The sequence below is a fragment of the Melanotaenia boesemani genome, chromosome 4, assembly GCF_017639745.1.
Source record: "Melanotaenia boesemani isolate fMelBoe1 chromosome 4, fMelBoe1.pri, whole genome shotgun sequence".
In the NCBI taxonomy this organism is placed as follows: Eukaryota; Metazoa; Chordata; class Actinopteri; order Atheriniformes; family Melanotaeniidae; genus Melanotaenia; species Melanotaenia boesemani.
The window spans coordinates 29,440,669-29,501,616 of record NC_055685.1 but is presented as its reverse complement, the minus strand read 5'-3'; the positions used below and the strand labels follow the sequence as shown (position 1 = coordinate 29,501,616).

Below are 60,948 nucleotides of genomic sequence, written 5' to 3'. Positions count from 1 at the left end.
TTTTATTTTATATTTTTACTTATCGATTTCTACTTTAAGTGGCCTGGATCCTAGTTTGTAAACACACAAAAAATGTTATTCCCAACAATCACACACACCTGCTTTTATAAGAATTATATATTAAAACAATGAATTTCCTTGTCTTTTACCAGCACAGATGGATGTCAAACCTAAGACTAGTAAGGTTTTGACCCTCTTACAATTCTTGGTTTGGAATTTTGATCCATAAGTTTTTCAGTTGTCAGACCCCTTAAGTATTTTTCAGTCCATTTACAACCCATATATGCTCCACAAATAAATTTCAGCTATGTTTTGTAGCTTTATGTTTTCTGTTTTACCCAAGGGAGCTGATGTCAGGATCTCCATAAAAACAGCTGAAGCATGAAAAGCAGAAGGCGAGGAAGTAAATGTTCTTCACTGTTATGTTTCAGGCTTTTTATGTTCACTCTGATCACGCCAACACAAGGCAAGGAGCCAAAACCATCACAAGTCTTAAAGTTACAATAATAACAAAACCAAAACTAACTCAACAGACACAAGAAAGTTATTGAGTTCAGTATCCTGACAGTGCTGAGATGGTTGGGTATCGTTTGCGGTGAGTCATACACTTTTCCCTATCGATGAATAATGAGTTTGTTTTACAGTTTATGTCCTTCTCAAGTGCCATCCGAGACTCCTCCAAGTGGGACAGGGAGCTTCTGGCCTCGCTCAGCTTCTGGTTCAGAGATGCCACAGAGGCATCAATCTGCCTCACTTCTTCTTCCAAACTGCAGACACAAGTTACATATAAGGAAACAATGAGAGACAAAAAGGAATGCAGTGGTTTTCGTGGTTTGTGTATGCATGCCTGAGTTGAGGTTGATCCCTGCAGAGCTCCATGTTGGGTCTGAGAGAGCGGCGGTACAGCCTGGACTGAGCTACTCTAAGAGGAGCCTCTTTGTTGTCGATGGCTTGCTGCAAAGCCACAATGTTCTTCTCTTGGGCTCCAATTTGCTCCAAAATCTACACACATGGTAACACAATCAATAATCAATCACTAGTCAGTAAGTTTTCTGACTGTCAGCTTGTCTACCTGACTGAGCTTCATCTCCAGCTGGGTTTTGGCATCAATAAGCTCCACACAGCGCTGGTTGAAGGCTTGATCCACAATGAAGCACTGAACTCTCAGATCTTCAGTTGTGTCCTGCAGCATTTGCTCCACCAACCCCCTGACACACAAACACCATTTACAGTCAATTTCAGACTCTCTGGCAGCTTAAATAGAGTATGAACCAACATGTGCTCAGACCTGAGACGGGTGGTGGCCTGTTCCTCCTCCAGGGCCTTGGTCAGGTTGTCCTGTGTAAACTTTGTCCACGATGAGGGGTTACACACCCTGCAGCAAAACAGAAGGCACTCTGTGAGGTAAGTATGAGGATTAACAGCAGAGTTTCTCATTCATTTGATGTTTCCACACTCTCAGACTCACTGCTCCTGCATGGTGGCTGAGCTGGGGTGCTGCTGTGTATCAGGACTCATGTTATTGTGTCTCCCACTGTGGTCATCGAGGCTGTAGGCCTGGTACTTATCAGACCAGTCCAGTTCTAACGTCTGCTTGGCCTCTCTGTTCAACCTAACACACATGAATGGACAACGATAAAGTTGTCTAAAGTCACTAATGTAGGTCACTCATAAGTGAGCCTGTTAACTTTATTTTAAACTCACTTGATCTGAGTGACAACCTGAGCTGTCGTTCTCTTCAGTAGAGCCTGGATGTTCCTGATCAAGTCCACTTCCTATAAAACAGTCAGACTTAGTCTGCTGAGGCTGTAACTATACTGTAGAATATACAAACGAGTTAGTTTACAGGTCTAAAATGAATAAATATTTTATTTTTTATAACCTATAAATCAGATTTTTTTTTAAACTCAATTTATTGCCAAAGAATAATGTTCAGTTTGTTTAGCTGTTGAATTTTATGTAATAATCCCTTTAATTTTTTTTGTGCTAGGATTTATTTCATCATATGACCTTTAGTTAGCAAGCCAAAAAACAAACAGACAAAAATAAATAAATAAATAAATAAATAAATAAATAAACACACACACACATGAAGAGAAACAGTTCATGTTCAGACTTGAGGTACTGAACCACCAATATCTGGAGTTTTTGCTTGAAATATACTGAAAATAATTTAATAATCATTGCATCTGTTCAAAAGCAAATAGAAAATGTCTGTTTTCTTAATAAAAAAAATAATGTTAACATTCTTATTTAATAAGTACATTGTATAAATATTATACCATTTTTAGGCAATATCCTAAGCACTATCCTGTATTTGTCCCTATTATGGAAAGAAAACGAGACTTTATTAAACTCTTCTTTATTTAATAATAGAAATTAATTGAATTACACATTTGTTTATTATGTGAAAAACATTAAAACACCCTTCACCTTTAACAGCTCCTCCTCCACGGTGTCTCGGACCAGGTCCGGTCCCAGCCTCCTCGCCCTGCAGGTCAGATTATCGGTGGCGATGGCGTAGGGAGTCTCGGTGGCATCCAGAGCCTTCTCCAGCCGCGTCTTCAGGGCCAGCAGTGCGTCTGTGTCGGCCTGCAGCTGCTCGATGTGCCGCTGCAGCTCAGACTTCCAGTAGTGGATCTCTTGTAGTCTCTCTCCCAGAAGACGTGTTCCATCAGCCTGGGTCTTCGAAGTGGCTCTCCCGGTGTCCTGGCTCAAAGTTCTGGACTGTCGCTGGATGCTCTCGGCTTCGTGACGGTCGGTACCGGCCTGATCCAGGATGGTGTTGTAGCTGGAGAACCACTCAGCCGGGGTGTACTTCGCTGAGCGGTACCCCGCGGTGGCTGAGCCTGAGGACGGCTGCGGGACATCCAGCTCTGCGGGTGAACTTTTCTCTTGGACTCTTTGAGCCACAGCTCTGCTGTCATGGTGCGGTCGCGGCACTATAACTTCATAACTCATTTTCAGCCTATGAGCTCTGCAGAAAAATAATTAATAAACTAATTTGAACAGGTTTAGTTTGAACTCCGGATCAACCTGCAGGACTGTTTGTTTATTGTTGCTAAGAGACATGTAGCCTAGGCAGAAGCAGCTGTGGCTCAGGTTACTGGCCTTATTATTAAATCAGCAGGGTAAGAAACCTTTAATGCAATTCAGTTACAAAATGAATAATTCACAGCATGAATGAAAGAACTGACTAAATGAAGTATCTTGCCAAGAAAGCACAAATGCAGTTTTTTCCTCAAGGATGTTAACGAAGTATAGATAACCTGTTACACATTTCTTGTGATAAATCTAAAAAAGTAAATTTTTTTCTTATTTTATTCAGTCTTTGGGCCTTATGGTGCATGTTAGGAATTTATTAATTTTTAATAAATATGACCCAGTCTGCAAGTTGTCATCACAATCATGCATTTTAATTTGTTGTCATGATCATGGGATGTCATCATGGTTTGTGTCATGTTTTAGTTTTGTCATGAATTTGGTTTATAGTTCTGGTTTTTGTCATGTTTAGTTCCTGTTAAGATCATGGGTTAGGTTTTTGGTGTTTGTCATGTTTAGTTAAGTTTCCTATTGGTAACTTTCCCTCATGTGCTCTGTGTCCTGTTCCTGCCTCATTAGTTCACCTGGTCTGATACCTATTCACTTAACCTGCTCCTGATTATTCCCACTCTGTATAAATACCCCATGGTTTTCAGTTGTTGTCGTCAGATCCTTATGGTTTACTCCCTGTTGTGTGTGGTTCCATGTCCTGAGTTTGGAAAATAAAACCTTGTCACCTGCACTGTTCTGCCTCCTGCCTTGACAGCCTGCATATGGGTCCTCACCACCACCTCCAACACTCATGACATTTATCACTTTCCTTGTGATGGTGCATCGGCTGCATTACAAAAAGCTCTGTATTTGACAGATTAACCTTTGTAAATTTCCTAAGTCTACTAGAAAAAATATTCACACAGTGCTATAGCATAAAGCAAGCGTATGCAGAACAGATGCAAGATGTAAGTTGCATAGTTTGCTTTGCTCTTTCCCTCGTTTTCTCTCTTATGTATTTCCATTTCTATGGCACCATTTACTTCATAATAAAAGCACAAATTTCAAAATAAAACAGCTTTCTTTTTGACAGTGTATAAGACTTATAAAGATTAGAAAACTTGTTAAACTTGGTCATTACTGAAGGTCATTTACACTCCCACCAAATCAGAAGTGATTAAATGGAACAAAATAAAGCACAAATGATTTCTAAACTTAAAATGGCCTTCACTTAAGGTCTACATTATGCTGTCAGTCATTCAGATAAGCAAACCTGTGTAAATGTACATATATAAAATAACATGAAAAAAGGATGTGGGTGTAAAGTTAAACAATTTCTACAAGCTGAATCATCTTCTGAACAGGGCGCTCCATGATGGATACTTTGCCAGAGTGCTATCTATTCTTCTCCATCTTCTGATAACCAAACTTAATTTTTACTTTCCTCACAAGTCCATCCACATCAGTAGCTGTCTCAACAACCTTAGCTAATCTCCATTCATTGCGAGGATGATCTTCCAACTTTTCCAAGACGATGTCGCCAACCTTCAGGTTTCTTTTTGGAGCATGCCGGCGTTGTGTGGTGGCAATGTTGGTGAGATATTCTCTTCTCCAGCGATTCCTAAATTGCTCTGCCAGATACTGAACATGATGCCACCTCTTAAGTACATACATGTCCTCTTTGATGAATTTGCAGGGGGTGGCAAGGCTCCATCAGGTTTCATAGTCATGAGATGATTGGGAGTCAGTGGTTCAGGACTATTTGGGTCATACAGGTTGTCAACTGTGAGGGGATGGCTGTTCACAATAGCCATTGCTTCACAAAGAAATGAGCAAAGTGAAGCATTGTCCATTCTGCCTGATGGGAGAGAGAGAGTGGAGCAAAAAACGTTCTGCTAGCAAGTCTGCCATTCTTTGCTCTTCAACAGATCTCCTGAGTCTTCTGCATTTAACACATTGATGCACATACGCTGCAACAGCTCTGTTAATGCCAGGTATCCAGTATCTATTTGATCTGATCTGGTTTATGGTCAGTCCCTTTCCCCTGATGTTGAACCCTCTTGTGAAAGTGAGCAATTATTCATTTGGTGATGTGGTGATCCTTTGGAATAATCACTGGATGTTTCAGTGAGGCAGGCATGGATGCATTTCTCAATCTTCCTCCCACCTTGAGGATCCCGTTTTCTACCAGGAACCTTGGTGTCATGGTAGACAACCAGCTGACCTTTAAGGACCATGTTGCCTCAGTTGCTTCATCTTGCCGATTTGCTCTCTACAACATCAGGAGGATCAGACCCTACCTGACTGTACACATGGCACAGCTCCTGGTCCAGGCTCTGGTCATTTCACACAGAAGTTGAATTCCGCAGTAAAAATGTTAAGAGAGCTTGGTCTGAAATGCAAATCATGACGGGAATGCAGACAAAGAGTAACTGCACTATTTCTCTGGATGGTTTTAACTGTGATAAACACTTAGCCGATGGTCTCAATAAATTCTTTTTTCGTTTTGAGAATGTTGATGGTACTGAACAACTGGATGCTTTAAAGGGACTGCTGCTCAGTCTTGCTGAAATCATGGAAGATTGTAACTTATGCAAAGGCAGCAACAGCAAACTGTCAATGTTACCACAAGAGGATTTTAGTAAAATGGAAATGTGGGTAGGCCACTTACCTTATGTGAGTAACAATGATCTGAGCAGCAAACCTGCACAACTTAGTTGAGTTGCTTGGAAAGTTTAGAAAACAATTAACCTCTCTGACTAATAGCCCAAATTTAAAAGTGTTAAACTGTGGTCAACGTTTCAGTGTGGAACGGAGATTATTATTTTTATTTGTATTAAAGCATGTGAAACAAAGATAGATTAATAAGAAGTTTTAAAAACAGACAGGATACACTCTGGATTGGCACTTAGCACTAATGGCCTTTTTCCAATGGTACCTTCTCTGCCCGACTTGACTCAACTTGATTTTTAGGGTTTTCCATAAGGTAGTAGCACCTGGTACCAGGTACTGTTTAAGCACCTACTTGACCCTGGCTCCAAGTGAGCCGAGACAAGCTGAAAATGTGACGTCTACAGGCTGCAGGATGATTTGCAAATATGTGACATCGCTGGATCAGTTAAGAGAATGACTTCTTCATAAGAACTCCATCATACTCTCCTACATGTCGCAGGACTTTCAGGCTGCCTTGCTGGAACAGATTTACTTAGCTGTACTGAAAACAACCTAAACCAAGCAGAGTAGAGTTGAGTAGAGCTGAATAGGTAGTGGTAGAAAACAGGCTAATGACACAGGGAGGGAATTGTTTGCACTTACATTTGGCCCAATCTGAACTCATCCACTCAGCCCTGAACATATAGTCTTGCAGCAGGCAGATATTAAGGAGTAGCCTACTGATTATTCTCAAACTCCTTCTGAAAGGCTCATACACTTCTATTTGTTTTATCCCTAAAAGTCAAAAGGCATCTTCTTATTAAAAAGAGAAGTGAAAATACAGACATCTATGTGTCTTCGCAATCTTTAACTCTGAATTGCTATATATGAATTCTGCAAAATGCTGGTGTGTGGGTGCAAAGTGTGATCATCTTAATTATATATAACACACAAACTAAATGCTAAATGTAACACGCAGATTCTAGTCATGATGCATGTCTGCTGTAAAAAGAGGTGACACCAGATAGGGGAAGTAAATGACTGCTGCAGAAATATTTTAAACAGTTCTCATTTTTTTTCTTTCTTTTTTTATGTTTTATTGCAGTAGCTTCCAGTTTTTGAGCCCCAGATAACATAACTTGGTGTGTGCAACTCTTGGTTACGTTGACGGTATGTTGACGGTACTGAACAACTGGATGCTTTAAAAGGCAAGACTGCTGCTCTTCCATCTTTTTCCTTTGATGGTAAAGAGGTGGCTAACCAGCTGAGGCATACTAGGGCCAAGAGCCCTGGACCTGATAATATCTGTGGGAAGGTGTTAAAATTATGTGCTGACCAGCTAAGTGTCATTTTTCATTATATCTTCCTGCTGTCTTTAGAGCTTTAAAAGGTTCCCAAGATTTGGAAAGATTCTGTAATTGTTCCTGTGCCTAAGTGCTGCTCTCCTGTTTTAAATGATTTTAGACCTGTAGCGTTGACCTCTCTTGTTAGAATAGAATAGAAATAGAATAGAAATACTTTATTAATCCCTTCGGAGAGCCCTCAGGGAAATTTGAGTACCAGTAGCAATACAACACCAACAGTAAAGCAGGACAAGCACAAGACACAATATATACAGGTACAAAGCAAAATAGAGGCGAATAGAATGCAATAAATATAACAATAATAACAATAAGATAAGTTAATAAAACAATATAAACAAGCATTGCACACAGCAGAGGTGGAACAGATTCCCAGTTCACTATTGCATGTATAAGTTATAGCAACTGTTTGTATGGTTATGAAATCTTTTGAAAAGATCATTAAGAAAGAAGTTTAATCCCAGGCAGAAAAGTACCTTGATCCATTCCAGTCTGCATATAGGGTGAGTAGCAGCATGGAGGGTGTTGTTAAAACATCTGGAAGGCACCAAAACTAACGCCAGAGTTTTGTTTGTGGATTTTTCATCCGCATTTAACACTATGCAACCCTATTTATTGGTTGAAATGCTTATTGACTTCAAGATTCACCCTAATTTGATTGGCTGGATTCTGGATTTTCTTACTAATAGGTCCCAGTGTGTGAAGTTGAATGGTACGTTTTCTAATGTGCTCCCATCTTCCACGGGTTCTCCACAGGCTTGTTGTCTCTCTCCTCTTCTATACATTCTGTACACTGACGAGTGTCGCAGTAATGTTAATAATAGATATATTCTAAAATTTGGTGACGACACGGCCATCGTTAGTCTTCTTGAGGAAGGTGAGACAGCACACGGGCAGGTTGTGGATGATTTTGTGAGCTGGTGTGACAACTACTTCCTCCATAAAAATGTGTCCAAAACCAAAGATATGGTTATTGATTTTAGAAAGTCTCTATCAAACTCCCTGTCTACTGTTATTAAAGCAGCTGCCATCGAGGAGGTAGACAGTTATAAATATTTGGGTGTGGTTCTTGACAATAAATTATGTTTTGAGTCTCACACTGACATCACCTCAAAAAAGGTTCATAAGAGGTTATTCTTTTTAAGAAAGATGAGGTCTTTTAATGTTTGCACTAAAATGTTGTCTTTTTATAAAAGTGTAATTGAATCGGTTTAATCTTTTTGTATCATTGCTTGGTTCGGAGCCTAAGTTTGGCAAATAAAAATCGCTTGGGTAGTTTAGTGAAAGCTTTTTCAACTGCCTGAACCACCCTCTCCAGAATGAGTTTGTTTTATTACCTTCGGGCCGTCGCTTCAAGGCCTCTTTTGGGAGGACAAAGAGACTTAAAGTGTCGTTTGTCCCCATTGCTGTTCATCTACTTAACAGCAATGGCCTAAAGTGACAGAGTTGTTCTATTTGTTTTAGCTGTGATTTTATTGAATTTATTTTAAGCTCATTTATTGTTTTGAATTGTGTGAATCTCTTTTTTGACATATGCCATGGGTTCTGATTTTGTTTTTTGATGTTTTGATGTGATGTTTGTCCTACGTGGTTGTTCAGGCTGCAAAATCAATTTCCCTCTGGGAACAATAAAGGATTTGAATTGAATTGAATTGAATTTAATTAAATACACTTGTCTCAGTAAGTCCCTTAAAATGCCACATTGAGCATCTTCTTGCTCCTGCACAGTGCTGTGATTGGCTGATTTGTCTCCTCTGACACGGCGAAGGAGACGTGCAACAGCTTGCATGGTTTTATACCACGAAGAAAACTTTATCAGGAGTTGTGATAGATTCAGATCCTCTTTGGTCTTTACACTCAGTGTCTGAGCTCTTTTGACTTCTGGGTCTCCGAGTGAAATTTCTGTTATGACCTTTACAGCTGGAGGTATTGTCTTCTCCCACAGGAAGTCAGGACCAGTAAACCACTTTGATGTGAGAAGTTCACTAGCACATGAACCTCTTGAGGCAAGGTTAGGCCTTTTTTGTCACTGGTGGACATATCTCCATTGCTGTGAAGTTCTTCTGAGATGGATTTTTTTTTTAATCCTGTTGGACACAAACATGTGAAAGAGACAAGACTCATTATTGATATATCCCAAAACTACTTTGTAATCAGTCCAAAAGTATTTGCGGATGCCAGCAAACCCGAGCTCTTCTTTCAGGGTATCACTTGTTACGACTGACACCACCGCAGCAGTCAGTTCCAATCTGGGAATGGTTATGACCTTGATAGGCGCCACTCTGGATTTTGCCATGATCAAGGTGGGGTGAACACTTCCATTCTCATTGACTTGTCTTAAGTATGAGCACTGACCATAGCCAGATGTGCTTGCATCACTGGAGTGATATAGCTCTCTTTGCAGCACATTTCCAAAATCAGCCGGCACATAACAACCTGGGATAAATTTGGCAAATCATCCTTCCATTTTTTCCATGCTGGTTTTAATTCATCAGTCAGAGGGTCATCCCATCCTGTACCATGCTTGCACATTTCCTTAAGTATTCTTTTTCCAGTGAGCAGGAATGGAGCAACGAATCCCAGGGGGTCATAAAGAGAGACAACTGTGGATAACATTCCTCATCGTGTATCTGGCTGATCTTTCAAGTTGATTCGAAATCAGAAACTGTCAGATTCGATGTGCCAGTGTATCCCTAAAGCTCTCTCTAGATTTGTGTTGCCAAGGGTGAGGTCGAATGTCTTCTTTATCAGTAGCATGCAGAGAAGGTGGAATGCTCTCCAGCACTAGGGAGCTCAATGAATCTGATGGAGTTGTTGCCTCTCACCCTGAGACCTGAGACTCATTCACTGTCAGTTAATGTATCCTTTCCAATCATGGTAGTTAACGTCAGTCTTACTGGATGAGCCTTTACTTACAAGCTATGACTGACTTCCTGATCGATAAAAACTGTGTCACTTTGGGGGCAAGCAAAGCTTTTCCATACCTGGATTTCTTCCAGAAGACACCCACACTGGAACAATGGAGGTGATGTCTAATGATTTCTCATTCTCCAAGGTGAGTGACAGTGTGGTAGCAGTCTCATCTGTTGTGCTTTAGCTTGAGACCAGTTTGACCTTGACAAAGTTGTTGTCATGGCAGGTTGGGTTTCTTCCTTTACAGGTGTTGTAGGAGTGCCTGTGATGACAGCGTTTGACACTGTGGCCTGGCTTCACACATCCAAAGCACAGTTTATGTTCTTTCACATATTTTCTCCTTTCATCAAGAGCCTTTCTTTGAATTGAGAACAACTGTGCAATTGATGTTTATTACCATTACAGAACATGCATGGTGGTTTTAAGCCTCCTTTTAACTGCACCTTATTTTCTGTTTCTGCAATTGTTTGTGTGTGAAGAATGTTAGAGTTAGTTTTCTTCTCCTTAAAATGATGTTTTTCTGCAGTGTAATCAGAATGTAGTGCATGGAGAGAGGTTATGGGGTTACATGCAATTTATGCCTCTAAAAGCACGAAGTCAACAAACTCTCTGAAGTTTGGAAAATCATGTTTGTCTTTCATTACCTGAGTGACTTGGTGGTTCCATCGTGATGCAGCCCAGTCTGGTAGTTTCTGAACTGGTTTCTGGTTTTCCTCACAGTCATTCAGGATTTCAAGCCCTTTAACATGAAGCATGGCTTCTTGACATGAATGCAAAAAATCAGCAAAAGACCTGAGTCCCTCTGCATCTTTAGACTGGACTTTTGACCAGGATGAAAGCTCTCTCTGAATGCCCTTTGTATAACAAACGGCTGACCATATCTGTGGTTAAGCCGGTTCCATGCATCCCTGTAGGCTTCATCATCATTTCTGTAAAATATCCCATCAAGTATCTTGCGTGCTGGACCTCCTACATATCTCTTCGGATAATATAGCTTGTCTGCTGATGAAATGTTTTTCTTGTCTATAAGTGATATGAACTATGCTTTCCACTCAATAAGCTGGATTGGATCCCCCTTAAATACAGATGGCTCTGGCATTCTCTGGAATTCAGCCATTTTTTCAGTGAGTTTCCTTTGAAGTGCAGATCTGCAAAACTCCTCATCGTCGCCTGTCTGACAGTCATTTTCATCAGGTTGATTTTCAGATGTTTCCATTTTGAGAGTAGAAGTAACTTTCTTAGACCATCAGAACAAATCCATGCAGCCTTTATTTCTTTCAATCAGGAGCTGGTGGAACCAGTGAGGTAAGCTCTTCTATAGCATCCCTGGCTGAATGATAGTCGCCCGCACTGATGTTTGCACAATTTTATTGAAGAAAATCTTCGCAGTGAGCCATAAACAGTGTGAACATACCGTAAAAGCTATAGAAATAAAAAAAAAAAAACCCCATCTAATCATATAATTGCTAGACTGTAATATAAGACACAACCAAACCTTAGCTTAGCCATCACTCATATACATATACAAATATTATAAACCATAAAGTATTAAACACCTTGTGCCTGCTGTCAGCCAGGAACTAAATATAACTGTTGATATGTTTGCCGTTTTGCATAGTTTGCTCTGTTCTTTCTCTCGTTTTTCTCATATGTATTTCCTTTTCTATTAGAGATGTGATGTCGATGAACGAATTGATAATTTTGAACGACTCTTTTAAATGAACGATGGGAACCGATTCACAGCTGTAAAACCATTCATTTGTGAGCCATTCTTTTTCTATACAAATTTTTGACACTGCCTTCATCAAATCAAATCAAATCAAACTTTATTTATAAAGGCAACACAAATTTCTTTACATGATTAAAAGCATTTATGCATCTCAATTCATATCTCATTGTTCAATAAAACAAGCCTTTACATACATAAAAGTAGAATAAGAATAAGAATAAAAACAGTGAATGAAATCTTTCACACAGTCACACACACACACACACACACACACGTATACACACACACTGAGCCCAACAACCCCCCCCCCCCCCGCCCCTTACCAGCTAAAAATGACTGAATGAATAAATAAATGAATAAATAGTTAAATAATAAGTAGTACAGTTGAGTAAAATAACAATAAAATAAATAACATTTGTGACATCATAGAAGTCTGATGTCCAACACGCTCCAATCATGTGAAGCATCTATGGGCAGAGAGTTTGTTTGGAAACAAAAGCTGTGAGTTCAACCAAAAACAGTTACTAGAATTTGCACTGACTGCTCAGGTTTCTCCTTTCTTATCTATACTTCTCCTACAATTTTTTAATCTTGTATAGTAGATTTTATATAGGTACATATTTGGATTGTTTGTCATTCTTATATATTGTTAAATTTTGTAAGATATTGTGAGAACAAGCCAGTCTTTTGAATGGCTCTTTGAAAGGAACGGCTCCTTAAGATCCGGCTCCCTTCAAAGAGCCATAAATCCCATCTCTAGTTTCTGTGGCAGCATTTACTTCAAAATAAAAGCATGAATTTTAAAATAAAACAGCTTTCTTTTTGACAGTGTATGACACTTAAAAAGATTAGAAAACTTGTTAAACTTGGTCATTACTGAAGGTCATTTACACACTGAGTTTTATTTTGAGTCAGTGTCATACACCACCTCACTGTGGTAAATATGCAAATATCTTAAATGTGTATGTAGATTATATTCCTGAATGAATACACAATTTGAAGTCTCTTCAACATCAACATAAAATGAGGTCCACAGTGTGTCTTATAATAAATGCAGAAGTTACTGCTGTTTCAATAATACTGTTTGTTTGTGTTTATACATGTTTAAATTTAAGTTCCAACTATTCACACCTGCCTGACACTTCCGCATATTCTTAGAAGAAAAGGAGATGTATGAGACAGTGTTTGATTCAAACTCTCTTCAGGTCTAATTATCATAGATCTGTGCAGCTGTGATGAAGTTGAGGTAGATGGCATCATCATTCAAGTTGCTCAGTGGATGGACAGAGCTCATGTCTACTACTTCATGCATTTCATAAACCTAAAAAATAAAATGAAATAAAATATAAAGACAATAAAACACACAATAAATAACAATATAGACATCTAAATATGTTTTGTACCTGCAGCCTGGTTTACTTACATCATTGACCCTCATTTCTGCCCCTGAATCAGCAGTGTTCATACCGACTCCACCGACTAAAACAATAAAACAAACTTAAGTGATTTCTCTTGTGTTGATGTGTCTGTGTGGACGCAATTTCTCTAAAAATTTACCTTGTGACCTTTTCATGTTGTTTTTAAAAACCATTACAAGGGCAAATGTTAAGATGAAAAGCAGAGTCAGAACTGCAGGTAGAATGTAAAATAAAATCCCATCTGAAAAGAAGAAAAACCAGAACACAGTAAATACACACAGCACACTTCCAGAAACACACACATGCATGCATAATGCTAGCATGTGTTTTTGTATTTCAAGTGTGACGCATAAGAAGTGACACCAAACAACCTGCCTGATCTCCAGGGACTGATCTAAGTGTGGCACAGGATGGCAACTGTACCCCTATTTTAGAGCCATGGCAACTTTTATATTCTAATATTATGATCCAGATGTTTACTGTGAATGTCAAAGTGGAACTTTATTTTCCTTTAGCTAATTTTTGATCAGTTTTATGGTTTTGTGGTTTTGCATGAGTATGGCCATTGACATTTGTGTGGACTTTTATATTGGGTTTTATATTTCACTTGCTGTGTTTCTAATTGCATGAGGGTAGACACCTGGACATGATTGAGAACAGATGATTTCAGTTATGTCTCCACACCCCCTGGCTCTGGATTGGACAATGAGTAATAAGGAGCCTTTCTTAAGGACTGAGGGAGGATGTGTAGGGGGAAGGCAAGCAGCAGACCAAGTGGAGCAGAAGTGAAGGAGGACAGAACAGAGACAAAGCTGCAGTATAGGCGGGACTGAAGGAGTCAGAGGAAGCTGCAGGGACTGCAGGCAGAGAACTGGAGAAGCTGCAGGATTGGCCAGGCCTTGAGGAGACTACTGCAACGCTTTTTACCAGCTAAGTAAAGGAAAGTGGAAGAGCTTGTGGATGCCATAGGCGTGCAACCTCTTTCCTCCTCCTAGAAAATTGCACCAATTGAGTTACACTTCCCCTCCCCAAACTGTGGCGTGTCGAGGATATCCAGCCAACAGGGTGATGACCACAAACCCAGGCCGGCTGGTTGAACTGAATTGTCTCCATTGAGAAATATTAGGAGCATGCTGGGACATATTCTGGATGCTTGCCTCTTAACCATTTTAGTATTTTGTCTTTTAGTATTATTTTTTTTAATTTTCTTATATTTTTTTTTTCAAAGAAGAGAATCAATTTTATTGTTAACAAAATTGTAAACCCTGCTCTGTGTACTCTCCTCTTTTGAAAGTGGAAATCCTTTTTTGATGGTATTTAGAAGAACTCTCACACTATTGAACAGCTGCAAAAACAAAGCAGAGCTGATTGCAGCAAGCAGCTGCTGAACAAACAGGAGATATTTTGGAGATATACTCTCTCCTCCTCGTCCATTTGATTGTCCAGATTTAAGTGTATTTCAGTGATTTCTTGTTTGTGTGCTCAGGTTCAAATTGAAAAGACTGAACAAAAAACACTGAGCCAGTGTATTGCTAGATTGAATTGACTTGACTTTAATAGCATAAAACACAACAGTAAAACATTTGTCACGTTTAACTGTTGCAAACTGACAGAGTTCACACTTTTAATGCTGTCTTCATATATCTTTACTTCCTTAAAGTAAACCTTCATTTATAATGCAGGAAAATCAACAAAAAAGTGAGCTGACAAAGTTGATTTTCTATTTGTGTGAACTCTATATTTACTAATCCAAAGTACACTTACATGCATGCACACACACTTTTACCTTCAAAGGGGTTTCTGAGCCAGTGTATTGCTAGATGGGGCTGAGACATCAGCAACCACCTGATGTAATTACTCAGCCTAACAATGATGGTATGAGTCAAAATCTATAAATACTAAACAGTATTTTAAGATCACATTGTTATAACTTACTGAGACGAAAGACATTTGACGCAACCTTAATCTGTGTTCTAGTTTAACATTCAGGACTTAATGTTTGTTCTTCCATAAAGTAATGTAAACAGAGTAATGCAAATACACACACACACAGGCAGAATTATTTTACCGAGTACAGATGGTGATGGTGGTGTAACCCCTTCAGTACTGGTGCTGATGGTGGTCAGCTGTGGACTGTCTGTCAGAGAAAAAAGCATTCTTAGAACACCCAACATCCTTAAAAAATAACTTTTTTTTCTTATGTTTACTTTATTTTCATAATCTGCCTACCTACTGACAGATAAATCTTGGTGTAGTTTCCAACACTCCACTGTGCATCTGATCCACACCAGTACGTCCCAGCATCACCTGCTTCCAGGTCCTTGATTGTGACCAAGAAAGCTCTGTTCAAGTCATTGTGCAGTGTGACCCTGCTTTGGTTCATCATATCTGTGCAGCTGTTGCGTTTGTCTCCTTTGCAGAGGAACTTCCTGTTTTTCTGGTGTTGTGGTGGATAAGGACACTGCAGAGTAACTGCATGTCCCACAATGCCTCTCATGTTCTTTGACTTCACACAGCACCATTCTGTTGGACAGAGTAAATAAATCAAATAACTAAATCATAACATGTTGACTTCAGGCCGTCGGATGAGTTCACAGTAAAATCTTTCATAGTCCTATATTATATTCCTACCTATAAAATAAAACAGTTTTTGTCATTCTTAAGAAACATTTATTCATCTGGTTCTTTTCTCTTACAATGTGTTGCATTAAAAATGGTCAAATAAATTTATGTGGTGTATCTGTGTCTCTTACTTTCAACTTCCAGCTCAACAACAGTAAAAACATCCAGTCCTGTGTTTCTATGGACACCACAAAGGTACAACCCAGAATCTTCTAGAGTCAGACTGGCAATGTTCACTGTGAATCTTGTCGTCTTGTCATCGGTGAGTCTGAACCGTCTGTTCTGGGTGTTGTCTGAGGTGATTACTGCCTGCTGCAGACATGTGGAGGGCTGCTTTCCTCTGCAGAGGTACTTCAGGTTGTTCTTATCCTGAGACTCATACGGACAGCTGATGGACACTGAGGCTTCCTCATGACTTTGGATTTTATTCATTTCATCACAGCAGATGTCTGTCATCAAGTTTTATAAAAGAGAAATATTATTCATAGTATTATAGTATTAAATTTGATTTTACCTTCTGATGAAAACATTTGTTGGCACTGTATTGACCATTAAACCACATTTTCAGGATTTCCATCTTGTACAGCTAAACTCAAATAGCAGCAGTTTTTTATTTAATGATTTTTAATGTAAAAATCAGAAAAAAAGAGAAGAAGAATCTACTGCAGTTTTATTTTCAGCATTTTAAGCTTCTTGAAAAAAGAAATAGTTTTCTTGATGAAAATGTTTGATTTGACCCCTGGGAACACAAAGTTTATTTACATACCTTGTCTTATGTCCAGTTTAACTTCAGTGTAGATGTCTTTTATAATACCAGGCCTGCTCACAGCACACCAGTATTTTCCAGCATCCACAGTACTCGGATCAGAGATGGTGACGGTGAAGATTCTTGTCTTTCTGTCTTCATAGATGAAGTATTTGGTTTTATTTGTTTGTTTTGTCGTAATCAGAATATCACTGTTACTACAGTCGTCCTTACACAGATACTTCTCATAATCCTCATAACCGTGACCATAGCCACAGGGAATCTTAACATCTCTGCCCTCATATCCAAAGACATGGATCACATCTGCTGCACTGCTCACACAACTCAGAGAAGCTGGAAAGAGAAAAACATTATTTAGTTTGTATATTCTTTAAGTTTGAGTGTCAAAATGTTGCGTGAAACAGCTTTTGAATACATATAAAAAAGTTGTTTTATTCATTATTAATATTTGATCTTTTGAGATAAATTAGGTGGTAAAGTTTAAACTTACCGCAGAGGAACAAAAGGATTTTTAAAGTCCACATCTTCACGTTTCTAAGAAAAACAACTAAGTGAAGTCCTGCAGCTGCAGCTTGAATCTGATGTGTGAAACATTTTGAGGAACAGTTTACTGAGAAAACTGGGTTGGAACATTTAACACCATCATCATACAACAGTTCAACTTATAAGCGTTAGCCTGGGTCATACTTCTGCTTTTTGTTATAAGATGAATCAGCTTAATCTCTTGGTAAACAAAAAAAAAAAAAAAACAAAAAAAAAAAAAGAAAGAAAAAGAAATAAACAACAGTGCCTTCTTCATTTATAGAAAAAAAAAAACAACCTGTGTGATTTAGTGAAACAAACAGATAAAGAAAGTCCAGAATAAAGTGAAACATCTGAGATACCAGGAAGATCATCTTCATCAATCCCTCACATCAGATTCATTTAAGCAGTTTTTTTTCTCTCTTCTCTTTTCTACTGGTCACATTCCTCCTTCAAACAACACTCCAAAGGAAATCTGGAAAGAAAAAAGGAGAAAAAAGAAAAGAAAAAAATGATCAAACAAAGCAAAATATAAAACACATAAAGACAAGTGAATGAACTGTTCTCTTCTTGGTGTTCACATTTTTGTGTATTAATTCAAACATCCCAGTTAAAACCTGTCAGCATATGATGTGTCCTGCAGGGAGGTGAACTTCACATGGATGAATCCACATGTGAGGTAAACCTGCTCCTCTTGCTTATTCTCTCCTGAATTAAACCCTTTTGTTTCATCTAATAAACAGATATTTATTTGTGTATCAAAGTTTTCTAATTATAATCTTTAATGGAAAAATAAATCCCCCTCTCAGGTTTGAGAGCTCTTTTATTCCACCTAATGATTAAGATGTTTGAAATTACATGTTCATGCACACAGATGTATGTTTTGTACTCTGTAATTAGAGAGGGACTACACGTCTGCACTGTGTTTGCATTAAGTTGAGTTTCATAACGTCTTTTGTCGTGGTACCTCTTCATGTGGAGCAAGTTCTAAGGATAGAGGTCCAGTTAGTGCTTAAAGAACATCCGTTCCTCCCCAAAAATGACGTTCACTACTTTTATTCTTCATGAACCATCTTTAGAATAAATATATAATAAATAAAAATAAAGTGACTTACACAATTTGTTAGAAATCTAAAGGCTTTTAAAATAAAACTGACTTGTTCAGTTTCATTTACTTGATATACACAAAGACACAGAAATTCGTCATGTTATGTCGTCTTGCAGAACCAAAACATTAAAGAGTTGTATCTCTGTTAAAAGAGCCTGTCCATTAGATTGATTTAATTCACTCAATCAATATATTAACAGCTACATAAAACTTTTGGCCTTCTGATACTGTAAGGTCTGTCTGTTACTGTAAGGTCTGTATTAAACATTACCTCAGACTTTCATGACGCTTTTCTAGCTGAAGACTGGTTACTGTGCGGATGTCTGTCAAGAAGGGAGATGTTAAGGCCCAATAGCTCCCTCTAGTGGAGGAAACAATTCCTGGAAAAAAAAACTCTTAGTTATGGGAGGACTTTGAAGCTAGTTTATAGTGCAAATTTTAGTATTCATCTAATACCAAGTAAATCCTGGGCAGTGTCGTCGATTCCAATATGATACCGATACCTTTGCTTGAAATTTGCCTATACGGGCAGACCAACAAGCTGAAGCTCTATCAGCAGCCTGAGCGAGAAGTCACTCGGTTGAGGGAGCTGCTTCAATACTGGGAGTTCAGTGACCCAAAGGTCGCCCAGGCAGGGATCAAGGGGCGACGTGGCTCAGCAAGGTAGAGCGGTCGTCTTGTAACCCAAGGGTTGCCGGTTCGATCCTCGGCCAAGTCGAGTTCATGTCGAGGTGTCCTTGGGCAAGACACCGAACCCCTAATTGCTCCTGATGGGTCGTGGTCGAGAGCCTTGCATGGCAGCTTCCGCCATCAGTGTGTGAATGTGTGTGAATGGGTGAATGTGATGTATAATGTAAACCGCTTTGGGTATCATCCCAGGTACAGTAAAGTGCTATATAAATACGGACCATTTACCATTTAGGATGGGATGTAAGTGGAGAGCTTCCGAGGCTGTGGGCGTTGCAGAGTCAAGACTACGGCAAAGGGTGCTGGTGGGCACAGTGGTACAGGGAAGAGCTGGTTTGGGTAGCGGTAGAACACCTCATGATGGTAGGGCACAGGGGAAGAGAGGAGGTCACTGATCCTTGAGGAGCGGCAAGCTGGAGTAGAGTAGAAGCGGGTCAGCCAGATGGTGGGAAGGGGGCATCAGGGAGCCTGGACAAGCTGTGGAGCGCAAGGTCACATGAACCAAGCTGTGGAAAGCTGAACCCCATCACATAAAATTCTTGATCCAGGCGGTCTACAACGTGCTGTCTAGCCCATCTAACCTCTTTACCTGGGGAAGGGCCGACACACCAGCTTGCCCCCTCCGCCAGAAAAGAGGAACGCTGGAGCACATCCTCAGCTGTTGTCTGAGAGCCTCGGATGGAGGACGCTACCGCTGGAAACATGACCAGGTCCTGAAGGACATCGCGGATGCTATCTGCAGTGGGATCAGCCACAGCAAGAGCCTTTGCCCAGTTAGGAACACCATCACATTCGTCAGAGCTGGGGAGAAGCCTGCAGCGGCTGCCTGAAATACCTCTCCTGGCCTGTTGGTGATGGAGTGTGATTGGGAGCTGAAAGTTGACCTGGGCAAGCAGCCGGAGTACCCAGAAGCGGTTGCCAAGACAACATCAAGGCCAAACATTGTCCTCACCTCAGCAGCAACCAAGCAGGTAATTCTCTTGGAGCTCACTGTGCCGTGGGAGGACCAGATGCAGGAAGGCCATGAGAGAAAGAGGGAAAAATACTCAGGAGGAGTGCTGGGACAATGGTTGGCGTGCAAGATGCCAACCCATCGAACTGGGATGCCGAGGATTTTTGGACCAATCCCTCTGCAGTGCCTACAAGATGCTGACCAAGTGGTTCAAAAGGGTTGTAGATCAAGAGGGGAGAGACGTGGCCTAGTAGGGTAGCGCTACCTACCGTGTCCTAAGTCTTCCCCGGGGGGACGTGCCTGGAACACCTCACCAGGGAGGCGTCCAGGAGCCATCCTAACCAGATGCCTGAGCCACCTCATCTGGCTCCTCTCGATGTGGAGGAGCAGCGGCTCTACTCTGAGCCCATCCCGGATCACCGAGCTTCTCACCCTATCTCTAAGGGAGAGCCCGGCCACCCTGCGGAGAAAACTCATTTCAGCTGCTTGTATTCGTTCTCGATCTCGTTCTTTCGGTCGCTACCCACCGCTCATGACCATAGGTGATGGTACGAACGTAGATGGACAGGTAAATCGAGAGCTTTGCCTTTTGGCTCAGCTCCCTCTTCATCACGACAGACCGATGCAGAGTCCGCATCACTGCTGACACCGCACCAATCCGCCTGTCGATCTCCCGCTCCATCCTTCCCCCACTCGTGAACAGGACCCCGAGATACGTGAACTCCTCCACTTGGGGCAGGACCCTATCGCAGACCCGGAGAGAGCACTACACCCTTTTCCGGCTGAGGACCATTGTCTTGGATTTGGAGGTTCTGATTCTCATCCCAGCCGCTTCACACTCGGCTGCGAATTGCTCCAGTGAGAGCTGAAGATCACGGCCCGTTGAAGCCAACAGAATCACATCATCCGCAAAGAGCAGAGACCCAATCCTGAGGCCACCAAACTGGATCCCCTCGACACCTCGGCTGCGCCTAGAAATTCTGTCCATAAAAGTTATGAACAGAATCGGCGACAGAGGGCAGCCTTGGCAGAGTCCAACCCGCACTGGAAACAATTCTGATTTACTGCTGCTGCCTCTCCGTGAGTATGTGTCCTGACTTTAGGTACAGTCAGGACAGTACTGGAAGACCTCAGGGGCCGCGAGGGTGCATAAGGTAAAAGTAAATCTGAAAGATAAGAAGGCCCAAGACCATTAAGACATTTAAAAACCTGTAAGAGAACCTTAAAATCGATCCTGAAACACAAGGGGAGCCAATGCAGTGATTCTAAAACCGGTGTAATGTGGGCCCGCCCTCTGGTCTTCGTCAGCACACGAGCAGCTGAGTTCTGTAGAAGTTGTAGAGGTGCAATACTCTTTTTGGGAAGACCAGAGAGCAGGGCATTACAGTAGTCAATACGGCTGGTGATAAAAGGATGCATCAGCATCTCCGTGTTGGCCTAAGAGAGAATGGGGCGGACTCTGGCTATGTTTTTTAGGTGATAAAATCCTATTTTAGTAATATGTTTAATATGTGGAATAAAACCAAGCTTAGAGTCAAAAATAATGCCCAGGTTTTTTACTTGTGATGATGGATTTAATGCAAATGCCTGTAATTTAGCTAAAAGTTTCTCTCTCTGAGCCTCAGGACCAACGATTAAAACTTCAGTCTTGTCCTGGTTAAGCTGTAAAAAGATTTCTGCCATCCAGGATTTGATATCTAAAATACAGTTGAAAAGGGCATCCATTGGTCTCGTGTCATCAGGAGACATGGAGATGTACAGCTGAGTATCATCAGCATAACTGTGGAAGTTTACTCCATGCCTCCCGATGACACGGCCAAGAGGGAGCATATACAAATTAAAAAGAACAGGGCCTGAAACTGACCCTTGGGGCACACCACATGTCATTTTATGGATCTTAGAGGAGCATGTATCCAAACTTACCATATAAGTTCTGTCCGTGAGATAGGAAGTGAACCAGTTGTGAACAGCACCAGAGAGGCCCACCAGGTGTTTCAGTCAGTTTAAAAGAATAGTGTGGTCTACTGTGTCAGAGGCTGCACTAAGATCCAGTAGCACCAACACTGAGAGGTTCTGTGACTCACAGTTAATCCTAAAATCATTTAAAACCTTCAGGAGAGCAGTCTCTGTGCTGTGTTTCACTCTAAATCCAGACTGATATATCTCAAGGATATTTCTACTGTTTAAAAAATCATTAAGCTGAATAAAAACCAGTTTTTCTAAAATTTTACTTAAAAGTGGTAAGTTGGATAAAGGTTTATAGTTGTTAAGATCATTACAATCCAAATTGCTCTTCTTCAAAAGGGCCCTCACCACCGCCGTTGGTGGCCACTCCAAACTCCTCCCATGCCCGAGCTTTTGCCTTAGCGACCGCCGAAGCTGCGCTCCGCTTAGCTCGCCGATACCCATCAGCTGCCTCTGGAGTCCCACAGGCCAAAAAGGCCTGATATAGCTCCTTCTTCAGCTTGATGGCATCCCTTACTGGGCAAAGGCTCTTGCTGTGGCTGATCCCACTGCAGATAGCATCTGCAATGGCCTTCAGGACCTGGTCATGTCTCCAGCGGTAGCGTCCTCCACCCAGGGCTCTCGGACAACAGCTGAGGATGTGCTCCAGGGTTCCTCTTTTCTGGCGGAGGGGGCAAGCTGGTGTGTCGGCCCTACCCCAGATAAAGAGGTTAGATGGGCTAGACAGCACGTTGTAGACTGCCTGGATCAAGAATTTTATGTGATGGGGTTCAGCTTTCCACAGCTTGCTCCCTGCTGCCCCCTTCCCACCATCTGGCTGACCCGCTTCTACTCTACTCCATCTTGCAGCTCCTCAAGGATCAGTGACCTCCTCTCTTCCCCTGTGCCCTACCATCATGAGGTGTTCTACCGCTACCCAAACCAGCTCTTCCCTGTACCACTGTGCCCACCAGCACCCTTTGCCGTAGTCTTGACTCTGCAACACCCACAGCCTTGGAAGCTCTCCACTTACATCCCGTCCCAACCTTGATCCCAGCTTGGGTGACCTTTGGGTCACTGAACTCCCAGTATTGAAGCAGCTCCCTCAACCGAGTGACGTCTCGCTCAGGCTGCTGATAGAGAGCTTCAGCTTGTTGGTCTGCCCGTATAGGCAAATTTCAAGTAAAGGTATCGGCATCATATCGGAATCGACGACACTGCCCAGGATTTACTTGGTATTGGATGAATACTAAAAATTTACACTATAAACCAGCTTCAAAGTCCTCCCATAACTAAGAGTTTTTTTTTTCAGGAATTGTTTCCTCCACTAGAGGGAGCTATTGGGCCTTAACATCTCCCTTCTTGACAGACATCCCCACAGTAACCAGTCTTCAGCTAGAAAAGCGTCATGAAAGTCTGAGGTAATGTTTAATACAGACCTTACAGTATCAGAAGGCCAAAAGTTTTATGTAGTTTTTAATATATGATGTGAATTAAATCAATCTAATGGACAGGCTCTTTTAACAGAGATACAACTCTTTAATGTTTTGGTTCTGCAAGACGACATAACATGAAGAATTTCTGTGTCTTTGTGTTTTCTCTTTGGAAAGGAGAAACTGACTTATTTCATATCAAGTAAATGAAACTGAATAAGTCAGTTTTATTTTAAAAGCCTTTAGATTTCCAACTAATTGTGTAAGTCACTTTATTTTTATTTATTATATATTTATTCTAATGATGGTTCATGAAGAATAAAAGTAGTGAACCTCATTTTTGGGGAGGAATGGATGTTCTTTAAGCACTAACTGGACCACTATTCACCTCTATTCTTAGAACTTGAACATGAGGAGGTGCCACGACAAAAGACGTTATGAAACTCAACTTAATGCAAACACAGTGCAGACATGTAGTCCCTCTCTAATTACAGAGTACAAAGTATTTATCTAATGATACAACATACATCTGTGTGCATGAACATGTAATTTCAAACATCTTAATCATTAGGTGGAATAAAAGAGCTTTCAAACCTGAGAGGGGAATTCATTTTTTGCATTAAAGATTATAATGAGACAACTTTGAAACACAAATAAATATCTGTTTATTAGATGAAACAAAAGGGTTTAATTCAGGAGAGAATAAGCAAGAGGAGCAGGTTTACCTCACATGTTCTGTGGATTCATCCATGTGAAGTTCACCTCCCTGCAGGACACATCATAAGCTGACAGGTTTTAACTGGGATGTTTTAATTAATACACAGAAATGTGAACACCAAGAAGAGAACAGTTCATTCACTTGTCTTCATGTGTTTTATATTTTGCTTTGTTTGATTATTTTTTTCTTTTCTTTTTTCTCCTTTTTTCTTTCCAGATTTTCTTTGGAGTGTTGTGTGAAGGAGAAATGTGACCAGTAGAAAAGAGAAGAGAGAAAAAAAAAACTGCTTAAATGAATCTGATGTGAGGGATTGATGAAGATGATCTTCCTGGTATCTCAGATGTTTCAGTGAAGTCCTGCTTTATATGAATCATATCAACACTTTATTCTGGGATTTCTTTATCTGTTTGTTTCACTAAATCACACAGGTTGTTTTTTTTCTATAAATGAAGAAGGCACTGTTGTTTATTTCTTTTTCTTTTTCTTTCTTTTTTTTTTTTGTTACCAAGAGATTAAGTTGATTCATCTTATAACAAAAAGCAGAAGTATGACCCAGACTAACACTTATAAGTTGAACTGCTGTATGATGATGGTGTTAAATGTTCCAACCCAGTTTTCTCAGTAAACTGTTCCTCAAAATGTTTCACACATCAGATTCAAGCTGCAGCTGCAGGACTTCACTTAGTTGTTTTTCTTAGAAACATGAAGATGTGGACTTTAAAAATCCTTTTGTTCCTCTGCAGTAAGTTTAAACTTTCCCACCTAATTTATCTCAAAAGATCAAATATTAATAATGAATAAAACAACTTTTTTATATGTATTCAAAAGCTGTTTCACGCAACATTTTGACACTCAAACTTAAAGAATATACAAACTAAATAATGTTTTTCTCTTTCCAGCTTCTTTGAGTTGTGTGAGCAGTGCAGCAGATGTGATCCATGTGTTTGGATATGAGGGCAGAGATGTTAAGATTCCCTGTGAATATGATGACGGTTATGAGGATTATAAGAAGTATCTGTGTAAAGACGACTGTAGTAAAAGTGATATTCTGATTACGACAATACAAACAAATAAAACCAAATACTTCATCTATGAAGACAGAAAGACAAGAATCTTCACCGTCACCATCTCTGATCCGAGTACTGTGGATGCTGGAAAATACTGGTGTGCTGTGAGCAGGACATGGTATTATAAAAGACATCTACACTGAAGTTAAACTGGAAATAAGACAAGGTATGTAAATAAACTTTGTGTTTCCAGAAGTCAAAATGAACATAAAATTCAAGAAAACTGTTTTTTATTTTAAGGAGCCACAAAGCTGAAAATAAAACTTCAGTAGATTCTTCTTCTCTTTTTTTCTGATTTTTACAAAAAAATCATTAAATAAAAAACTGCTGCTGTTTGTGAGTTTAGCTGTACAAGATGGATGTTTATTAAATCCTGAAAATGTGGTTTAATGGTCAATACAGTGCCAACAAATGTTTTCATCAAAAGGTAAAATCAAATTTAATACTATAATACTATGAACAATATTTCTCTTTTTATAAAACTTGATGACAGACATCTGCTGTGATGAAATGAATAAAATCCAAAGTCATGAGGAAGCCTCAGTGTCCATCAGCTGTCCGTATGAGTCTCAGGATAAGAACAACCTGAAGTACCTCTGCAGAGGAAAGCAGCCCTCCACATGTCTGCAGCAGGCAGTAATCACCTCAGACAACACCCAGAACAGACGGTTCAGACTCACCGATGACAAGACGACAAGATTCACAGTGAACATTGCCAGTCTGACTCTAGAAGATTCTGGGTTGTACCTTTGTGGTGTCCATAGAAACACAGGACTGGATGTTTTTACTGCTGTTGAGCTAAAGGTCAAAGGTGAGAGGTCATGATTATATTTTGTTGTAAATTAGCAAAATAAAGTTTTTTAATTAAAACTTCTACACAGAAAGGGTTAATTGTTTCTGTCAATACTTAAAGAAAATTCTACAAATAAATCATTTTGATCAAACATCTGTTTTGTCTAACAGAATGGTGCTGTGTGAAGTCAAAGAACATGAGCGGCATTGTGGGACGTGCAGTAACTCTGCAGTGTCCTTATCCACCACAACACCAGAACAACAGGAAGTTCCTCTGCAAAGGAGACAAACACAACAGCTGCACAGATATGATGAACCAAAGCAGGGTCACACTGCACAATGACTTGAACAGAGCTTTCTTGGTCACAATCAAGGACCTGGAAGCAGGTGATGCTGGGACGTACTGGTGTGGATCAGATGCACAGTGGAGTGTTGGAACCTACACCAAGATTCATCTATCAGTAGGTAAGCAGATTATGAAAATAAAGTAAACATAAGAAAAAAAAGTTATTTTTTAAGGATGTTGGGTGTTCTAAGAATGCTTTTTTCTCTGACAGACAGTCCACAACTGACCACCATCAGCACCAGTACTGAAGGGGTTACACCACCATCACCATCTGTACTCGGTAAAATAATTTTGTGTGTGTGTGTGTGTGTTTATTTATTTGCATTACTCTGTTTACATTACTTTATGGAAGAACAAACATTAAGTCCTGAATGTTAAACTAGAACACAGATTAAGGTTGGGTCAAAGGCCTTTCGTCTCAGTAAGTTATAACAACGTGATCTTAAAATACTGTTTAGTATTTATAGATTTTGACTCATACCATCATTGTTAGGCTGAGTAATGATATCAGGTGGTTGCTGATGTCTCAGCCCCATCTAGCAATACACTGGCTCAGAAACCCCTTTGAAGGTAAAAGTGTGTGTGCATGCATGTAAGTGTACTTTGGATTAGTAAATATAGAGTCCCTACAAATAGAAAATCAACTTTGTCAGCTCACTATTTTGTTGATTTTCCTGCATTATAAATGAAGGTTTACTTTAAGGAAGTAAAGATATATGAAGACAGCATTAAAAGTGTGAACTCTGTCAGTTTGCAACAGTTAAACGTGACAAATGTTTTACTGTTGTGTTTTATGCTATTAAAGTCAAGTCAATTCAATAGGACTGGGTTTAGTTTAAAAAAAAAAAAAAAAACAAACAAAAAAAAAAAAACAAAAAACAAAACTCTCATTCACAAGAATTTCTTCAGTTCTGGCACTAATCACCTTTATTTCAAAATGGTCTGACAGGACAGAGAGAGAGGTGGGCGATGTGCAGCAAAGTGCTGCACCAAGACTCAACACCAAGCTGGCTGCATCAAGTAGCTTCAGCCCCTGGACATAGTTCCCTAGTTCTACTGAAACTCTACTTTCATTAAATGAATTTTACTTCTTATTCAGTAGTTCTACATTCATGCATCAGTACTTTCACTTATTAGACACCTCTAAACAGTTCTTCCACCTCTGAAAAATTCATTCTTGAAAATCCTGAGACTAACCTGACTGAGTCCAGCCTGGGGCTCCAGTTCAGATACTCAGTTCTGGTCAAACAGTGAAGTGCTTTGAACATGTGTGAGGAGGTGATCTCTGGTTTTAATCTGTATTCTGTGTTATTTTAAATTGTGTTTTAGATGCCGGTCTCTATGTGGTTCTCCCTGTTTCTGCGGTGCTGCTGCTAATCATGGCATCTGTGCTGGTAATAGTTTATAAGCACAAATGTTCCAAAGACAGAGGTAGGCGATGGTTTTTATAAGCACTCCTGTAAAGAAAGACAGAAACCTGCACACATGTTCTGATAGTCTGTTTTTTACAGGAGACAGAAGCAAACCAAAGACTGTGGACCCACAGGGAGTGGTGGATTCAGAGGATGTAAGTAAACTGAAGTCCAAAGCTTTGCTTAGAAATGTGTGTGTGTGTGTGTTTATGTATGTAGACTAAGTCTGATATTAAGTAAGAGTGTATAGATGTATTTAAATAGTTTTTAAAAAGAGTGTGACTTTCTCTGCAATCAAGACGCTCTTTGAAGACATCCTAAAAAGTTTAATCCCTCTCTTGCACTAACTTCCTGTTTTCTTTCTTTAGATCAATAAAACTTCCTGTTAACACCAGTTTCTCATTCTTGCTTGAATGTTGTTTCTCACTTTTGAGTTGCTTTGATCAGTATAACTCTAACATTTCTGAATAGATTGTCATAAACATCCTTGTAAAGAACATGCTGTTGTATATTTCCATCCAGTTTAAGGTGCAGCTTCATACATGATTGGCCTCTCAGGACTTTAAGTGTGGCTGTAGGGCTGTTACCTAAAACAATCCTATCTAAATAGTCATAAAGAGAATTAACATCAGAGCATTTCTCCTTTTTTATTTTTTTATTTATTTTGGATGATGAATCATTACAGACTTACATACAGATTAATTGTTGGGCTATTTTTAAGCTTTGTGTGGAATATAAATTCAGTACAGTTTAGCTTTATTTGTAAGTAGCAATTAACAATAAAGTTTTCTCAATGCACTTCACAAATAATCAATTCAAGCCGATTCATTGTTAAAACAAATTCATATTAGTCCAATTTATAACAGTGTTAATGCAAACTAGTTTATAAAAGATAATTGCCTCGCTAAGTAAAACAAACAAACTGAATTAATGTAGACGTACTTTTCCGACTAAATTTGTGAGCAGATTTTCCAGACAACCATTTCATTCTAGCTTATGTTGGTGATTAGTGAGTGAAGTTTTCCTGTTCTGTGTTCTTTCTTTTTAAGCTTTATGAAAATCATGATGCTGTTGTAAAAATGAAGCGTTACCATCCTGATGATACCGATGAGGACCAACCAGACTATAAAGACGTCTCATCAGAGCAAATCTACAACAATGAATTCTAGAGTAAAACCAATAAATGAAGAAGAACCTTGAACATTGAAGGTTATCTCTGGGATTAATTAAATATTTTCTTTTTTTATTTAATTTAATCTCATATTTGTATCCTCACTTGAGGACCCTCCAATAAACGTTTTTCCTCCTCAATCCTACTTTTAGGAATAGACACCTTTAGTTTACTTTCTGAGTTACAAACATCTCTAAGGTGCTCTTTATTATTATACCTGATCATGTTTCTGACCTGTTGGCAATTAGTCTAAATTTCTGGATCATGTTCCTCCAACTGTGTCTTTTTAGTATAATTTACTATGACAGTCTGTAGTTGTCCTTGGTCCTGCCTTTTTTAATTTATTGCTTCAATCAAATTTAAGATGAACTATTGATTTTCAAGAAATTGTAAAATTTCTGACTTTAACATTTTATGTTGTCTTTATTTTTGCTATCAATAAAACAGTGGTTCATGAAATCCTTACATTTCTTTTCATTTCTACTTTTAATTTCCACAGTATTCCAGCATTATGGTGTTGAAGGTGAACGTCTTTCGTTCAAGACAAAAAAAAAAAGAAAAAAGAAAAACAGAATTTTATATTGTATCAGAGTCTTCATCATATTGTTTTATGTTACTTTTACTTCAATAATAGATCTCGAAACCTTTTCCAGTAAGATTTTGTATGATTAAACCAGATTATGATAATGAATTTTAGCAATCTCCAAAAGAATAAAACAGTCACACAACAGTTATTAATATTGCATTTTAGACCAATCAAACCAGCTGAACAAGTGTGAATCTCACTTGAACTGACTGACACTTAACATTTAATCTACTAATCATAACCACTCCTCTGCTTCATGTGTCACACTGAGACCTCTGCTGGTGCTGCTTGGCTGTTACACTGAATACAAAACACACTGTTAATGCTGCAGCATATCAAATACATACTTCTTGTTATTATTATTTATATTTACTACAGATTTATAAAGATTTCTTTTCTTTTGCATCACTAATGAGACAGAAGAGAGAGCAGACCAAATGACAAGGTATAGAATAGAATAGAATAGAATAGAATAGAATAGAATAGAATAGAATAGAATAGAAATCCTTTATTATTCCCTTTTGGAGAGTCCTCAGGGAAATTTGGGTACCAGCAGCAATACAACACCAACAGTAAAGCAGGACAAGCACAAGACACAATATATACAGGTACAAAGCAAAATAGAGGCAACAAGGTGCAAGAAAAGCACAAATAGAATGCAATAAATAACAATAAGATAAGTTAAATGAAACAATATAAACAAGCATTGCACACAGTAGAGGTGGTACAGATTCCCAGTTCACTATTGCACGTATAAGTTATTGCAACTGTTTGTATGGGTTATTGTGCATGAGTTGTATCAGGCGGACTGCACACCTCCCTCTCCCCCCTCCTTCTCCCTCTCCTGCCTAATGCAGAGTTGTACAGTTTGATGGCTCGGGGGACAAAGGAGTCTCTGAGCCGGTTGGTCCTACTCTTGGGAGGAGCAGCCTGTTACTGGTCAGGCTTCTCTGTGCACTGATGACAGTGTGCAGAGGGTGACTGGCATCATTCACAATAGCCAGTATATATATATGATATATATATATATATATATATATATATATATATATATCATATATATAGGTATATATGAGAGGAAATTAAACGACAAATCATCTCCAGCTGTTTGGTTTCACATGTGACCATTTTGGAGCTCAAGTTGTTTCATTTTACAGAAAATTCTTAACTCTTAACATCATTTTATCAAATGGTTGCAAAATGTAGTTCATCGACGATCTTTGACACAAACTGCATCCACAACATTTTCAATTTCAAGTTCCACGTCAGGTTTCTGCCTGTTTCTACACACAACACCAAAGTGACAGATGAACCTTGGTGTAGTTTCCAAAACTCTGGTTCAAGTCTGATCCAGACCAGTACGTCCCGGCACCTCCTGCTTCCAGCTCTGAGATTGTTACCAAGAAGGAGCAGAAGAAACGATGTGCAGTGTGAACCTGGTGTGACTCATCATTTCTCTGCTTTGGCTTGTCTTCTGTATTATTCTGAAGCTGCACATCCAAAATTTTAAACCATTTCTTTAAGTAACAGTTTTATTAGTAAATCAGTATAGTTTGAAACGATATTTTTTCTTAAATCTCACTCAAATTTAATCCATCCATCTGGCTATTTTTTAAACGTAGAGCTATATATATATTTTCTGACTGTAAGCTTGCTTGCTTACTTGCTAGTGTACTACAGGGGTTTTCAGATGATTCCTCCAGGTAGTTGTCAAACTTAGGGTAGGGTGTAAACATGATAATAAAGGAAATTAATAAAGGAATAATAATAAATAAATAATAAATAATAAAGGAATATATACACTTTACGTTTCCCCTAGACACATCATCTGTGATGTAACCTGGGATCACAGGGGGTTTCAGGTCTTTCAACAATCAGACCCCTTCCCCCAGGGGACCCAGCCAGGGTTGATCAGGCCCCAGCTTGTGTCCAGGTAGTGCTACCCTAGTAGGCCACGTCTCTCCCCTCTTGATCCACAACTCTTTTGAACCACTTGGTCAGCATCTTGTAGGCCCTGCAGAGGGATTGGTCCAAAAATCCTCAGCATCCCAGTTCGATGGGTTTGCATCTTGCATGCCAACCATTGTTCCAGCACTCCTCCACTAGCTCTGAGTATTTTTCCCTCTTTCTCTCATGGCCTTCCTGCATCTGGCCCTCCCACAGCACAGTGAGCTCCAAGAGAATTACCTGCTTGGTTGCTGCTGAGGTGAGGACAATGTTTGGCCTTGATGTTGTCTTGGCGACCGCTTCTGGGAACTCCAGCTGCTTGCCCAAATCAACTTTCAGCTCCCAATCACACTCCATCACCAACAGGCCAGGAGAGGTATTTCAGGCAGCCACTGCAGGCTTCTCCCCAACTCTGATGAAAGTGATGGTGTTCCTAACTGCCGGTGTCCACCAACGAGTTTGGGGGTTACCGCCATGACAGGCACCAACGACCTTATGGCCACAGCTGTGGCTGGCTGCCTCAACAATAGGGTAGGGTGTAAACATGATAATAAACACACAGCCCACTCGGACTCAATGTCCCCCACCTCACCCTGTACATGGTTGAAGCTCTACCAGAGATGGGAGTTGAAACTCATTCTGACAGGGTACTTAGCCAGACGGTCCCAGCAGACACTCACAACATGCTTAGGTCTGCCAGGCCTGACCAGCATCCTCTCCCACCACCTGAGCCAACTCACCACCAGGTGGTGATCAGTTGACAGCTCCACCCCTCTCTTCACCCGAGTGTTCAAGACATGTAGCCTCAAGTCCAACAATACGACTACAAAGTCGGTTATCGAGCTGCAGCCTAGAGTGTCCTGGTGACAGGTGCACATGTGGACACTCTTATTCCAGGTGGGGGGCCCTGCCACCAAGCACTCGCCTCCATGCCCCACCTCCTGTCTTCAGAAGAGGGCCCCCGGTGACCAACGTCCAGGCATGGGAAACCTGGGTCCAAGGTTTGTCGTCATCATAGGGGTGATTTGAGCTGCCCTTTGTCTGGTCCCTCCCCTAGACACCTGTTTGCCATGGGTGACCCTACCAAGGGCATTAATGCCCTCGTAAAAATTTTTACAGAGTTGTGTTGTAACCCCTTCAGTTCTGGTGCTCATGGTTGTCAGCTGTGGACTGTCTGTGAAAGAAAAATATTCTGAGAACACACAACTTCCTTCAATGTGATGGAAGTTTAAAATAAATTTTTATGTTTGTTTTTTAAATTCCTTTGTGTCTTATCATTTTTATTTTACTTTTTCATAATCTGCTTACCTACTGACAGATGAATCTTGGTGTAGTTTCCAACACTCCACTGTATATCTGATCCACACCAGTACGTCCCAGCATCACCTGCTTCCAGGTCCTTGATTGGGACCAAGTAAGAGCTGGAGGAACCATTGTGCAGTGTGAACCTGCTTTGACTCATCATATCTGTGCAGCTGTTGCGTTTGTCTCCTTTGCAGAGGAACTTCCTGTTTTTCTGGTGTTGTGGTGGATAAGGACACTGCAGAGCTACTGCACTTCCCACAATGCCGCTCATGTTCTTTGACTTCACACAGCACCATTCTGTTAGACAAAAGAGATCAAAATGATTTATTTGTAGAATGTTATTTAAGTATTGAGAGAAACAATGAACCCTTTGTGTGTAGAAGTTTTATTTAAAAAACTTTGTGTTCATTTTGCTAATTTACAACAAAATATAATCATGACCTCTCACCTTTGACCTTTAGCTCAATGGCAGAGAAAACATCCAGTCCTGTGTTTCTATGGACACCACAAAGGTACAACCCAGAATCTTCTAGAGTCAGACTGGCAATGTTCACTGTGAATCTTGACATCTTGTCATCGGTGAGTCTGAACCGTCTGTTCTGGGTGTTGTCTGAGGTGATTACTGCCTGCTGCAGACATGTGGAGGGCTGCTTTCCTCTGCAGAGGTACTTCAGGTTGTTCTTATCCTGAGACTCATACGGACAGCTGATGGACACTGAGGCTTCCTCATGACTTTGGATTTTATTCACACCATCACAGCAGATGTCTGTCATCAAGTTTTATAAAAGAGAAATATTATTCATAGTATTATAGTATTAAATTTGATTTTACCTTTTGATGAAAACATTTGTTGGCACTGTATTGACCATTAAACCACATTTTCAGGATTTAATAAACATCCATCTTGTACAGCTAAACGCACAAACAGCAGCAGTTATTTAATTTTTTATATAAAAATCAGAAAATAAAAAACAGAAGAAGAAACTTGTGCAGTTTTATTTTCAGCTCATTTGCTCCTTTTTAAAAATAGTTTTCTTGATGAAAGTGTTTGATGTGAGTTGCGGAAACAAATTTTATTTACATACCTTGTCTTATTTCCAGTTTTACTTCAGTGTACATGTCTATTCCTTACCTAGTCACTCCACACCAGTATATTCCAGCATCCACAGCACTCAGATCAGAGATGGTCTTCATAGATGAAGTATTTGTTTTTGTAATGTCGTAATCAGAATATTACTGTGACCACAGTTGTTCTTACACAAATACTTCTGATAACGCTCATAACCGTGACCATAGCCACAGTGAATCTTAACATTTCTGCCTTCATATCCAAACACATGGATCACACCTGCTGCACTGCTCACACAACTCAGAGAAGCTGGAAAGAGAAAAACATATTTAGTTTGTATATTCTTTATGCTTGAGTGTCAAGTGTCATATGAACCAGGTTATGAATAAACGTAAAAAATAAAAAATAGTTTTATTCATTATTAATATTTGATCTTTTGAGATAAATTAGGTGGTAAAGTTTAAACTTACCGCAGAGGAACAGAAGGATTTTTAAAGTCCAAATCTTCATGTTTCTAAGAAAAACAACTAAGTGAAGTCCTGCAGCTGCAGCTTGAATCTGATGTGTGAAACATTTTGAGGAACAGTTTACTGAAAAAACTGGGTTGGAACATTTAACACCATCATCATACAACAGTTCAACTTATAAGTGTTAGTCTGGGTCATACTTCTGCTTTTTGTTATAAGATGAATCAACTTAATCTCTTGCTGAAAAAAAAAAACAAAAAAAGAAAGAAAAAGAAATAAACAACAGTGCCTTCTTCATTTATAGAAAAAAAAAACAACCTGTGTGATTTAGTGAAACAAACAGATAAAGAAAAGTCCAGAATAAAGTGTTGATATGATTCATATAAAGCAGGACTTCACTGAAACATCTGAGACACCAGGAAGATCAGCTTCATCAATCCCTCACATCAGATTTATTCAAGCAGCTTTTTTTTTCTCTCTTCTCTTTTCTACTGGTCACATTCCTCCTTCACACAACAATCCTAAAAAAATCTGGAAAGAAAAAAGGAGAAAAAAGAAAAGAAAAAAATAATCAAACAAAGCAAAATATAAAACACATGAAGACAAGTGAATGAACTGTTCTCTTCTTGGTGTTCACATTTCTGTGTATTAATTCAAACATCCCAGTTAAAACCTGTCAGCATATGATGTGTCCTGCAGGGAGGTGAACTTCACATGGATGAATCCACAGAACATGTGAGGTAAACCTGCTCCACTTCGTTATTCTCTCCTGAATTAAACCCTTTTGTTTCATCTAATAAACAGATATTTATTTGTGTTTCAAAGTTGTCTCATTATAATCTTTAATGCAAAAATAAATTCCCCTCTTAGGTTTGAAAGCTCTTTTATTCCACCTAATGATTAAAATGTTTGAAATCACATGTTCATGCACACAGATGTATGTTGTATCATAAGATAAATACTTTGTACTCTGTAATTAGAGAGGGACTACACGTCTGCACTGTGTTTGCATTAAGTTGAGTTTCATAACGTCTTTTGTCGTGGTACATCCTCACGTGGAACAAGTTCTAAGGATAGAGGTGAATAGTGGTCCAGTTAGTGCTTAAATAACATCAGTTCCTCCCCAAAAATCAGGTTCACTACTTTTATTCTTCATGAACCATCTTTACAATAAATATACAATAAATAAAAAATTACTTACACAATTAGTTGGAAATCTAAAGGCTTTTAAAATAAAACTGACTTATTCAGATTCATTTGCTTGATATAAAATAAGTCAGTTTCTACTTTCCTAAGAGAAAACACAAAGACACAGAAATTCTTTATTTTATGTCGACTTGTAGAACCAAAACATTAAAGAGTTGTATCTCTGTTAAAAGAGCCTGTCCATTAGATTGATTTAATTCACATTAATATATTAACAACTACATAAAACCTTTGGCCTTCTGTTACTGTAAGGTCTGTATTAAACATTACCTCAGACTTTCATGACGCTTTTCTAGCTGAGGACTGGTTGCTTTGGGGATGTCTGTCAAGAAGGGAGGTGTTAAGGCCCAGTAGCTCCCTCTAGTGGAGGAAACAACATGCATTAGCAAGCTGCAACACGTGTGGAACTTGTAGGGGTAGTTTAGTTACCTGTTTGACTGGATGTATGGTCTGAAAATTGATAAAAAAAATGTTAAAACATGACACAATGTGCTTGTTTTAGCTGCCTTACGTACCATTTATGATGCTGCTGCTGTTTGTTTCATCAAAATGACCCGAATTTTAATTTCCTTTACTGTCATCATGTTTATTGTTCTGTTTACACCCTTCAAGTTTGGCAACTCTATCCGGTCTGAGTCTTCTAATATGCTACCTGGAGGAATCCTCTGATAACCCCTGTAGTACACTAGCAAGTAGGGAAGCAAGCAAGATTTCATCACAGTCTGAAAATATGAAAAATTTGGTTTTGATAAACTCAGAAATTGAGGTAGAATTTCTCTATAAGCGCCTGTAACATAAATATGTAAAATGTGCTCATTGATTTCTTCTTGTTTCTTTAGATGTGTGAAAATCCAGAAGATGCAGCTCCCTCAAAGCAGCAGATCAGCAGCTGCAAAGATAAAGCAGCTTTGTACCAAAGCCTCACAGCAACAGAAGACATTTACTCTTTCTTTCCAACAGTAAAAGTACAAACTGTACAGTTTTTACATTTTGCTTTTATCTTAAATATGTCGTCATGTTAATACAACAGGTTCTCACCGTGAATATCTTGTAGAGAACAGGTAAACCAACACAGCACTCGCAAGATGTATAGCTCTACATTTAAAAAATAGCCAGATGGATGGATTAAATTTGAGAGAGATGCAAGATTAAACATTGTTTTAAACCATACTGTTTTACTAATAAAACTTGAAAAAGTGGTTAAAAAATGTTGGTGTCCAACTTTACAACAAGGTACAAGACTAGCTAAAGCTACACAGAGCTGGAACAAGCGGCAACTTCAGGTGGTAAAATGTGAAGCCCAAGTGCAAAAAAATTGTAGTTCACCCCTCATCCGCTAGGGCCTGGCTCCAAAACAGAGTCAATCCCCATAGACTCCCATGTTAATAAGACCAGCTTCACAGCAGACATAAACATGTTTAAAGCCTGGTACAAAAAATCCATTTTAGGTTTATTAGGTCAAGTTTACCTTGATGACAACTGTTTTTAGCCAGCTAACAGCGCGCCTTAGCTTTATCCGTCTACCTCCTTTAGTTGGTTAGCTACCATTAGCTCCGGATTAGCTCGGTTAGCTCTTAACTACAGACAGCTCAGAGTTTAATCAGTGTTAATCATCCACCCCCACCTTCACAGTCCCAGTGCTGCCAGCGCTCATGCATTGGCCGATTTCTGACGCTGAAATACACACCAAGAGCAATGCCGGCTATTCGGGGGGTTCAGGAGGATTCCCGATGTGCCGCATTAATAAATAAATAAGTTGGAACGGGCCTACAATGTGATCTAAGTATCGGAGAAGAATAAGTAGTAGTGATATGCGGATCAATAGTGAAATATCTATTCATCCTATACCAGCATTTATATAACTAACCTTTAACTACATCTTCTTCTGCCAGTAGGTATGTGTGAAAAACAGGTAGGCCTATGTGTGAAAAAGATGCTGCGTTGCAGCAGTGCGGTTCATTCACTGCTCACCCAGTGATTAGTGGAGATATTACAGCTCCACAAACAGCATCGATGCGCAGGATGATGTGTGTGTAAAGCCAACAAACTTCATTAAACAGAAAATCTACCATAACACAGAAGCAGAGGTGATGAGGCAAACTAAAGAGGAGAGGAGGAGGCAGGTGCTGCTAGGGCGGAGAAAGACGTTGTCGTCCTTTGGTGCTTCAGGCAGGTACTATTAGAGAGAAAAAATGTATCAGGTACTATCAGAGAGTGAAAATGTATAGCTGGTGGATCGTGTATGTGTAGCAATGTTACTGGTTTTTGAGGAACTGATTGATGTTTGCCTGCTGCTGATTTAAGTTGATGTTTAAACAACAGGAGTCCCTGCAATCTTAAAACTATGGTTTCCTGTTTAGTTCAGATGTGCAGTAATAAATATCAGCCACATAGCTGACGGCTGTGTTCATTTGGGATCTACCTACTGAGCCCATCGGCGTCTCCAGACCCCATTTACTGGGGCATGTGCCCCAGTATAAATGCTACGATTAGTTTTCAACAATAAATATGTATCATACATTGATTCCGATAATTCATATGGGAGAAGATATATATTTCAACTCAAATTCGTAGCAAGAGCGTTAACTCCAAATAGAGAAAATAGCTCAGGGGCACATTCTGTCTCTGCACGTCACCGTGCACAAGCAGCAGGTGAACTACACACACACACACACATCTCTCTGTTAGTCGGGTGAGCGGTGAGCACACAGCGCAGTTTGAGGTCTCTTAACAGTCAACTTTAGATTTCTTTTATAAATGAAACCAAATGACCTTATACTAACTGAAACATATTATCGCGTGACTTCTGTAGATCAGGAAATTCTTCACCCAAAGCAGAGACAGGGAAACAGCAAGGAGAGATGAGAAAGAGGGAGGCAATGAAATCAGTTTTAGGTTGGATATTTGACAGATATTTGCACTGGAGCTACAATCTTCTCATTTAGGGACAATCAACAAATGACAGGCTTTCCGTAAAACTGAAATTCTAAAAAACGGACATAAGGACATAACACATAGGGAACTGTCTTACTGGGAACTGTCTGACTGGGAACTGTCTGACTGGGAATTGTCTGAGTGGGAACTGCCTGACTGGGAACTGCCTTACTGGGAACTGTCTTGACTGGGAACTGCCTTACTGGGAACTGTCTAACTGGGAACTGTCTGAATGGGAACTGCCTTGCTGAGAACTGCTTGACTTGGAACTACCTTACTGGGAACTGCCTGAGTGGGAACTGTCTTACTGGCAACTGCCTTACTGGCAACTGCCTTGCTGGGAACTGTCTGACGGGGAACTGCCTTACTGGGAACTGCTTTACTGGTTGCTGTCTGGCAAAAGTCAGTCCAAAAAGGCACACAGATCTTGGGAAATTATTATTATTATGAAATTCCCTCTGTCTTGTCTTATTAACCCATTCTTTTTTGTAGTTGAGTTGGTTCCTGTTTTATTTGAACATTTCTATTGGTACTTTGAATACCTATATACACTTTTTAAATAATTTGTTACTCCTGAGTGCCATATTTTATGATTTAATCTGCACTAAATGAGTCCAAATGAGTCTTATGAAAAAATTTTTGGTTGGTTCCACCAAATCTCACTCCAAGGATTATCAAAAAGTTGGCAGCCGTGCAGTTCCCCTCTCAGTTCCACCTCTTTGCCCATTTTTGGATTTTCCGGAGAATGACGACACGCGTGACTGCCAAGATGGCGATGGTGAACTGCAATTCAGCTCTTCAGAAACTCATGGGTGATGTCACGGACGCTCCTGAGCTGGAAGCAGGAGATGCTGGGACGTACTGGTCTGGATTAAGACTTGAACCAGAGTTTTGGAAACTACACAAAGGTTCATCTGTCACTTTGGTGTTGTGTGTAGAAACAGGCAGAAACCTGACGTGGAACTTGAAATTGAAAATGTTGTGGATGCAGTTTGTGTCAAAGATCGTCGATGAACTACATTTTGCAACCATTTGATAAAATGATGTTAAACTATGTGTCAAGAGTTTTCTGTAAAATGAAACAACTTGAGCTCTAAAATGGTCACATGTGAAACCAAACAGCTGGAGATGATTTGTCGTTTAATTTCCTCTCATATATACCTTGTCATTTAGTCTGCTCTCTCTTCTGTCTCATTAGTGATGCAAAAGAAAAAGAAATCTTTATAAATCTGTAGTAAATATAAATAATAATAACAAGAAGTATGTATTTGATATGCTGTAGCATTAACAGTGTGTATTGTATTCAGTGTAACAGCCAAGCAGCACCAGCAGAGGTCTCAGTGTGACACATGAAGCAGAGGAGTGGTTATGATTAGTAGATTAAATGTTAAGTGTCAGTCAGTTCAAGTGAGATTCACACTTGTTTATCTGGTTTGATTGGTCTAAAATGCAATATTAATAACTGTTGTGTGACTGTTTTATTCTTTTGGAGATTGCTAAAATTCATTATCATATGCTGGTTTAATCAGACAAAATCTTACTGGAAAAGGTTTCAAGATCTATCATTGATGTAAAAGTAACATAAAACGATATGATGAAGACTCTGATACAATATAAAATTGTTTTTCTTTTTAAAAGTCTTGAATAAAAGACATTCACCTTCAATACCAAAAAGTTGGGATACTGTGGAAATTAAAAGCAGAAAAAAAAAGAAATTAAATGATTTCATGAACCATTATTTTATTGATAGCAAAAATAAAGAAAACATAAAATGTTAAAAGTCAGACATTTTACAATTTCTTGAAAAGCAATAGTTCATCTTGAATTTGATGGAAGCAATGAATTATAAAAAAAGGCAGGACCAAGGGCAACTATATACTGTCATAGTAAATTATACTAAAAAGACACAGTTGGAGGAACATGATCCAGAAATTTAGACGGATTGCCAACAGGTCAGAAAGATGATCAGGTATAATAATAAAGAGCACCTTAGAGATGTTTGTAACTCAGAAAGTAAACTAAAGGTGTCTATTCCTAAAAGTAGGATTGAGGAGGAAAAACGTTTATTGGAGGGTCCTCAAGTGAGGATACAAATATGAGATTAAATTAAATAAAAAAGAAAATATTTAATTAATCCCAGAGAGAAACTTCAATGTTCTACTTTTCTTTAAACAATAACAAAATCTGTATCATTTGCAGAAGTCTTTCTAGCATCTGTATGTGAAGGAAGTGTGATATACTCATCCCAAACTCCTCTTTTCTCTGTTTCTCTGACAAAATTAATTGTATAAACCTGCAGTTTGCATCGTATTCCTCATTTTGCTATTGCAAATTAACAATAAAAGTTATTGCAAGTGAGAAGCAAACATTTAAAGGTAAATGTATTCTAAAAATATGATATTAATACATGAAGTCAAAGACAAACAAAGTTTTCAGGAAGATGCAGCTGATGTTTCACACATGAATACAATCTGTGTGTTTGTGCAGGTTCTTCTTCATTTATTGGTTTTACTCTAGAATTCATTGTTGTAGATTTGCTCTGATGAGACGTTTTCATAGTCTGGTTGGTCCTCATCGGTATCATCAGGATGGTAACGCTTCATTTTTACAACAGCATCATGATTTTCATAAAGCTTAAAAAGAAAGAACACAGAACAGGAAAACTTCACTCACTAATCACCAACATAAGCTAGAATGAAATGGTTGTCTGGAAAATCTGCTCACAAATTTAGTCTGAAAAGTACGTCTACATTAATTCAGTCAGTTTGTTTTACTTAGCGAGGCAATTATCTTTTATAAACTAGTTTGCATTAACACTGTTATAAATTGGACTAATATGAATTTGTTTTAACAATGAATCGGTTTGAATTGATTATTTTTGTGAAGTGCATTGAGAAAACTTTATTGTTAATTGCTACTTACAAATAAAGCTAAACTGTATTAAATTAATATTCCACACAGAGCTTAAAAATAGCCCAACAATTAATCTGTATGTGAGTCTGTCATCATCCTAAATAAATAAATAAATAAATAAATAGGAGAAATTCTCTGATTTTAATTCTCTTTATGACTATTTAGATAGGATTGTTTTAGGTAACAGCCCTACAGCCACACTAAAAGTCATGAGAGGCCAATCATGTATGAAGCTGCACTTAATAGCAAACTCTGTCTACACACATAAACACACACACATAAACACACACACACACACATTTCTAAGTAAAGCTTTAGACTTCAGTTTACTTACATCCTCTGAATCCACCACTCCCTGTGTGTCCACAGTCTTTGGTTTACTTCTGTCTCCTGTAAAAAACAGACTATCAGAACATGTGTGCAGGTTTCTGTCTTTCTTTACAGGAGTGCTTATAAAAACCATCGTCTACCTCTGTCTTTGGAACATTTGCACTTATAAACTATGACCAGCACAGATGCCATAATTAGCAGCAGCACCACAGAAACAGGGAGAACCACATAGAGACCGGCATCTAAAACACAATTTAAAAATAACACAGAATACAGATTAAAACCAGAGATCACCTCCTCACACATGTTCAAAGCACTTCACTGTTTGACCAGAACTGAGTATCTGAACTGGAGCCCCAGGCTGGACTCAGTCAGGTTAGTCTCAGGATTTTCAAGAATGAATTTTTCAGAGGTGGAAGAACTGTTTAGAGGTGTCTAATAAGTGAAAGTACTGATGCATGAATGTAGAACTACTGAATAAGAAGTAAAATTCATTTAATGAAAGTAGAGTTTCAGTAGAACTAGGGAACTATGTCCAGGGGCTGAAGCTACTTGATGCAGCCAGCTTGGTGTTGAGTCTTGGTGCAGCACTTTGCTGCACATCGCCCACCTCTCTCTCTGTCCTGTCAGACCATTTTGAAATAAAGGTCATTAGTGCCAGAACTGAAGAAATTATTGTGGATGAGAGTTTTTTTTTTTTTTCTTTAAGAAACTAAACCCAGTCCAATTGAATTGACTTAACCTACACTGGATACTGAGTTGGATGGATGAGCATCTTCAGCTCTAAATGTAATTAGGAAACAGTACTTTAATAGCATAAAACACAACAGTAAAACATTTGTCACGTTTAACTGTTGCAAACTGACAGAGTTCACACTTTTAATGCTGTCTTCATATATCTTTACTTCCTTAAAGTAAACCTTCATTTATAATGCAGAAAAATTATCAAATCATAGTGACATCACTGATTTTTTGTTTGTATGAACTCTATATTTACTAACCGAAAGTACACTCACATGCATGCACACACACTTTTACCTTCAAAGGGTTTTCCTGGAACATGTGATGAATTGATTGAGAAAGTTTCCACAGTGATGGTTTCCTGCTGATACTCTGTCAGAAAAATGATATAAGATATATATATATATATATATTTATACATACACACTGTGTGTACAGTTACTAGGCGAGTGAGTATTTTGACCATATAATCATTTTCATGCATATTTTCCAACCCCAAGCTGTATAAACCTAAATACTTATTGGATTTAAACATGATGTGATGTGTGTTTGTCTAATGAGGGAACTAATAGTTGCCCAATAATTGTGCAAGAAACAAAGCCAAGACCTCACGTACCTTTGTAAATATTCAGGTTTGAGCTTTATTAACATTTTAGCTTTAATCGAGAGCATTGTAGTTGTTCAAAAATAAAATTCTTCATTCAGAAACTCTGCACATGTCATATGTGTCCTGAGATAACCAGGAAATATATAAATACAGACAAGGGGAAATAAATGTTTTCATGAAATACAAAATAAACTCTGATCTAGTGATGACTTTAAATACTGATAGGTCAAGGTTGTGTTTAGTGCTTCTTCCACAAATTTTGTATATTGGTGATGAAGTTTAAATTTATTAATTTTTTTGTCTTGCTGTGCTTAAAGGTTAACACCGTACATACATTTTAGCTATTTGATACCATGATACTCTCAGTGACATCAGTATTAATCTTACCTACTGACAGATGAATCTTGGTGTAGTTTCCAACACTCCACTGTGCATCTGATCCACACCAGTACGTCCCAGCATCACCTGCTTCCAGGTCCTTGATTGTGATCAAGTAAGAACTGGAGGAAACATTGTGCAGTGTGAACCTGTTTTGACTCGTCTTATCTGTGCAGCTGTTGTGTTTGTCTCCTTTGCAGAGGAACTTGCTGTTGTTCTGATGTTGTGGTGGATAAGGACACTGCAGAGTTACTGCACGTCCCACAATGCCGCTCATGTTCTTTGACTTCACACAGCACCATTCTGTTAGACAAAAGAGATGTTTGATCAAAATGATTTATTTATAGAATGTTCATTAAGTATTTGGAGAAATAATGATCCCTTTCTGTGTAGCAGTTTCAATCAAAACTTTAAAAGAATAATCATGACCTCTCACCTTTGACCTTTAGCTCAACAGCAGTAAAAACATCCAGTCCTGTGTTTCTATGGACACCACAAAGGTACAGCCCAGAATCTTCTAGAGTCAGACTGGCAATGTTCACTGTGAATCTTGACGTCTTGTCATCGGTGAGTCTGAACCGTCTGTTCTGGGTGTTGTCTGAGCTGATTACTGCCTGCTGCAGACATGTGGAGGGCTGCTTTCCTCTGCAGAGGTACTTCAGGTTGTTCTTATCCTGAGACTCATACGGACAGCTGATGGACACTGAGGCTTCCTCATGACTTTGGATTTTATTCATTTCATCACAGCAGATGTCTGTTAAGGAAAACAAACCACATGAGAACATACAGCTTTTATCCAATAATTTTGTAAATGACATGGTTACGGTGTTATTTTCTGTCCTTTTTTAACATTTTGCTGTTCTTTATCTCATTTATTCCATTGCAGTTATATTATTAGAAAGTCACTTCCTTTGTGTGGTTCTGGGTCTTAGAGTCGGTTCAGTCCATGAAAACAGTCAAACTTAATTCTGCCTGATATCAGGAGATCCCTTCATATCTTTGTATGAATTCTTCTCCACTTAAATGAGCATTAAAACAAACCTCATTCACTGTGTTTTCTCTATTTTTACTATTATATCTTCCCAGGAATGAAGTTGTCATTGTTTTAAGCTTCTACATTACCTGTGTGAGATCTTTGAAATTACATAAACACACAGTCAAAAGGTTGAACACATTTCCAATTAGATTTAATGAGAAAGTGTCCAAACCTTTGACTGGTACTGCACTTTTATTGAATTTATTCAACTAACACCTCTATCAGTCATTGTAAACACTAACTTCTCAATTTATTAGTTCTGTACTTTAGCCTTTTTAATTCATTGTACTTGACAACAAAATAGAACCTCATTTGCAGAAACTTTATTTACACACCTTGTCTTATTTCCAGTTTAACTTCAGTGTAGATGTCTCTTCCAGTCCTGCTCACACCACACCAGTATTTTCCAGCATCCACAGCACTCAGATCAGAGATGGTCACGATGTAGATTCTTGTCTTTCTGTCTTCATAGATGAAGTATTTGGCTTTATATCTTTGTGTTGTCGTAATCAGAATATCACTGTTACTGCAGTCGTCCTTACACAGATACTTCTCATAATCCTCATAACCGTCATCATAGCCACAGGGAATCTTAACATCTCTGCCCTCATATCCAAACACATGGATCATACCAGCTGCACTGCTCACAAAACTCAGAGAAGCTGTGAAGAGAGATAAGAATAAAGAAAAAAGCGAATGGACAAGCTCAGAAACAGGATGTGGTAATCTGCCATTCTTTCATGTTTTATTCTTCCCGCTCTTCAGACACATATAATTATCATTTAATTGAAATAAACAACTTACTGCAGAGGATGAAAAAGAAGTTCTGAAAGCTCCACATCTTTGCTTTGTTCCATAGAAATGATAACTTTTTCAGGAAGTCTGTGTTGATTTTCACAGTTACGCCCACATTTCATATCAACATCATTGGTACATACACTACTTCTCACTTGGGGATGAGGCATTTTATATCTATAAAAATATATATATGTATAATTATTACCAAGTATGTCTTTGTGAATAGCTAAAAAAATAGACAAAATAATGTATGTAGAAGTAAAATATTGCATGTGAAACAAATTACACTTTATTACTGGTTCATGCATCAGAGGGTTAACAGTTAGCAGAGGTGGCTTTACATGCTACTGTGTGAAATGTTAAGAGGAAATGTTCAGTGGGTTCATGGTGAGGGTGGGGGTGTCATGATCTATGGGTGTTTGATTGAGTGGTTTGTCATAGTCCTGTCTGGTTTCCTGTTTAACTTTAGTAGTTCTTTCCCTTGTGTTTTATGTTTTGCTTTGTGCTTTCTGTTTGTTTGTACACCTGGTTTAATTTGCTAAATTTGCTTCACCTGTTCCTTGTTAGTTCACCTCTGTGTATTTCTATCCCTTGATTTCAGTTGTCCTGTTGTCAGATCATCAGTCTCTTGTTTTATCTCTGTAAGTATTTTTTTCACAGTTTTGAATTAAAATGTTTATTCCTGCACCCATTCTTCCCACTTCTTCCACTTTTTCCTTCCTTCTGTTCAAGATGGCGACACAGGTAGACGCAGCGACCTCTCTCTGTCTTGACCGGTTGGTGTTTTGTTCATCAAAAAAAGTGTTTGTCGGAAAGTTTTTCTTGCCTCTCTATGTTGAAATACACAATCTAAAAGCAAGATTTACAACGTTTTGGACTACAAAACAACAGAGACGCCAAGGGAGCTCGGATTACTCCGTAAGCTTGCAATCATACCAGACTTGCCTGCTACTCTTCCCCAAAAAGGAAGTAGTGTGCAAGGAAGCAGAAGAGGGGTAAGCGTGGAGGTATCCGGGCTAGGCTAGCGGCTAATCCAACTTTTTTTTTTTTTTTTTTTTTAACTTGTCCTGTCCAGCATCATAGCAAACAAAATGATAATCTGGTTGCTGTATCGTGCTGAACAAATTTGCTCTGCCAAGGGGAGGCCTATGGGTAAGGCTCCTCTTGATAATGTGATTCATTTATTAATTTATTTACTTTGAATCACGGAATCTATGTAATCTTGCTGGACCTGACCGGAGGGGACAGAAAAAGATGGAAAATAGCAAAAAAGAGCAAAAGGGAAAGAAGAAAGGAGACAAAAAGATCACAGACAGAAGGAAAACGACCCTTCAATCCACACCATCACCAGACAACAAACTGTTACACCTGTTCATGAACACACCAGAAAATTTCCTACAACTTTTACAAAAGCAGAAACACACACACACACACACACACACACAAAAAAAAAAAAAAAAAAAAACAGGGCTGCCAGTCATTAAGAGTTTTTAAATAATAACCAAATCAAATCAAAAAGACATAACAGCGACCAGATACTAACTCACAGGAAAAATACAAAAAAAATTTTTTTTTATAATTATCGCTTAGTATTAAAAACCCACTAGACAACTCAGTGACTGTGTCAGCATGCAGAGCATGAGAAACAAGGAGTGATCAGTGATGAAGAGTGGTGAGTGAGATCATGCAAATGCGACCTCGCCTCCACGGAGGCCAGAGGCAGACCAGGGCCTGGGCCGGGCCCTCAGCAGCAGACCCGGAGCACCAACCCAAGCCACCCCACCACAAAGACGACTCCAGCCCCACCCGAAGGGCGGCAGAGGAGAGCCCCAGCAAGAGCCCCCCACGGTCCCGGGGCACAGGCCCCAGTGGGCCAAGATCAGCAGCTGCGGGCCCCGCCAGGGACCGGCCCACCCAGGGCAGCCCAAGCGAAGGGCCCAGGGCCCCAGGAGCCCAGAGGTGGCCGCCCCACCCCCCAAAGACAGAGGGCCCGCAACATGCCTAGGAGGACCAGGCCCCCCCAGACAGCCACCCGGCGTAGGCCAGCACACACCCCGATGTTCCAGCAGCACACCCCGGGAAACAGGGTGCTATCAGCCCCCTCCCCCCACTCCCCATCTACTTCAACCTGCACCCCATATAACCCCACACTCACACCCTCCCCCGTGCCGCACCCACAATCTCTCACCACCACACAATCACGCCACACACAACCCTCCCACCATGCCCCGTCGGGGACACCCCAGGCGGACCAGCGGACACAGAGCCCCAACCCCCATAGAGCCAGCAGCCCACCAGCTAATCCAACTTGCCCAGCCATACCATCTATCCTTCTGGTAAATGTAAGACCATTGGACAATAAAATGGACCATATATGACTGCACTGTTCTCAGGATGAGTCTGGCCTGAGAACAGCGAGAGCCAACCTGTCCCGGGGCACCAGGAAAGCAAAACAGGAGTACAAATACACGATAACCTCCAACTTCAAAGACAGCAGAGACTCACAGAGCCCATGGCAGGGCATCCAGGCCACCATGGACTACAAGCCTGCGCCACAGAGCTGTAAGAGCAACACCTCTCTGCTCAACAACCTGAACAGCTTCTTTGCACGCTTTGAAGCACAAAACAACACACGCCCACAGAAAATCCCACCCCCTCTGCAGGACCAGACTCTTTGCCTGTCTGCCACCATGCTTGAAGAGGACACTCCGCCATCAACACCCGGAAGGCAGGAGGTCCAGACAACATCCCTGGCTGTGTGCTGAAGGACTGTGCAGAGGAGCTTGTGGAGGTCTTCACAGACATCTTTAACATTTCTCAGAGGCAAGCTGTTGTTCCATCATGTTTCAAAGCCGTCACCATCATACCTGTGCCGAAGAAATCATCCCCATCCTCCTTCAGTGACTACCGCCCTGTGGCACTGATGCCCATTATCATGAAGTGCTTTGAATGGCTGGTCATGGCACACATCAAATCCACCCCCACCCAGGACCCCTTCCAGTTCGCATGTAATCTGCTCTGCCCTCCGCCCAGCCCTCACCCACCTGGACAAGAAAGACTCATATGTGAGAATGCTGTTCATAGACTTCAGCTCAGCATTCAACACCATAATACCACAACAACTCATTTGCAAACTGGACAAACTGGGCCTCAACACCTCCCTCTGCATCTGGCTGCTGGACTTACTTAGTCATAGACTACAATTAGTACATGTCTGCAACAACACCTCAAGATGCATCACACTGAGCACTGGGGATCCCCAAGGCTGTGTGCTTAGTCCCCTGCTCTTCCCCCTGCTGGCACACGACTGCAAAACAACCTACAGCACAAATCACCTAGTGAAGTTTGCAGACAACATGACTGGGTGGACTCGTCGCCTTTTGTGGGTGTCACCACAAAGGGTGATGAGACTCAGTAGTAGAGAAAACAACCTCCTGCTGAACTTCAGCAAGACCAAGGAGATTATTGTCAACTTCCAGAGGCAACACCCACCACTGACCATCGATGGTGCTGCTGTGGAGAGAGTGAGCAGTACCAAATTCCTGGGGGTGCACATCAGTGAAGACCTCTCTTGGACTTCCAACATTGCATCACTGGCGATGAAAGCCCAGCAGTGCCTCTACTTCTTGCGCAAACTCAAGCAGGCAAGAGCCCCTCCCCCCATCATGACCACATTCTACAGAGGAACCAGTGAGAGCATCCTTTCCAGCTGCATCACTGTGTGGGGCGGGAGCTGCCCTGACTACAAGAGGAGAGCCTTGCAGCGCATAGAGTCATACAGCATCCTGTATAGTACAGTGTGAGCTGTTTTGACAGTAATTTTCTAAATACACTAAGTTTTTGTACAAGTATCAACAATACCGGCCTGAATTTTACTTAGAATAGGATGAGAAAGAAAGCCTGTGGCATCAAACATCACTAGTTAAATCTATGAGTAGCAGATGTTGAGAAATATTTTATATCTTTTTTTGGGGGGGGGGGCTCAGATATTCTTCATACAAAATTCAATCTCTCAACCCCTTAGTTTAGCCAGGGCAAACTTAATTATGACATTAAATATATATTTTAAAAATCCCACACAAGACAAACTTTTCATTCCAGGCTTTGTGAGGTCCATTGTGTATTGGGCCCTGGATAAACAGTAGCTTCATTTGGGAGTAGCATGTAAACAAAGGTCTGGGTGGCAGAGCATGATGGGAATTTTGTTAAAAGGTAATTACAAAAAATGAAGCTTCTGACAGGTGAACCTTACCCAGCACCACCTTCTTGTCACAATCTGTCCTGCCACTCCTTCAACACTCCCCTGATCCTCCACAACTGTCCCTGATCCCAGCTCTCCAATCAACCCAACCTGTCACACCTGTCCCCCACTGACTCACCAGTCCTTATATACACCAGCACCACAGTCACTCCCTGTCGGACCTTAATCCTTCATACTACATGGACTCACCCCTTCGCTGATCCTGGTTCCTATCCCTCCTTCAGTCCTGTCTGAGTAAGCCCTTTACCTTGTTTTCCTTCTTAATAATAAAGTATTGTTAACCTGCCCTTGTCTCCGTGGAGTCCATATGTAACACTTCTCATACAAAGGAACCGTGTTCAGCAGCAAACATACAGAATGTGGGAGTGCAGCCATCTTGTTTCGGCTCACATTGTACTTTGAATTACAAAAAGTCCTGTTGGGGGGGGGCACCGGATGCGTCCCTGGACTCCGATGGAATGGGCACCAGCCTTGAAGGGGTCCACAGAACCCCTGGGACCGCCAGTGCATCCTTTTGAGGTTCTTAGTCAGGACCCAGTCTCCGGGACAGATCGAATGGCGCACGGTTTCAGCAGGATGTGGAAACACGTCACGAACAACTACAATCCAGCCATTCTGCATCAGTATGTGAAACCCATCCTCAGCTGGTTGTGGGAGAGCTGCTGATCCTGTGAAGCCTCAGAAAGCACAAGGAAAAGGTTTTGCAATAAACCAACACTGAATCCTCACCAATGACGATTCCAGGTAGGGCTGGCTCAGTTCCAAGACCAGGAGGCCTGCTAGAGAGAACCTGAAATGGACTGAGGTTCAACCTTGTCCGGTTACACATCCTCATGCAAGTCAGGAGGAGGTAGAAAGCCGTCAGCATGCAAAGCAGAGAATGTGAAGGGAGGGAAACAGAGGGCAGAGGAGAGAGGGAGCGAGGAGGAGAAGAAGGGAGACATCAAGCGAGAGACGGCGGAGTGAGACAGACAGGAGTAACGGTGCCTGCTAAAGTCAGCAACCCGAGACACGTCCAAAACCAGCTTACCGTCCGGTTTTTAGACCGGTGACTGCGTCGCCATAGCAACCAGCATTAGGATAGAAAGATGTGGACCAACAAACATTCTAAAACACATCAACATTCACTCAAACCACATGACAGTGTCATACATGCACATAACCAACATAAACATATCAGATATTTTTTATTACAACATCTGCATGTTCCTGTAATCTAGAAAAAACAAGTTCTTATGAAATGACCAAACGATACGACTGGATCCTGAAAGCCACTGCTCCAGTATCACGCCTGTGAAAGCAGCCATCATCAGCAGTATGAACTAAAACAGCACATGCACCCGTATCCATGGTGATAATATCCTTCCTGTAAAAGTTTATCCCAGAATGTCATAAGTGTCAAAATCATGTTTGATTTTTCAAAATGTACATACACATATTCAAAAGAGATTAAGTGTAGACGTTTTTTCCCTGTAGACAGATCCACACCATCAGTCCTGCTTATCAGAAAAATAAAGGTGTTTCAGGTTAATAACATCAGAGTAGCAGCATTATGAAACACTGCAACCATCCCTGTGTGGAAGCAGAGTAGCGTCCTGGAGAAAATCCTGCTGGAAGGAAAAGGTCGAGTAAAGTCCATCAGTTCGTTCAGGTCAATCTGAACTTTGTCAGTTACGTCACTCGTTCTGCAGAAAAGCCAAATCAGAGCAGGTAGATTTTCCCTGCATGTAGGAGGATCCATAAAGGCCAATATCACATAGTTTTGGAAAGACATGAAGTCTGCTGGAGTTTTCTTAATCAATTTATTATACTCCGAGATGATAAGGACATTAAATCAAGTTAAATTGCTTTTAATTATGTGTCCATCATCAGCCAAATTTTTGCTCTAGCAGCTTTTCGCTTTTGTTCTTTTACAATTCTGTATTTTATTTTACAAGAGAATCAGTTTAAAACATCCATGGATATCAGATTATTATGAAATAGTTTGTATTTTCTCCCGGTACCTCTCTGTATTAATTCTTACAGTGCACTTTCCCATGTTATTTCAAATAGCAACAACAACCCCCCCCCCCCCCCCCCCCCCCAAAAAAAAAAAAAACTATTTTATCTATATTAATGTAGGTTTGTGGAGCTATTTTTTCAAGTTTTCCTTCTTTTACTTTAACTAATTTCCATCTGGTTATTTGGTGACCGTTAAAAGAGGAGCTCCTGAATTTTACTTTACTTTTTTTTTTTTATTTCCATTTATTAATCAACATTTTCTCAAATTGCCCGGGATTCATTTATTTGTTTTTAGACAGATTTCAGATCTTTAGTTTGCTTGGTTGAAATATAGATCAGGCCTTCAGTGTTCATTCTTTAAAGTAAAAATAGCACGTATTTTCCCTCTTTTATAGATGTTTGAGACCTTGATCTCAAAGAGCCATGTTATCCATTTTAACTTAGCAATGAGCCATGACAGAGCAATACCAAAGAAAATGATTCCAGTATATTTGGATGTGGCTGCAAATAACCCCTAAATGCAGCACATTATGGTTCACACATGAGACCACGGCTCAAAGTTATTATGCAGCCTTTTAAAGAGCAAAATGGAAGCTGTTTCTGGTTTATTATAAATTATAGGTACCAAGATATTCAAAACCTTAACTTAACCCAACTGTGAGCAAAAATAAAATAATCGGGACCCAGAGACACACAAGCAGTTTTGGTGCGAATTACGCACACACTTAAAGTTGACAGGAAATCAGGGAAGTTGCAGTTCGCATCACCACACAGAACCAAGCAGGAAAACTGCCGTTCGGTATTTCCATAAGTGCACATTAGGATTAGTATGGGGACCTTTACACCTCTGGCAGAAAAAGGTTTTACTCACTCTCACTGCTTTAGCTGTAGGAATGAGAGAGAAACCATCTTATCAGATCCTGGGTCAGCAGTTAGACGGGGTAAAGGGGGGTGTCCTTCAAGCTGGATTCGCAGCAGAAGAAAAAACATCACTGCAGGTTCAAGAGGGAGAGAACTCTAGTCTTCGGCCTTCTCACACACACTCAACAACACGCTGACGTCATCAGTCACACCCATCCATCACCCTGCAGACACACAGACTCAGAGTCACACCCATTTTCACCAGCCGGCTCACATACATGCATTACCCCTGTTTCACTCAGCTCCCAGCTCTGCTGTCCGTCTGCTCCACTCACTTAGCTGGAGAGAGGAGCATGCGGGATGGAATGCGGAAGCAGGAAGCATCCCTTCTGTTCTCCTGTCAGACTGAACACAGCTGCAGCCACGTGCTCATTCTACTTTACAGATGACACCTTTAAAGTTTCTGGAGAATGATTAAACCATTGTGTTTCAAATCTCTCATTGGGCTCCCATGAGATGTTAGCAATGCACACACAGTTCTGAGCAGGGCTGGAGACAGAGGGGGAAAGATTTTACCTCAGTCAGCTGCTGCAGAAAAAATTTGGCTCGGGAACTCCCAACAATAGCACACAGGATTTTCCCAGGGGGTGTGTCCATGCTGTGATGACGGAGTCAGGGTTGGCCATGACTTTCACTCCATCAGGAGACGATGTGAGACAAATGTTTAACCGACACATCAAATCTCGACCCAAAAAGGTTAACCGGACCCACTTCAGAGAGCAGAAATGAATGTTTAGATTTACACCCCAAGAGAAAATTACACCCAAGGGGTGCGGTCAACCATTCTTTCACGGTGGTCCCAGACGCAGAGATTGAATGCACAAAATTACCAGACATCTTAAGTGGCACAGGAAACTCAGAAGCCCTCAAAACTGATCTAGTTGCACCAGAGTCTACCATGAATTCAACGGTCTTACCGGACACCTCGACTTGTAGGTTTGGGAAAAATCTTGTAGGCGTCAGACGTCAAATGCGTATTTTCGCTGCTATACGTCCCAGTCTTCGTAGGTATGCATCTGCTTTCGAGCACAGAGATGGCATGGTTAATTTTGTCAAAGTCAGAGGAAACAGCAAGCGTTTCTTCATTGCAACAGAGCGAGGGAAACCGCACGTGTTCATCAGTGTTGTGACCTTCAGCGGGTGTGTGTGGTGTGTGTGTGTGTGTGGGAGCTGGGTGTGTGTGTTGTGTTATCTGTAGTTTGTTTACATTGGGTGTCTGTGTGCTTGCAGCAGAGCAGGAGGAAAAGGAGAGGAGAGCTTTCATTTACTGAGTCAAAACTTTGTGTGTGTAAGTTACGTCACCCAGAGATGTGGAGCGTCCCCCTGATCCATCCTTGTCTGCATTCCCACCCAGTCAATCTGAAGGGGCAAGCTGCCGGCCCCCGTTTTGCAGGCGACGCGGACACTCAGCCTTCCAGTGTCCCAGCTGTCCGCAGATATGACATGCGTCGTGATGGCGGCCACGTCCTCGAGAACCACGCCCACGTCCACGTGGGAAGTCACGCCGTCTGGCCCCGTTTGGGTTTGGACCAGACAGAGCTGAATACATTGTCATAGCAGCCAGTTGCAGCTCTTTGTCCCCCCTCAGCAGCTCCAGCAGCAGAAAAGAGGAAACTCATCAGCAAACTTTGGCCCAGAGGTCAAAGGGGCAATTGGGTCTCGATCTCAGTGACCTCGGTCTCCGTCCATGTTCGGAAGACCAGAATGGGTCCCAGTCAGACCAACCACTTCGACCATGGGGCATGAGTGAGTGGTGGTATCACAGTTCAGGCCATCTTTCCTTAGGGTCACAAGGGAGGTTCTGCTGCTTTTGTGAGGGGCTTTGGGTTTTTTTTTTTTTTTTTTTTTTTTTTTGCACCTGTGGTCTGTGGATCGGGCTGTGGTTCGATCTGGGGGGTATCAGTTCAGGGGCAGCAGCTCCCGCCAGGGATGGATCGTGGTCAGCGGGAGGAGGTGGCGGGACTGGGGGGAAGCAATCCAAGTCCGGATCCGGAGAGGCTCCCAGCATCGTCAGGTCTGGGCACGGGAATGAGGTGTTCTGGCCTCTCGGGCCCGATGGTGGACATGCAGGTAGAGAGGATACAATGAGTTAGTTTTCAGCTGAGAAAAGTGAGACACAGCAACAGAGGTTGTCATTCTCTTATCATGGCTGTTGTCAGATCGGTGCAGGTCAGTCTGTGGAGGTTCAGTAAGTTTTGGAAGAACTCTGGCATTCTGTTTTCTCTGCCGATGCTCACATTCTGCGAGCCAGTTTGTTAAAGCCGCCTGATGTTTTTCTAAGCGGTCCCAATCTGAGACCTTCACCCGTTTCTGTGATTTTAATTTGTCCCTCATCTTATCTAAACCTTCTTTGGTTATTTTTAATACCGCCGGGCTCAAAGAGCCTTCGGCTGGAAAAATACCATTCTGAATCCACTCCGTGCACACCTCCACACACATCTTCCCATACTTACGTTCCATGAACTCAAAGAGTTCACCGCAGGGCGTCGCCAGTGTTTTGGAGCTTACATTACCCATGTTTACACGGGGAGGAATATTCCCACACCTTAGACTACAGACGTCTCTGTAGAATACGGAATAACGGCTAATTCGTCCGCCCTATCTCACTGCTTTCCAGCGAGAGACCCACTCACACCCTTGTGAAGGGACTTTAACCTGCCCAGATCTCCTAATGAGACCTTCAGGCCTGCTCCTAGTAAGCGGAGCTCCCAAAATCCCCCGGCTGCCCGGCTTCCTACTTTTCTAAAAAAAAAAGGAGAGATGTGTGTGTGTGCGCGTGAGAGCAAATTAAAATCCTAGAGTAATTTCTCTTTTTTTTTTTTTTTTTTTTTTTTTTTTTTTTCTTTTTTAACCTGTCTTGTCCAGCATCGTTGCAAACAGAATGATTGTCTGGCTGCTGTCTGGTGCTGGGCAATTTTACTCTATCAAGCAGGGATTTATACTACATGTATAAAGTCCCTCTTGATGAAAAACTTTATTAAATCAGACTCTTAATGCTGGACTCGACCGGAGGGGACAAAGAGAGAGAGAGAGAAAAGAAAGTAGAGAGAAGAGGGAGGGGAGAGAGAGGGACAGAAAGGGTGTGGGGAGTGCGGGTGGGGACTTGAAACATCATACAGAAGACCATGTAATCCATACTACTTACAACATATATAGCTACGATCATCCTAGCCAGTAGGTCATTACACAACTAGTTGATAATAGTAACAATAATAATAATAAGAGTAAGAGTAATAATAATAATAAGAACAGAAATAATTAAAAAAAGAAACAAAATATGATAATAGATATAAGTGAAACTGCTGTATTCAAGAACACGCGCAGAGAAACCTGTGTGGATGTGTTGGAGAACTCGGTCACACGGTGACGCAAAGACTGTGTGGAGACGTTCAGGAAGGAGTGACCATGCAGAGTGATCATGCAGATGCCACCTCACTTGAACAGAGGCCAGAGTCAGGCCAGCGGTCCCGAGACCCAGGCCACCAGCCCCCCCGCAGGCAACAGATCCCGACCGGTCCACAGAGACGACCACTCGCCCGCCCAGGAAGGCAGCAGCAGGAGACCCCAGCAGGAGCCGCCCCGCGGACCCAGGGCACCGGCCCCGGCGGGCACCGGCCAGCAGTCCCCGACCCCCCCGGGCACCGGCCGCCCGGGACAGACGGGGCAGAGGGCCCGGGCCCAGGAGCGCAGGGACACCCCCCCCCCCCCCCCAGCCGCACACCCCGAGAACCAGTCCTGCCCCCCCCCAGACCAACACACACACACACAAACACACACACTCTCCTTCCACTCCTCCATTTATCCTCCCACGCATACACCATTCAACCCTCACATACTCTGTCCTCCCACACACACACACCATCCTTCCACCATCCATCCTTCCACACACACACCATCCTTCCTCCCACACACTCACCATCCTTCCACCATACACTCTCCCACACCTATCCCATCCTCCCACACACACATCATCCCTCCACCACTCATCCTCCCACACATACACCATCCTCCCTCTCACACACCATTCATCCACCTTCACACCTCCTATACACACACACACACACACCTTCCTTCCACTACCCATCCTCCCACACATACATCATTCTCCTACACCAAACATCCACCTTCACGTACCCCATCCTCCCACACACACACACCACCCCTCCATCACCCACTCTCCCAAACATACACCACTCCCCCACACACACACCATCCTCCCTCCCATACACCATCCATCCTCCCGCACACACACCATCCTTCCACCATCCATCCTCCCACACACTCCCCCATCCCTGCACCATACATTCTCCCACACATACCCCATCCTCCCACACATACATCATCCCTCCACCATTCATCCTCCCACACCCACACCACCCCCCCTCCCACACACCACGCATCCACCTCCACACACCCCACCCTCCCACACACCATCCCTCCACCACCCATCCCCCCACACCCACACCACTCTCCCACCCACACACCACCCCCCCCCCCCCCAACACACACACACACAAACACCATCCCCCCACCACCATCCTCCCGCCACCCCACGCCACGGGGGGACAGCCCCAGCCAGGAGGCGAGGAGACACGAGCCAGGCCCCCAACCCCCCACCCCGCCCCCGCCCCCCACTCCCCACCCCCAAAACAGCACCTTCCCCCCAGGGCCAGCAGCCAAAACCCCCCGGGACAGCCCGCCTACGCCCCGGGCCATCCCTGGAGACAGGGGCGCTTGAAGACCCCATCCCCCCTCCCTCCCCCACTAGTGATGGAATATATTATGTGCTGTTTGCAATTAAAAAAAGAGGGTTAAAATTAGGGGGCAGTAACTGCACTGAGGAGGGGGTGGGGCCACCTGAGCAGTCCCACCCACCTGACCTCGCATGTTCCACCCCCCAAAACGTGTTTGTATGTTGCAAATGTTATTTGTGCTCAGTGACTAAGTGGAATTAAAAGCTGGGAGGCATGCTGCCGCTCGGCGAAGCAACAGGGCCACTATGATGACCCCCCTGCCCCACCCAGCGCAACAAGCACACCTCCCACAGCCCTACCTGTGTATGTAGTGAAGAGTGGGGGAGGGGAGGGGTCAGGAGATGTAGGTCCAGAGGGGAGTAAGCCTCCCCCCTGGAAGACGACCCGCCAGTGGCTTAGGGCGCCCCCGTCCCCCGCCGGCCCCGAAGGGCGTCACAGGCCCGGAGCAGGCACCCCAACCCAGGCACGCCACGAACCCCCCCAGGGGCCAGCCACCAGCCCAAGGGGCCACTTTCCTCTTTCTGAGTGGGAGGGGGGCGAGGCAAAGGAAGGGAACCCCAGGCCCACGCCCCCAACACCCGGCCAGGGCGCCCCCCAGAGGACACGTCCTAACCCCCTGCAAACGCACACACTTTTTTTTATTTATTTTTTTTACCCCAGCCACTCACACACCCTCTCACACACCTCTATACACCAACACCTCAATACGTGCACATACCTCCACACACACACTTCACGCACATTCCTATAAACACACACACCGGTGCCCACATACACACACACTCTCATACCCCTCCATACACATACACCACTACACACGCACTCACATACATACCTGCATATACACACAAGCACCTCCATACATACTCACGCCTCCACCCACTCCTTCACTCCTCCACACACACCTCGACCTCCACGTGCACACACTCATATATACACACCTTCACACACACCCACACACACATCCCACATAGACCTCCACACACACACCCGCACACCACTCACACACACATACACGCACACACCTAGACCTTCATACACACCCACACACACATACAGCACACACATCCCTCTACACCCACCCACACACCCGCATACCTACAGACACACACACACACACACACCCACCTATATACAAACACACCCCCACCCAGGTTCCGGGGCTGCGACCAAGCACCAGGGCACGGACCAACCCCCGGCACGGCACATCCGGACGGGCCCAGCCCCCCCCAGCAGCGGCAGACCCCCCACCCCCAGGAGAGGGGGGAGACCCGACACCCCAGAGCCCGGGGCCCCCACCCGGCCCACCCCGGGCCCGACCGGCCACCCGGCCAGGGGCCGACGGACACCGACCCAGGCACCCCGGCAGCCACCCCCCACCGCCACGAGGCAGTCCCACCCCGGGGCCCACCCAATGCCGCCCGCCCAGACCGGAACCCCCAGCCGACCCAGCAGCGGAGCAGCCGAGATCCCCACCCAGGAGACAACCGGAGACCCGAAGCCACCAGGGACCCCCCACCCATATCCACCCCCATCCCAGCGAAGCCGCAATCCTCCACCTACATTAGGTGATGTAGCCAGTCACAGGGGACCAGAGGGAATGAAAGTCATCTGATTGGTTCCTGGAGGAGGCAGACATTGTCTCAATGCTGATGTGATCTAACAGGAGATTTCTAAACTGCTGGATAGACAAATTATTCTTATCTTTCCAGTTCACAAGGATAGTTTTCTTTGCGATGCATAAGACTGCGAGGACCAAGTTTATGGAGTGTATTCCTATGTTAGTGTCACCCAGGTCGCCCAGTAGGCAAAGTGTGGGGTTTGCAGAAAAACTGGTTTTAAACCATTTTGAGAGATCTTCACACACCTTAATCCAGAACCTTTGGACAGGTGTGCAGGACCACAGCGCATGGATGTAGCTATCAGAAGTGTTCTCAGAGCAGTGTGGGCAGATATCTGATGGTGAAAGGCCCATCCTGAACATCCTGTGTCCTGTATAATGAGTTCTATGGAGAATTTTGAATTGTATTAGTTGTATATTTGAATTCTGAGTCATTTTAAACGTGTTTAAACATATTTGTGACCATCTTTTCTGATCAAAGTTATTAGATAAATCATCTTCCCATTTTGAAGTTGGGAGAGATATCCTGTCTTCTAGCTTTGCAAGTAATCTATATATTTTTGATAATAATTTTGGAGTATTAAGATTCAAGAATTCTGCTATTCTGACAGGAAGCTGCAAGTCTAACTGTACAGGGGTATACTTCTTACATATAATTGATTTTAGTTGGTGGTACTCTAAGAATTTATTGCTGTTGATTCCATACTGTGAGACAATTGTGTTGAAAGATACAAAGTTTCCATTTTCTATTATCTGTCCTAACTGTTGTATTCCTTTAGTCTTCCATTGAGTGAAGTTTATCATCTTTTTGTTCTGCAGGATGTCAGGGTTGTTCCAAATGGGTGTAAGTCTACATGGAAAGAGGGAAGATCTGGTTATCTTACAGAATTCCCACCAAGCCATTAAGGAAAAACGGATGTTAAGGCTTTTAAAGCACTTATATGGTTTAATGGTTGAGCTGATGAACGGCAGGTCAGAGATGACTAAGTCCTCACACAAAGCCTGCTCCCCATCTAGCCACGGCTCATCCAGATAACTGGGTTTGAGCCACATTGAGATGTACTGCAGCCTGTTAGCTATAAAGTAGTGATTAAAGTTTGGTAGATCCAGTCCTCCTCTATCTTTAGTCTGCTGTAAGGTTTTAAGACTGATACGTGACGGCTTGTTTTTCCAAAGAAACTTGGATATGAAAGAGTCCAGAGATTTAAACCAACTGGTGGAGGGTTTAGTGGGTATCATTGAAAATAAATAATTAACTTTAGGTAGAATCATCATCTTAATGGTGGCAACTCTCCCCATTAGTGAGATGGGTAAGCGCCTCCACCGTAAGAGATCATCTTCTATTGTTTTTAGTAGCTGAACATAGTTTAATTTTGTTAAATCTGATAATCTGGGGGAAATATTTATACCTAAATATCTAATGTTTCCTGTCTGTATTTTGATATTAGGGATGTTTTGTAGGTCACAGTTGATGGACATGGCTGTAGTCTTAGACCAGTTAATAGAATAATCAGATATTGATGAGAACTTATTAATAACTGTGATTGTCTCAGAGAGTGATGTTTGTGAGTTCTGAAGGAAAAGTAATATATCATCTGCATAAAGACTTATTTTATGTTCTATGTTTTTGCCCTGGATTCCTTTAATTTCTATATTTTGTCTAATAGCAGCTGCTAACGGCTCTATGAAAATGGCAAAAAGTGAGGGGGAGAGTGGACAGCCCTGTCTGGTGCCTCTCTGTAAGCGAAAGCTTGGAGAAGTTTGATCGTTGGTTTTCACACATGCATTTGGGTTATTATATAATATTTTAATCCACTCTATGAAAGCAGGTCCAAACCCAAATTTGTCTAGTGTTGCAAATAGAAACTTCCAGTTTACCCTGTCGAAGGCTTTTTCTGCATCTAGAGAAATGATTGTGGATTCTAGATTATGTAAAGTAGAGTAATCTATGAGGTTAATTAGTCTACGCGTGTTAGTAGATGAATGTCGACCTTTTATAAAACCTGTCTGGTCCGGATGTATTATAAGAGGGGTTATTTTTTCTATCCTTCTGGCAAGAGCTTTACTAATTATTTTCAGGTCTACATTTATTAAAGATATGGGACGGTAACTGGATGGAAGTGTGGGGTCTTTGCCTGGTTTTAGCAATAGTGTTATATTAGCTAAGTTCATATTTTGCGGTGTTTTTTGTTTTTCCTGTATTTCTAACAACATATTATAAAATGTAGGAGCTAGCGTTGTCCAGAATTCCTTGTAAAATTCTGCTGAGTAACCATCTGGACCCGGGGCTTTATTGTTGGGCATATGTTGGAGAGCTTCGTGGAGTTCATCTACAGTAATAGGTGCATCTAAAGTTATTTTATTTTCATTTTTTAGTTTTGGTAGATTAATGTTGTTTAAAAATTGTTCAATATGTTCATCTGTTGG

General features: G+C 41.3%; 5 protein-coding genes across 8 annotated transcripts; 1 reads left to right on the top strand and 4 right to left on the bottom strand.

Annotated features, from left to right (window-relative positions):
- Nucleotides 1-349: 349 nt before the first annotated feature.
- On the bottom strand, nucleotides 350-2,984 carry tekt4 (tektin 4). The gene is made up of 7 exons (XM_041983586.1): nucleotides 2,434-2,984; nucleotides 1,705-1,775; nucleotides 1,469-1,612; nucleotides 1,289-1,375; nucleotides 1,073-1,208; nucleotides 848-1,002; nucleotides 350-767 (listed from the first exon to the last, which is right to left on the bottom strand). The coding sequence occupies exons 1-7, from the start codon at nucleotides 2,959-2,961 to the stop codon at nucleotides 554-556; spliced, it is 1,335 nt and encodes a 444-aa protein (XP_041839520.1). The 5' UTR covers nucleotides 2,962-2,984; the 3' UTR covers nucleotides 350-553.
- Nucleotides 2,985-10,139: 7,155 nt separating this feature from the next.
- On the bottom strand, nucleotides 10,140-16,607 carry LOC121638020 (polymeric immunoglobulin receptor-like). The gene is made up of 5 exons (XM_041982440.1): nucleotides 16,495-16,607; nucleotides 15,860-16,177; nucleotides 15,336-15,629; nucleotides 15,175-15,243; nucleotides 10,140-10,249 (listed from the first exon to the last, which is right to left on the bottom strand). Exons 2-5 carry the CDS (start codon nucleotides 16,158-16,160, stop codon nucleotides 10,140-10,142), a joined length of 774 nt encoding a protein of 257 aa, XP_041838374.1. The 5' UTR covers nucleotides 16,161-16,177; nucleotides 16,495-16,607.
- An 8,404-nt stretch (nucleotides 16,608-25,011) lies between these two features.
- Nucleotides 25,012-28,981, top strand: LOC121637661 (polymeric immunoglobulin receptor-like). Its single transcript, XM_041981859.1, has 7 exons — nucleotides 25,012-25,091; nucleotides 25,419-25,736; nucleotides 25,889-26,182; nucleotides 26,275-26,343; nucleotides 27,393-27,494; nucleotides 27,575-27,630; nucleotides 28,525-28,981. Exons 2-7 carry the CDS (start codon nucleotides 25,436-25,438, stop codon nucleotides 28,642-28,644), a joined length of 942 nt encoding a protein of 313 aa, XP_041837793.1. The 5' UTR covers nucleotides 25,012-25,091; nucleotides 25,419-25,435; the 3' UTR covers nucleotides 28,645-28,981.
- Nucleotides 28,982-31,176: 2,195 nt separating this feature from the next.
- On the bottom strand, nucleotides 31,177-33,257 carry LOC121638019 (polymeric immunoglobulin receptor-like). The gene is made up of 3 exons (XM_041982439.1): nucleotides 32,933-33,257; nucleotides 32,496-32,781; nucleotides 31,177-31,246 (listed from the first exon to the last, which is right to left on the bottom strand). Exons 1-3 carry the CDS (start codon nucleotides 33,255-33,257, stop codon nucleotides 31,177-31,179), a joined length of 681 nt encoding a protein of 226 aa, XP_041838373.1.
- A 6,680-nt stretch (nucleotides 33,258-39,937) lies between these two features.
- On the bottom strand, nucleotides 39,938-52,211 carry LOC121637658 (polymeric immunoglobulin receptor-like). Of its 4 annotated transcripts, XM_041981855.1 has the most exons (9): nucleotides 52,097-52,211; nucleotides 44,970-45,137; nucleotides 44,501-44,827; nucleotides 43,566-43,883; nucleotides 43,139-43,432; nucleotides 42,442-42,516; nucleotides 41,544-41,645; nucleotides 41,408-41,463; nucleotides 39,938-40,793 (listed from the first exon to the last, which is right to left on the bottom strand). In XM_041981855.1, exons 2-9 carry the CDS (start codon nucleotides 45,004-45,006, stop codon nucleotides 40,674-40,676), a joined length of 1,329 nt encoding a protein of 442 aa, XP_041837789.1. In that variant the 5' UTR covers nucleotides 45,007-45,137; nucleotides 52,097-52,211; the 3' UTR covers nucleotides 39,938-40,673. The 4 variants fall into 4 exon arrangements, with proteins under 4 accessions (XP_041837789.1, XP_041837788.1, XP_041837790.1 ...); XM_041981854.1 differs by lacking the exon at nucleotides 52,097-52,211 and having other exon boundaries at nucleotides 44,970-45,404; XM_041981856.1 differs by lacking the exons at nucleotides 42,442-42,516; nucleotides 52,097-52,211 and having other exon boundaries at nucleotides 44,970-45,406.
- Between the last annotated feature and the right edge of the window lie 8,737 nt (nucleotides 52,212-60,948).

Bases quoted from the DNA above. Each gene is read 5' to 3' on its own strand.
- tekt4 (XM_041983586.1), bottom strand. From the start codon at position 2,961: ATGAGTTATGAAGTTATAGTGCCGCGACCGCACCATGACAGCAGAGCT. The intron at 1,776-2,433 runs GTGAAGGGTGTT...ACTGTTTTATAG, and splicing joins TGGAGGAGGAGCTGTTAAAG to GAAGTGGACTTGATCAGGAA. The intron at 1,209-1,288 runs GTCTGAGCACAT...TTTGTGTGTCAG, and splicing joins CAGGCCACCACCCGTCTCAG to GGGGTTGGTGGAGCAAATGC.
- LOC121637658 (XM_041981855.1), bottom strand. From the start codon at position 45,006: ATGTGGAGCTTTCAGAACTTCTTTTTCATCCTCTGCA. The intron at 44,828-44,969 runs GTAAGTTGTTTA...CTCTCTTCACAG, and splicing joins CTTCTTTTTCATCCTCTGCA to CTTCTCTGAGTTTTGTGAGC. The intron at 41,646-42,441 runs GTAAAAGTGTGT...ATTGTGTTTTAG, and splicing joins TCCAGGAAAACCCTTTGAAG to ATGCCGGTCTCTATGTGGTT.
- LOC121637661 (XM_041981859.1), top strand. From the start codon at position 25,436: ATGAATAAAATCCAAAGTCATGAGGAAGCCTCAGTGTCCATCAGCTGT. The intron at 25,737-25,888 runs GTGAGAGGTCAT...TTTGTCTAACAG, and splicing joins TGTTGAGCTAAAGGTCAAAG to AATGGTGCTGTGTGAAGTCA. The intron at 27,631-28,524 runs GTAAGTAAACTG...TTTCTTTTTAAG, and splicing joins GAGTGGTGGATTCAGAGGAT to CTTTATGAAAATCATGATGC.
- LOC121638020 (XM_041982440.1), bottom strand. From the start codon at position 16,160: ATGAATAAAATCCAAAGTCATGAGGAAGCCTCAGTGTCCATCAGCTGT. The intron at 15,630-15,859 runs GTAAGAGACACA...TCTGTCCAACAG, and splicing joins TGTTGAGCTGGAAGTTGAAA to AATGGTGCTGTGTGAAGTCA. The intron at 15,244-15,335 runs GTAGGCAGATTA...TTTCTCTGACAG, and splicing joins CAAGATTTATCTGTCAGTAG to ACAGTCCACAGCTGACCACC.
- LOC121638019 (XM_041982439.1), bottom strand. From the start codon at position 33,257: ATGACAGACATCTGCTGTGATGGTGTGAATAAAATCCAAAGTCATGAG. The intron at 32,782-32,932 runs GTGAGAGGTCAT...TTTGTCTAACAG, and splicing joins CATTGAGCTAAAGGTCAAAG to AATGGTGCTGTGTGAAGTCA. The intron at 31,247-32,495 runs GTCAGTAGGTAA...ATCCCTCTGCAG, and splicing joins AACTACACCAAGATTCATCT to GGCCTACAAGATGCTGACCA.